The 71,772-nt window shown below is 43.2% G+C and overlaps 2 protein-coding genes across 5 annotated transcripts; both read left to right on the top strand.

Moving 5' to 3' along the window:
* The first annotated feature begins 904 nt into the window (after window positions 1-904).
* DPM1 (dolichyl-phosphate mannosyltransferase subunit 1, catalytic) lies at window positions 905-18,529 on the top strand. Its single transcript, XM_075571252.1, has 8 exons — window positions 905-1,025; window positions 5,950-5,983; window positions 8,864-8,940; window positions 9,980-10,005; window positions 11,516-11,611; window positions 14,771-14,839; window positions 16,261-16,375; window positions 18,202-18,529. Exons 3-8 carry the CDS (start codon window positions 8,917-8,919, stop codon window positions 18,304-18,306), a joined length of 435 nt encoding a protein of 144 aa, XP_075427367.1. The 5' UTR covers window positions 905-1,025; window positions 5,950-5,983; window positions 8,864-8,916; the 3' UTR covers window positions 18,307-18,529.
* A 10,256-nt stretch (window positions 18,530-28,785) lies between these two features.
* ADNP (activity dependent neuroprotector homeobox) lies at window positions 28,786-58,449 on the top strand. 4 transcript variants are annotated; one of them, XM_075571249.1, is made up of 6 exons: window positions 28,786-29,277; window positions 30,882-31,029; window positions 50,657-50,854; window positions 52,660-52,776; window positions 53,791-53,883; window positions 54,354-58,449. In XM_075571249.1, exons 4-6 carry the CDS (start codon window positions 52,669-52,671, stop codon window positions 57,465-57,467), a joined length of 3,315 nt encoding a protein of 1,104 aa, XP_075427364.1. In that variant the 5' UTR covers window positions 28,786-29,277; window positions 30,882-31,029; window positions 50,657-50,854; window positions 52,660-52,668; the 3' UTR covers window positions 57,468-58,449. The 4 variants fall into 4 exon arrangements, with proteins under 4 accessions (XP_075427364.1, XP_075427366.1, XP_075427365.1 ...); XM_075571251.1 differs by lacking the exon at window positions 50,657-50,854 and having other exon boundaries at window positions 28,787-28,964; XM_075571250.1 differs by lacking the exon at window positions 50,657-50,854 and having other exon boundaries at window positions 28,787-29,273.
* The last annotated feature ends 13,323 nt before the right edge of the window (window positions 58,450-71,772 follow it).

Here is a 71,772-nt window from a genome sequence, read left to right as displayed (position 1 = left end):
TTCCCCCTCCCCACCCCCCCGCCCAGTCCTCTTCTCTTCCCCCTCCCCACCCCCCCGCCCAGTCCTCTTCTCTTCCCCCTCCCCACCCCCCCCGCCCAGTCCTCTTCCCCCCCCCGCCCCCCCGCCCAGTCCTCTTCCCCCCCCTCACCCCCCCGCCCAGTCCTCTTCTCTTCCCCCCCCCGCCCCCCCGCCCAGTCCTCTTCTCTTCCCCCCCCCACCCCCCCGCCCAGTCCTCTTCTCTTCCCCCCCCCCCCACCCCCCCGCCCAGTCCTCTTCTCTTCCCCCCCCCCACCCCCCCGCCCAGTCCTCTTCTCTTCCCCCCCCCCCACCCCCCCGCCCAGTCCTCTTCTCTTCCCCCCCCCCACCCCCCCGCCCAGTCCTCTTCTCTTCCCCCCCCCCACCCCCCCGCCCCCCCGCCCAGTCCTCTTCTCTCCTCTTCTCTTCTCTCCTCTTCCCCCTGCCCAGTCTCTCTTGGGTTTGGGCCAGGCTGAACAAGTCTTTTATTTAACCTGCTGCCGGTTAAGTAAGGCTGATCACCGGATAAATAGCCTCTACCTTTTTTTTTTTTTTATAAATACTAATGGCATTATCGAGGGCTGGAACATCTTTTAGCTGTGGTTTAGTGAGTACCTGGTGTAAGACAGCCTCAAACGATTGCCATAAACATGTGCATAGAGGTAGGCCCCAGACATGGTAGGATGTACAGACTGTATGGAGTGGTGCGATACCCATGGACACTACCTGACACTGTCTCACTAGAGTAAATGCAATATAGGAATACACACACGTTTTGTATCATTTTACACGAGCAATTACTTGTGTACATATCATTTATGTAACCATATCCTATTTAAAATGATATCAGGGACTCGGGTGGATACACATGAAAGGCTAATTTGAATTTCTGCTTTGTGTTCTCTCTCAGTGGGCATAATTATGAAGTAATAATAATTGACGACGGAAGCCCGGATGGGACATTAGAAGTTGCTCAGCAATTGCAGAAAATATATGGGCCTGACAAAATTGTAAGTATTTTCAGTTTGCGTACTAACATTTCTCTGCTTGTTCTGATTCAGTTGTATGGGTTTTTAAGGTTAAGCAAGTTCTTCCTAAATGTAATAGTGTAAACGGAGTCTTTCCAGCCTCACAGGTCTCTTCTTCATAGTAAGGGAAGTACTGCTGTAGGATTTTGATTCTCCATGCAGCATCTGCTTATCTTTTGTCTATGCACCATTAAACCGCAAATTAACCATTGCAACGAAATAGTCTCCTCCTGTACTTTTTTAGACTCTCTAATGTCCCACCATTTCAAAATCTAATGATGCTATGTGGGTTAAAGCATCAAACCAAATTAGGCACTTCCGGGCTCATTTATCAAGCACCCTGGTATGGGTTACCGGCGTCAACACTCATTCAAGTCCGTGGGAGTTTAATGCCGGATCGGGTGCTCTAACCCGTACCGACGCCTTATGAATCTACCCCTTTTGTTATTGCTTATGCCAGGGGTGCTCAACTCCAGTCCTCAACCCCCTCCAACAGGGCATTATATCCCTGCTTCAGCACAGGTGGCTCAATCAGAGGCTCAGTCAAAGACTGGATCTCTGATTGAGCCACCTGTGCTGAAGCAGGGATATCCTGAACCTCACCTGTTTTGGGGGGAGATATAGGACTGGAGTTGAGCACCCCTGAGTTATGCTATCTCATAAATTCACCTAATTGGGCTGTTAAGTGCCTTCTGGTGCTGGAAGGCGTTTTATAGAGTAACACTGCTTAGTAAGTACGGACCTTCATGTCTTTAACCCTTTCTGTCTCTACTGAGCAGCCCCCGTCCCCCTGCAGTGATCTGTTTTGTGACTCCAATAGACCCTGAGTTTCTTGGAACCTGTTGTTTTGTCTAAGATAATAGGCAATAATTGTAGCTTTCTGATTGACTTCTGCCTTCAGATGTAATGAAAAGTCATTTCTGCCACAAACCGTTTACAGCCTAACGTTCAGTATCCCAGGCACAATGATCAATTGTTTGGTTCTCCCACCACAGAGGACATTTCTTCTCCTTGAAACATTTATACTTGGATCCAGTACCAAGATGCGCTCTGTGCATGACCATCTCATCTCAGAAATTCAGTCCTACTCAAGACACATTTTATTTGGAATTTATTTGTTAGGTTTATATGTATGCAACAAAAACACTCCGAAGCGCAAAACTCCTCAGGTGTGTGAAAAAAGAAAAAACATTGTGCAAATGTGATAAACAAATTAAATTAGCAGCACACGGATGAAATGCCCACTCATGTGGTTGAAGGTTTTTATCAGGCGTTTCCAGATTTCTGATCTGGAGCAGTTTTTAGGCAGGAACTCTCCCGGACCGTAAATAAAAGAAAGGGTAGAATATAGCGCAACACGGTTTAATTAAAAAACACATACATGAGCAAAAGAGCTCATTACACGCACATGCTCCCACAAGACACAGGCAGTTTGACCACTCTGGGTCCTATAGATGTCCCGAACAATCCTCGCTGCAATGCTGGTAGCTGGTAAGTTGTTTCTCCTCCGGTTTCTACGTATGTAAGATTTTATATAAATACTTTCAATCTTCATGATGCTTTATTATACTGTCCAAATGCATAATTGTATCCATGGGTAGTGTTTGTCACCTAAGGAGGTGTATCAATAGAGGCTTATTTCCAAAAGATCTCTTTAAATTGTTTCTTTTTATATTTCATCCTGTCACCTTATCTGGAATATCTTTTCTCTGTTGTTTCCAAGATGGGGTGATGTGATTGAGTAGTTCTTTATTTATTTGTTTCTCCCTTTAGTGGTCTGCAGTTTTGTTTGTTTTTATTCTTTGTTTCTTTGTTTATATTCATGGCAATGGTACAGCGGTGTAAGTGAATCCCTTCTGTTGTGGTGTGCGCGCACGGTCATTGTGCGCATGCGCATTTACAATGTGGTGATGTCACCGCGGTTTGGGGTTTATTGCACAGTTTGTATACACCTTTCAGCCCTCTGTGTTAATCTTATTGTAGATCCCTGTGGGCGTCTGTGCATGTTTGCGCATGCGTACGCACCGTCATGACGTCACCAGATGGGGGGGTTTTGGCACACATTTCGGACATTGTTTGGTATTTAAAGCCGCTCTCTGACACTATTATACTCCTTGATAAAGCAATGCTAGGTGCGACTCTCTGTGACACTGTTATACTCCTTGATAAAGCAATGCTAGGTGCGACTCTCTGTGACACTGTTATACTCCTTGATAAAGCAATGCTAGGTGCGACTCTCTGCGACACTATTATACTCCTTGATAAAGCAATGCTAGGTGCGACTCTCTGTGACACTGTTATACTCCTTGATAAAGCAATGCTAGGTGCGACTCTCTGCGACACTATTATACTCCTTGATAAAGCAATGCTAGGTGCGACTCTCTGTGACACTATTATACTCCTTGATAAAGCAATGCTAGGTGCGACTCTCTGTGACACTGTTATACTCCTTGATAAAGCAATGCTAGGTGCGACTCTCTGTGACACTATTCTACTCCTTGATAAAGCAATGCTAGGTGCGACTCTCTGTGACACTGTTATACTCCTTGATAAAGCAATGCTAGGTGCGACTCTCTGTGACACTGTTATACTCCTTGATAAAGCAATGCTAGGTGCGACTCTCTGCGACACTGTTATACTCCTTGATAAAGCAATGCTAGGTGCGACTCTCTGCGACACTGTTATACTCCTTGATAAAGCAATGCTAGGTGCGACTCTCTGTGACACTGTTATACTCCTTGATAAAGCAATGCTAGGTGCGACTCTCTGCAACACTATTATACTCCTTGATAAAGCAATGCTAGGTGCGACTCTCTGTGACACTGTTATACTCCTTGATAAAGCAATGCTAGGTGCGACTCTCTGTGACACTATTATACTCCTTGATAAAGCAATGCTAGGTGCGACTCTCTGTGACACTGTTATACTCCTTGATAAAGCAATGCTAGGTGCGACTCTCTGTGACACTGTTATACTCCTTGATAAAGCAATGCTAGGTGCGACTCTCTGTGACACTGTTATACTCCTTGATAAAGCAATGCTAGGTGCGACTCTCTGCGACACTATTATACTCCTTGATAAAGCAATGCTAGGTGCGACTCTCTGTGACACTGTTATACTGCTTGATAAAGCAATGCTAGGTGCGACTCTCTGTGACACTATTATACTCCTTGATAAAGCAATGCTAGGTGCGAAACATGTAGGAGGTTTTCTTACACATTCTTGGTGACTACACCCAGGCTCCCTTGGCTGAGCGCTGCTGATTTTTTTTTATATTACCTACTCCAAGACACACTTGCATCCTTCACTTTGATTCATTCACGCTCATGAAGCATGTGTAAAAATATTTTGAGTACCTTATCCAATTTTATAAATGTTCTGCCGTAGATGACGGCTGATCCAAAGTAGCTCTTTAAATTCTGGGTGCAAAAGCCAAAATCGTCACGTGGAACAGTCCGTATTGTGGTTTTTATTACGGTCACCAACTCCTCTTTGCTATGCAGACACCGCTAGAAATGGGGAGGTTAAAATGGGTTCAATTCTTCTCATAGCAAAAAATGCCCGTCACAACAAATATACTAAATATTGTGTACGAGGCCGCGATTTGGGAGAAAACAGATCACTAAATGTATGTATATCTCTTATATAGCTCCATCCATGTACATAGCGCGTCACAGCTGTAATACACGGTACATAATAATATAACACATAATGGGAATAAGCGCTTCAGACACAAAACCATGTGAAAGTGAGTCCCTGCCCCGAAGAGCTTACACTCTAAGTGATTGGATTGGTTATATTGGGACTCTAAATAGATGTGATCCAGAGGTTCAAGAATAGTCACGTGTAAAGACAAGAAATCCCAAGGTCAAACATGTACACGTCTCTGAAGTCCTGGTTTAACCTTTTCGCTGCTAAAGAGATATATTCAGCACCTCTTTTAAAAGCCAAGTGATAAATTAGTGCAAACAAAAAAGCGCTAATATCAATCAACCATGTGATGGTGACATAAATTGATAAACAAATTGTTAGTGACAATAATAAGCAACTTAGAGTCCTGTGAAAATGTCCAAATGTCTGCCTAAAAAGTCCCACTGGGTGTCTTGCAACCAGTTAGAATCTGCAAACAAAACAGACCTCTCTGGCGCTTAGGACCATATATATAAGACCATATATATAGGGCCATATATACCACAGATGGTCTTGTGTGGAATATCTGAAGAGAAACTTGGATCCTTTAGAACAATGTGTACCTTGAGAAATGGGAGACCAAAACATAATACGCACTACCAAAGTGCATTACCCAGGGACAAATCACTGATATAAACCAGGTATACTGGCAAAGGCAGAAAATGTAATACTCCATATAAGTGTACGATAATTGTAGATTACACCCTACTAAAAATTGTACATTATTACATACAAATATATGTGCACCCAAAAGTAACACATTAAAATAAGATTCACTGCAGTTGACTCCGTCAAACACTCTTCCGCCGTGGATAAAAATTGAAAACCTACTCCCATCCAGTGGCTAGGTCATGTGCCTTTAATGTGAAAAATATCGTTGGCGCCTTGGATCTCCGTTCCCGTTACACCAGTCCGCCTCGTAGTGCCGACCCCTTCTAATCACCACCGCTCAGCTGTTCCCAGTGACGTCACCAAGCTCTTACTCCACTATGTGCCCGCGCTGTGCCACACTTCCTACGCGTTTCGAGACGCAATGTCGCAGGTCTCCTTCAGGCCCCCAAATCTATTTGTGCCTGGGTAATGCACTATGGTAGTACCTCTTCTAAAAGGTTACACGTAGTTGTGGTTACACGTAGTTGTGCTGGAAAGATTTCAAACCTCTCTCCTGACCATGAACACGATCACTTCAATGTCTTTTTCCTTTCATGTTTTCCAGCTACTTCGCCCAAGAGCCAAGAAATTGGGTTTGGGTAAGTGTATGTTTTAGATCACTTTAGATGTGTTCTCATGACTTGTTTTGTAAACCATTGTTATATCACATCTGTGGGGCAGCCCACATCTGGCTGCAGGTGCATGAGGCTTTGACTCCAGATGTGTGCAATGAGCAGGCACATGCAGACACAACAGGCTTGTCACTTTCTTAATGTCCTGGGTTAAAGCAGCAATACAGGTTTCATTTATTGTGGTTTTTTTATTGCAGGAGCTGAACCGTGTTAATTTGAGCTCGGGAGACCATCTGCTTCCCAAGATACTTACCTGTAGGGGGTGCCGGTATCTCTGCGGTCAGGGAACTGTGTACCTAACAAAATGGGTATACAGTTGGGGGGAGGGGAAGGGGACAGAAACCTCTGCTCAGCTAATAGTCAGTTTAAATGAGTGAATGAGTTTTGGTCCTGTGCTGAGAATTGTTATAACAAATACACAAAAGAAAAGGGACTCAGCTGGTAGCACTCTATAACTCTAAAGTAATAAGTGATAAGGATTAAAAATAATTTTAATGCTATATCTCTTAAAATAAAGGGGTGTACATAGATGAGAATAAAAATGACCGTATATCCCAGGCAGAAGCCTGCTGTAATCAGGGTGTAATGAGATATGTGCTAAATAACTATATAGTTAAAAAGCTTGACACACAGACCTGTATCACCATATACAATGTATATGGGGTAATATATCAGCACTAAGTAATCCCTCCTTATTGTAATGTTGGAGGGCTATTATCACAGTTGAAGAGATATATTCCCTCCTCAATGCAGCTGAATTAGTTAAATCAATTGTCAGTCTGCTGCAGAAAAAGGTGCTATCTAGTGGTAAAGTCTTCACTATTTGGGGTGACTATGCTTAAACAGATCAGACTAATGTACCCCGGTTATTGTAGGCTAGACACTTAAAAAGATCCTTGATTTAATATCAGGATATATGAGATCAGTGTTGCATAGGAACCACACACCGTTTGTATGATCAGGCAGTGGTTACAAATGCATCCGGTCCGTGTATCAGGTCCAGGCTCTGTAAGTTGTCCTGCTAGGTCGAGCTCATCTCACTAGATTGGGGTATAAGTCTATGTGGTGTTCGGAACCACTAGCCACAATCGCAACATTAACTCATATAAATAAATATATAGATATATCTATATATCTATATATATATATATATATATCTCTGAGGTATATACAGAGCTCGCCGTGACAAGAGCCACTGTGTGATGATCAGCCTCCGCCGACGACCGTTTCGTATATGCACGCTTTCTCAAGGCCGATAGGCAAGCCTGCAACTGATACACGGACCGGATGCATTTGTAACCACTGCCTGATCATACAAACGGTGTGTGGTTCCTATGCAATACTGATCTCATATATCCTGATATTAATCAAAGATCTTTTTAAGTGTCTAGCCTACAATAACCGGGGTACATTAGGCTGATCTGTTTAAGCATAGTCACCCCAAATAGTGAAGACATTACCACTAGATAGCACTTTTTTCTGCAGCAGACTGACAATTGATTTAACTAATTCAGCTGCATTAAGGAGGAGGGAATATATCTCTTCAACTGTGATAATAGCCCTCCAACATTACAATGAGGAATTACTTTGTGCTAATATATTACCCCATATACATTGTATATGGTGATACAGGTCTGTGTGTCAAGCTTTTTAACTATATAGTTATTTAGCACATATCTCATTACACCCTGATTACAGCAGGCTTCTGCCTGGGATATACGGTCATTTTTATTCTCATCTATGTACACCCCTTTATTTTAAGAGATATAGCATTAAAATTATTTTTAATCCTTATCACTTACCATTACTATTTACTTTAGAGTTACAGAGTGCTACCAGCTGAGACCGTTGTCTTTTGTGTATTCGTACCTAACAAAATGGCAGCATTTAAAAGTCCCGCCAATAGGAATCCGTGATATCATCCTATTGGCGAGCGTGACCAGGACCTTTAAACTCAACTGATACCAGCACCCCTACAGAGGTAAGTATCTCTGGAAGCAGGGGGTCCCCAGAGCTGAAATTAAAGGGGTTCGGCTCTGGAGACACCCTGCTTCAATCCTGTAAATAAAAAACAATAAATGAAAGCTGTATTTCTGCTTTAACACCCATACTGTATAAATAGCATTAGCACGCACATCTTTTGTAAGCTGTAGAGATCTGTTCATACAGACCAAACTTTTACATGTACCGGGCAAACATTCCCAATGTCGCGTCACCATGAAGCTGATCGTTTAAATGTTAGTCTCTGAAACTTGCACAGGAACAGAATGGTATCTTCGCTCTACCCCGATATCATTTGGGTAGTTTTATGATCTTTCAATGATTATTTGTATGTGGGTGCTGCCTAGGGATTAGTAATAATATACAGTACAGTACTCTTAACACTAGGGACAGAGAAAGCAATCCCTTTAGAAATTGAGCACTTCTAAAACCGATACCTTTTTATTGCTAAATTCAGTTTTAAACAATATTGTTTAAAATGGGGGAATAAGCAATAATAAAGGTATATGTTGTTTTAGGAGTGCTCAATTTCTAAAGGGATTACTTTCTCTGCCCCTAGTGTTAGAGTAGTGTCTCTGAAACATGCCCCCTTTTTATAGACATTTCTGCATGGCTGAGAGGTGTTACTCGGCCTGACGGTAGCGCAGAATACCTGCCTGTGCATTGTAGCCGAGTGTCAGTCTGCTCTTTGTCTCTCCCTTAATGCCTATTCCTATTATGGCAGGAGCACAAAAAGTGACACCCCCCCCCCCCCCCCCCGCGCATTATACCTCTTGTTTGCATTGAACGCGTGTCCACAGGGATTTGGGGTGTTTCACTCATCCTTGCGTCGGTTTCTCCGCACAGGTACTGCGTATGTTCACGGCTTGCAACATGCCACCGGTAACTTTATTATTATCATGGATGCCGACCTCTCTCACCATGTAAGTCCCACGCCTTCTCTCTCACCATGTAAGTCCCACGCCTTCTCTCTCACCATGTAAGTCCCACGCCTTCTCTCTCACCATGTAAGTCCCACGCCTTCTCTCTCACCATGTAAGTCCCACGCCTTCTCTCTCACCATGTAAGTCCCACGCCTTCTCTCTCTCGCCATGTAAGTCCCACGCCTTCTCTCTCGCCATGTAAGTCCCACGCCTTCTCTCTCGCCATGTAAGTCCCACGCCTTCTCTCTCGCCATGTAAGTCCTCGCCATGTAAGTCCCACGCCTTCTCTCTCGCCATGTAAGTCCCACGCCTTCTCTCTCGCCATGTAAGTCCCACGCCTTCTCTCTCGCCATGCAAGTCCCACGCCTTCTCTCTCGCCATGTAAGTCCCACGCCTTCTCTCTCGCCATGTAAGTCCCACGCCTTCTCTCTCGCCATGTAAGTCCCACGCCTTCTCTCTCGCCATGTAAGTCCCACGCCTTCTCTCTCGCCATGTAAGTCCCACGCCTTCTCTCTCGCCATGTAAGTCCCACGCCTTCTCTCTCGCCATGTAAGTCCCACGCCTTCTCTCTCGCCATGTAAGTCCCACGCCTTCTCTCTCGCCATGTAAGTCCCACGCCTTCTCTCTCGCCATGTAAGTCCCACGCCTTCTCTCTCGCCATGTAAGTCCCACGCCTTCTCTCTCGCCATGTAAGTCCCACGCCTTCTCTCTCGCCATGTAAGTCCCACGCCTTCTCTCTCGCCATGTAAGTCCCACGCCTTCTCTCTCGCCATGTAAGTCCCACGCCTTCTCTCTCGCCATGTAAGTCCCACGCCTTCTCTCTCGCCATGTAAGTCCCACGCCTTCTCTCTCGCCATGTAAGTCCCACGCCTTCTCTCTCGCCATGTAAGTCCCACGCCTTCTCTCTCGCCATGTAAGTCCCACGCCTTCTCTCTCGCCATGTAAGTCCCACGCCTTCTGCACTTGGGATCTCTAACCTGTTGGGGTGTTTTCGTCGCCAGATGAACTGACTCTTTTTTATTTATTTATTTATTTTTAGCCTAAATTCATATCTGAATTTATCAGGTGGGTAACATGTGGCATCATGAAATATCCAACTACTGAAAATGCGTTGGGTGAGGAAGAGAAGAAAATGTTTAACTGGAAAAATGATGTCACTCCTTGGCTGTCTGCAGTGATGGCGACATTTTTACTGAAGACGATACTTTGTTACTGAAAGGGGAAATTAATATGTAGGACAAGAACTTCCGTGGATACTGATCGTGTAGCAGAGAAGCATTTGTTCTAGGACATGGGGGCTTAACTCCAGTTTTCAAGCCCCCTCACCAAACAGGTCTGGTTTTCATGCTATCCCAGCTTCAGCACAGGTGGCTCAGTCCAAGACTGAGCTGCTCATTGAGCCTGCCTGTGCTGAAGCCGGGATATCCTGAAAAACTGGGATACCCCCCAAAAATCTCGGGGCGCACCCCCCAGTTTGCACACCCCTGGTTTAAAGTACAGTAAATAAAAGTACCACGTGTGGTGCATTCACATGTCTCAGACAGATCTGCAGCCCTGCCCTTCCCCAGTATCTCTAAGCAAACCGTGCTTCCACTGCAGCTAGGGATTCTGGGAAATGACATGCAAATGAGCACAATGTGTCACTCTTTACTTATCCATTGTAACATGGACTCCCTTTAATCTTACACCTGCCGCATTACACAGCTTTCTCAGCACAGCCTGGGTTACAGAAGTGCAGAGCCGGTAACCTACTCAGACGGCTATTTGACCTTTTTGGGTCTCATCAGTGCGAGGCTTGGTTGCCGGCTCTGCCACGTGAAGCTGGTACCTGGGTATTCATTTATTTTTCACCCACCAATTTTTAAGGTCTAGTTTACGGTAGAAATACATCGTTATTTCTTAACTTTCACATTCCCGGTGTTTTTTGCAAATGAGTTGGTAGGTGTCTGAAAATGGCTGCAAGGTGACATTATGTGCTCATATGCATGTCATTTCCCAGAGGTGTGTGTGTGTGTGTGTGTGTGTGTGTGTGTGTGTGTGTGTGTGTGTGTGTGTGTGTGTGTGTGTGTGTGTGTTTTTTATGGTGGGTAAAAAAAAGTGACAAAAACCCTCCACAGTGAAGCATAAAGCAACTGTAAATATTACTGTATGTTCATTTGCACGTCTTAGACAGGTCTGCAACCCTATCTTTCCCCATTATAAACAGCATGCATTGGCTTGAGGATTTGCTTGTGTAATACGAGCTTGAGACAAAAGGTGGCACTGAGTGCTCATTTGCATGTCATTTCCCAGAATCCCTTGCTGCAGTGGAAGCGCTGTATGCTGGGCGATAATGGGGAAAGACAGGGTTGCAGACCTGTCTAAGACATGCAAATGAACATAAAGTAATATTTACAGTTGCTATATATATATATATATAATCAATCGGGTGGAAGTTTAATTTTTTGTTTCATTAGTAAGAAAATATTCCATCAAACAGCCACGCAGCTATCGCTGTGCTCTTATGTTGGCATTCATGATGCAAATAGAACATCTTTTCTTATTTGCATAAAAGCAGCCCTTTCTATTTCTGCAGGAAACAAAAGGAAAGTGACTTTGATATTGTGTCTGGTACGCGGTACCTCGGAAGCGGAGGGGTTTATGGCTGGGATCTGAAAAGGAAAGTGATAAGGTCAGCAGAATTTAAATCTTGCTAAACTGTAAGTTGTGTCTTCAGACGCACATAACTTTTCTCATCTGCATGCTGGTTGTTTGTTGGGGGGTTTTCCGTGTGGTATGTAGATCTACTTTTTTGTTGTGTGTGATCCCTATGCAAGTGACCTGTTGGAGACTGGAGTACTGGAGTTGGCCACTCCCGGTTTAGTTGAACTCTGGATTAGGTTGCTTTGTATACAGGAAGAAGAAGCCTATGAGATGTAATTGTGTGTGCAAACCATTTACATCCTGACACCCTGACATACATTGTTGCCCATTTAAACAGCATCACAACCTTCACTTAATCCAGTTCTGTAAACGGAAATTGGATATCCTAGAATGTAACCAAAGCTATGGAAGAAATGCAAGTCTGATGTGTGTACCTTCTCTCCTTACCCATTGTGGAGGAATACAGAGTTTTTATTCTGGGGATGAGGACAGGTATAAACAATGTTTGGATATCTAATGGTATATGAAGAATAAGTGGTCTAATGTTTTTCAATAGACTTAGAACCTTTAGACAAATGACAGGTGTAATATACCTTACTCTGAGCTGTTTCGACATAACACAATGAAGCACTTTTATTTCCTCCAAATTCAAAACACTGAAAGTTAAACAGCTTACCTCCTTTTGAGCAGTTATGCACAGTTAGAGGTCATCAGAAGGGGCTCATTTCTGCATTGTACGGTACCCTGAATTCCCTGGGAGGGCAAGTAAAACATAGTTATGACACTTTGGGAAAGGAATTCTGGATCAGAGGATACTTCGGAGGCTGTCGCACGAGCATCGATTTGCATGACAATTAAGGAGAATAGATATAAAAATCCTTGATCCCCGTATAGACTAGTACAGATTTACTAGAAAAAAATGGATCAAGGTAACATCCGCTCCGAGAAAAATTGGGAAACTCGCCAGCAAGGAAAGATAAAAAACAAATTTATTAAACTACATAAAAAAACAAACAGTGCACAAACTCTCCCACGCGTTTCACACCCCCTATGGCGCTTTCTCAAGGAGTGACAAAGTGGGGGAGGTCAAGAGTATTAATACCTCCCACCATGATGCAAGGCAGCTGATAAAAATTAGTTAATTAGCCAAGCAAAAACAGAAGGAAAATAAGGGGGGGGGGGATAGAGGGAGGGGGGATGGATGAAGATGGGGGCTAAGGGGAAAGGAAAAAAGACAAAGTACAAGTAACACGTAGATAAAAAAAACCTAAAGATACATTAACAATTAATGCCTAGACATGGTAATAGACAAACAAAAAATGAAAAATATGCTAACATACACACACTGGAAGGAGACAGAACAACAATTTAGTATAATGAGATTATAAATGGTATAAACATGAAATATGGTAACCAATAGCATGAAAAACATAAACTCATTAACCTAACCTAATTTCAAATGCAAAAGAAATCTAAAAATGTTTTATGACAAATGGATTATGAATTACCTCTATTACCATGTCTAGGCATTAATAGTTAATGTATCTTTAGGATTTTTTTATCTACGTGTTCGCTGTTTATATATGCAGTGTTCAAGTATCAGTTATGCTATATCTATACATGAATTGATTCTTTATGCATAACAGATTTGTTTTCTTGTCTCAGGACATATGATATTTATGGCAGCAGTTTTGATATATGCTCACTGTGCTCCATTTGTCACTTGTATACAATTGTGTTTATATTACTATGGTGACTTTAAGATTCCAGCTTCTTTTTACTTTCTTTTTCTTTCTTTTCTGTACTTTATTGTCCTTTTCTTTTCTTCCCTTTCTCCCCTCCCCCCCCCCTTCTTTTCTTTCTTTCTCTGTTTTTGCTTGGCTAATTAACTAATTTTAATCAGCTGCCTAGCATCATGGTGGGAGGTATTAATACTCTTGACCTCCCCCACTTTGTTACTCCCTGAGAAAGCGCCATAGGGGGTGTGAAACGCGTGGGAGAGTTTGTGCACTGTTTGTTTCTTTGTTTTTTTTTTATTTTTATGTAGTTTTAATAAATTTTGTTTTTAATCTTTCCTTGCTGGTGAGTTTCCTAATTTTTCTTGGAGCGTATGTTACCTTGATCCATTTTTTTTTCTATTGCTAACTGTGAGGATCCAATCAACACCACGGAAGGCGCCCTTCCTTTGGCAGCAGCAGGGAAGGGATGCAGGACAGTGTTGTATCGTGAGTAAAGCTACTCCACACCGGGCTTGCCGGGGCTATGGGGACATGTGATTGCCTTTCACGAGCTGTATTGTCCCCTTATTGTTCCCCTCCTGCTCCCCCAAATATTCCCTATATTCAAGCTGCAATACAGTTAATTCTGCACCATCCGGTGTTAGCTCCGTATATTCATTTTATCTGTGCCACTGTGCATCCATAGCCGGTCCACCTGGAGCATGTATACGGTCTTCTATGTACTAGTACAGATTTGCACAGGAACACGCTCACCGTGCTGGAGGGTGTGGACATAAAGGCACTCTACTCTGTTCATGTCCCCCAATTGTACCTTCCTGGGACAATATCTGGAAACGGGTTAAGCGGGTTGTTAAGATTGATGTTCCAAGGGATCCCCTTATGGTAATACTCGTTAAGTCTATTCCAGAGGTGGTCCGTAGGACAAATAAACTAATTGATCATTTTCTGAAAGCAGCACACTGCTCTATAGCACTTCAGTGGATACAAACTGCCGTCCCCGTGCCATTTTTACAGATAAAGTGAGATATAATTGAGAAACTGATAGCAATTCTGAATAATTCCATGCCTAAATTCCTACAAATAAGGTTTCAATGGACAACAGCGTTTTCTGAGGATTACCCCTCAGAACAACAGTTGGGGATCTAGGAGTTGAGGGAGAACTGGATTATACATGGTTTTATTGAGGCCCTGACCGCCACTGTTTCCGTTCCTAAATGTATACGTTAAGCCCTAGAAGGCTGAAAATACCGATGGAACTGCTATCTTGATTGTATTATTTATTGCGTGTTGTATAAATGTTATGCTTGTCACTTTATTTACTCCACCCATGTCTCTTCTCTCTCTTTCTCTCCTCCCCCCCGTCCACTCCTTAATTCTGATTCCCTTTCCATGTTATATGTTCCAAAAATAAAAATGTAACCAAAGCTCATGGTATTTTTCTTCGATAGCCGGGGAGCAAACTTCGTTACCCAGGTTTTACTGCGACCAGGAGCCTCTGACTTAACGGGAAGCTTTAGGTATTATGTTCCTCCCCTCCCCATTGCAAATAGATGTGATTCTTTCCGTTAAAGGTCTGGAGTTGACGTTTGACATCCAGATGTTCTTGTAAAATATTACCACCTTTCAATGTATAATCTCGTTGAGAAGACGACATGCACATGAATGTGAAGACAACTCTTTGCTGTAGGTACATTATTTTCAAGTGGAATAAACACAGCCCCTGTTCGCTCAGAACCCAAACCCATCACGCCATATGTTTGTGTAAAAATCAGTGCTACTGAGATTGGGACCTCATGTAGGGCAACAAAGGACGGCCCCAATTCCGCATCCAATCTGACACATTTTATAGTAAGATACGGATCTGCTTTTCTTCGTGAGTCATTTGGTTAAATTCTTTTGGCCAAAGCATTTTAAGCTTGCAAACCACGCCAGGGTACCCCCTCTTTTGCAAGTCCTAACACTACTGTACCCACAAAAAGCTCTCCTAACCTCTCAGAGGGAGAACTGTAGGGAGGAGCGGCTCAGTGAGTAAAGACACTGGCACTGAGTGTGAGGCAGGGGAGCCTGGGAGAAGGGGCGGCTCAGTGAGTAAAGACACTGACTGGCACTGAGTGTGAGGCAGGGGAACCTGGTTCAATTCCCAGGGTTGGCTCCTTGTGACCTTGGGCAAGTCACTTTTATCTCCCTGTGCCTCAGGCACCAACAAACATAGATGGTAAGCTCTAAGGGGCAGGGACAGTGTCTGCAAAATCTCTCTGTAAAGTACGTAAAACTTGCAGCGCTATACAAGAACAAACTATAATTATTAATAGACTGGTCATTCACAGGTGTATAACAAGAACTGCCATTTTAAAGGTGGGGTGCTGGACATGGCATGAGGGGTCACAAGCCTCCACATTGTTTACCAATGGAAATTAGCAGTGATAGGACTTTGGCCAAAGAATTTTACTAAATGACCCTCAAACAGAAGTATTTAATGATATAATTTGTCATATTGGATGTTGCATTGGGGCATTTTGTTTAATCACTTGAAAATGCCCCCTTTTTTCTTATATAGCTTTCATTATAATATGTGATTTATAAAAATCATTAGAATTACAAAAAGGCATCTAATATATCGTATGAAGCCAGCCTAGAGTTTTTAAACACCATGAGATTTATTAAGATAACTTTTATTAATTCAATGTTTTACCAGGAAGTGATACATTGAGAGTTACCTCTCGTTTTCACGTATGTCCTGGGCACAGAGTTATAATGGCAATACATCGCTGGACATTCTATTTACAGACATTTCATGGACAATTGGGGACAATATGTTATGGGCGTATTTGACAGTTACAGACCAGATTAAAATGTGTTGACCTTTTCTAAAGTGCTCATTTTCTGTAAATACCTTCAGCCAAAGTGTATTCTAAAATGCTCTGTATATTCTGCACAGGTTGTACAAGAGGGAAGTCCTTCAGAAGCTGGTGGAAAGGTGCGTCTCAAAGGGCTACGTGTTTCAAATGGAGATGATTGTTCGAGCGCGGCAGTTGAGTTACTCTATTGGAGAGGTAAAGTATGACTTTCTGCTATACAGCCATCATGGTGAAAGAAAATTAATACTCTCTTGCCCATATGTTCCTGGCTTCTGCCCTACTGTGTCCCAGCATCTTGCATAGCCATGGCGGTGACTTGGTTCTGCCCTACTGTGTCCCAGCATCTTGCATAGCCATGGCGGTGACTTGGTTCTGCCCTACTGTGTCCCAGCATCTTGCATAGCCATGGCGGTGACTTGGTTCTTGTTCTGTTAATGTTAGCTTTATAGGTCCGGGGCGGCTAACTCCAGCCCTCAAGGACCACCAACTGGCCAGGTTTTAAGGCTATCCATGCTTCAGCACAGGTGGCGATCAACTGAGCAACCTGTGCTAAAGCAGGGATATCCTGAAAACCTGGCCAGTGTGTGGCCCTTGAGGACCGGAGTTGGCCTCCCCTGGTGTAGGTTGTTGGTGCATTTTATTTTCACCAGTCCAATGCTTTGGGCTGGCCTGTAGGTGGCAGCAGTTGAGGCATAACTAATGGTGATTTGTCACATAAGCAGCAGGCAGCCATTTTAGGCTGAACGACGACGTGACAATTTTAGGTCTTTTAGGTCAGGATTTGTTCTGCAAGCGCTCCATTCCTAAAATGAACACCTTTTATTCTGGCAGTTTTAGTGCCTTGGTTTATTTGTACGTTCACTACATAAGATTTGTTTTTTGTTTCTTGGTGAGAACAATGTCAAAAACAGGTTAGTGGATCCACCCTGAATGTGTAATGAGGAGGAGTGTGCTCTTCAATGTATTGTAGGCACCATCAAATTGATGATTGTTCTGTGCTAACCTGGTTTTTCACCTGATTCGCTGTCAAAATATATACAATAAACAACCACTTTGCAAGTGTGCCTACTTTTATTCTTTTTATACTACTACCTGAAAGTCCTAGTCGATGCCCGGGAATTGTAAGAAGCCAAACTCATCCCTCCTCTCACCTCATCCCTCCTCTCACCTCATCCCTCCTCTCACCTCATCCCTCCTCTCACCTCATCCCTCCTCTCACCTCATCCCTCCTCTCACCTCATCCCTCCTCTCACCTCATCCCTCCTCTCACCTCATCCCTCCTCTCACCTCATCCCTCCTCTCACCTCATCCCTCCTCTCACCTCATCCCTCCTCTCACCTCATCCCTCCTCTCACCTCATCCCTCCTCTCACCTCATCCCTCCTCTCACCTCATCCCTCCTCTCACCTCATCCCTCCTCTCACCTCATCCCTCCTCTCACCTCATCCCTCCTCTCACCTCATCCCTCCTCTCACCTCATCCCTCCTCTCACCTCATCCCTCCTCTCACCTCATCCCTCCTCTCACCTCATCCCTCCTCTCACCTCATCCCTCCTCTCACCTCATCCCTCCTCTCACCTCTTTCCCTGCCGCCCCGCCACCACCAGGTCACCGGACGATGTAACGTGCCAGATACATAGCCTACCAGGTACAACATCCAGTGGCCGACCTGCTTAGAGAACTTGTAATAACTCGTACAATTAAAAATAGAATGTATCCGATTTCCAAACCTGCTCCTTGATCTCAGGAACCATCATGCAAAATGTGGTTACAATATCTTCAGCGATGTCCAAATGCCCAGCGACCAGACCGACAAACCGCTTTCCCAAATATATAACTGATAACGATCGGTCTTTTCCCTGCTGTGCTCCACGGAAACTTCTCTTGCATTGGTTCACCGGTCCGTATTGCACCCAGCATGTTGTGCAAGGAACACTTTAAATAAACCAGACCTGCATGATTCTAAAATGTGTTCATGGTTTTTAATAACGCTTCATTTGTTTCCTCCCTTTTTTTTTAACAGGTTCCGATCTCCTTTGTGGATCGTGTATACGGCGAGTCCAAACTGGGAGGCAATGAGATAGTGTCCTTTTTGAAAGGGCTGCTGACTTTGTTTGCAACCACATGATCCTTACTGGAAGTCTGATTCTCACCCAAAGTTATTGGGCTGTTTAACCAATTCCCCTTTTTCTCCCAATGGGGACTTCAGTAGGATTTCCCAAAAGTAAGTTTTACTTGAACATATTAACTACAATTGGCCATATTAAAAACTCCTTAATAACCTTATTGTCACTAAACATTGATGTCATTTTTATTTTGTATAGAGATCTATAAAAATATGCTTACATGTTTGTGTTTTGTTTTTTTTTGTTTTTTTCAAGGATACAAAAAATAAACCATTTTTATTAACTTCAATTTTTTTAAATTGTCAAGTGGGGGAATATAAGCTATTTTTAGAAGGGGGTTTTTTTTGTGCATGATCACTTTTATTTACTCCATCCTTAAAGATTGGCCTATTTTTAGAGTATATTTTAGATAGCAGATAACCAAAATAGGACTGGTTATTAGGGTTCATTTATTATTCTGTTTTGGGGTGAGGTGTTCTAAGGGGAAGCAATAACATTAAAATGGAATTTCCCTCCCTCCCACACCTAAAATAAATATGTTAAACTACATTGCTACAGGATATTGTTACATGCATACAGTCGTTTCTCCTCCCCGCCCAACCACCTTTCCATGAGAGAGTACTCCTTACACACAATCCTACTATTTCTCATTTTCTAAGTCACAGCGATAATAAACAGTCCTTACCAGAGTTGTAGAGGGTAAGGGTTAATGGCAACAACCTCCCCCTAATTCTAGCCTTATACCTGACTTCTCTCTGACAAAAGATGACTCCACTATCCTCCCCATACAAAAGCTGGATATGTCTCGGTGACATGCATGACTCCTCCCTGTCCTTTTACAGTAGATGGGTCAAACTCAGGGCCACTAACAGACCAGACCACACTTTCAAAACGTCCATCTCAAACCACTTATAATGAAGAGGCTCCCCCATCCTTCTCCTGACATGCCTCCTGCTAATACCCCGCTTAGTGGCCATATACCCTCGCCTATGCTTGTCGTCACCCTCCCATTCCTTTACATTGCAAGCTTCTCAGAGCAGGCACCTTTATTACCTGGTGTATGTAGTTTACGTTTTGTTCTCCTTACCCCTACATTGTACTGCACAGGGAAACATGTCTGCACCATATAGATGAAGGATAATAAGGATAAGCAGTGGTGCTAATTGGGAGAATTGGTGTAATTTGGGCCTTTGTTATTTTTTAGCAGCATCAGGTAGTTTTGAATTGTGAGATCTTGGATTTAAAAAAAAAAATTTCTATAGATCATAAAGCATCCTTTTTTAGATGACCCATAAAGCAGCGCTCCTGGCAACACGTGTCGTCTTCTGGGTGTTGATCACACACACCTCTACACCTCTCTGTTACCAGAGATACCTGTGTAGATGCTGCTGGTAGGATCCCACGGCCGGGGGATCTCCATTGCGCTTTAAAAGTCCTGTAGGCCAATAGTAAGCCGCAAAGTCATCCCTTGTCTTCCTATTGGACCACATGACGCAGAAGACTTAGACTGCGCAGATAACGGCACCCCCTCCAGAGGTAAGTATCTCGGGAAGCAGGGGGTCCCCGGAGAGTAAATTTAACGTGGTTCAGCTCAGAGATGGCCTCGATACAAGGACTTGGTAGGTATCTGGAGTCCCTCAGAGAGGGAAAACGTAATGCCTAGTATGATTTGATGTGTGAATTAAAATATCGCTTTATTGGGAGCTATGCTCAATAAATAAAATGAGTTGTGGACACAAGATAATAATGAGTCTTGGTACCGTTTGTCCTGTAGTGTTTTTCTAACAAAAGCCTTAAAGTGGCGAATTAAAAGGAAAGAACAAACTGCAGAGAGAGTATCAAAAACTTGTAGCACTGTAGTAGGTGCCGACGGAAGCTCAGTGTCGGAGCAAGTTTCCGGGTTCTCCAACCAGCTAGGTGAAAAGCAGAAGAAGTGTACCTGTTCCGGTGAGGAGAGGCAATTCAGCGGACACCACAAGGCAGAAGAAAAAAGTTGCTGAAGCTGGACTGTGCTGTATAACAAATCCTTTAATGAAGCATGGTTAAAAAGAGGGGGGACGCATACCCCTGCGCCTCTAACGCGTTTCACCCGCAAATTGGGCTTCAACTTAGTACTGGAAGCTTACAATTAACTAGGTTGTGTTGGGTAGTCTGCTAATTCTGTCAACTCAATAATACAATGCTATCGTGGGCGATTGTGTCTCCACTAGGATAGTTTGGGGGGCACACCGCACTCGATTAATACACCTTTATTGCGGTTGCTGTAACTGTCTGTTACCACTGAACTGCCGAGCAGAAACACTGTCACCCATACAAAGGCAATTGCCTAGCCCTGACTAAACCCAGCAAGGAGACTAATGGGCTACTTAGAGTAGTGACCTCAGGAACCGTAATGTATGACCACTTAGCATTTTGATCATCATACTGAGCTATCATCCTTGATTTAGCAGATAACTGTCAGGATATGTAAGCTTAACCATTCGATATCCTAGTCTTGATAATTTATCAGAACTTTTCACCTAGCTGGTTGGAGAACCCGGATACTTGCTCCGACACTGAGCTTCCGTCGGCACCTACTACAGTGCTACAAGTTTTTGATACTCTCTCTGCAGTTTGTTCTTTCCTTTTAATTCGCCACTTTCTTGAGGCTTGTGTTAGAAAAACACTACACGACAAACGGTACCAAGACTCATTATTATCTTGTGTCCACAACTCATTTTATTTATTGAGCATAGCTCGCAATTAAATTTATTGACACATCAAATCATACTAGGCATCACGTTTTCCCTCTCTGAGGGACTCCAGATACCTACCAAGTCCTTGTATCGAGGCCATCTCTGAGCCAATTATAGTCCTTTGAGTGCTCTCAGTAATTGGGGTTCTTTCTTCTTTAGTTCACCTTCTTTAGGAGTTGGACTATGATATACTCAAGACATACCTATTAATCGGTCACTTACAAGGTTTGATAACCATTTGGAAACATTTTTTTTTCCTATTCCACGTTCCCTCTCACACCCCATGGATAGATGGGCAGAGGGCGTTTGTGTTTTAGCCAATCCTGCCCTGCACCAAGTCAAGTAGGAAGTGGCTTTTTTTTATAGACTGACCTCATTCTTCTTCCATCCCACACTCCGTAGAAGAATATAAAGCAGTCATTTTAATCTGAATAACATTTTTTCACATGCATTCCCATCAATGTGTTTGGTTGTAAAAGTCACTCTAAATGAGGTTACAAACCATTACGTTGGCTCCAGTTATGTTGTACATAGTTTATGTAATTTATAAAATGACTAATTGAATACTGGTTAAAGCCGCAGTCTGTGCTCGTCACCATTTTGTTTGCATGTTCTTGCTTTACTTGCAATTGGAGATCTATTCTTGCTCTTTCCAACACCATTTGCATTTTTTACATGTGATTCTCTGTTCAGCAAACATATGTTTTTTTTAAATATTAGGTGGCTGGGTAGTTACGTAGTAAATGAGGTTGAAAAAAGACATATATCCATCAAGTTTAGCCTATACTAATATTTGACAGATACTTTATCCTTTATTTGTACTTACAGTATATTGATCCAGAGGAAGGCAAACAAAAATCCCCAGTGACATATCATTAGATAATCTCATAAGAGGAAAAATACATTCTTTCCTGACTCTAAATATTGCCACAGTTTACTCCCTGGATCAACATCCTTCCCATGTTAAAATGGAGCTCTTCCCAGAGCCCAGTACAGTAGGTTACCATGGTGACCTCAGATGCTAGAGAATATGAAAATCCTGATTTTAAATATTAAAAAAGCAGGACTTGCAAGGTACAAACATTGAGTTAAACAACTTTTAGTAAATATTGCTGTTTTAAGTCCCCTATGCGCAAACTTTCCCTGCTGCGCTCACACACCCTTGCCCCCCCTCACGCTCCCCTCACCCTCGCCCTCCCCGCACACTCTCCTCCCCCCCCTCCCCTCCCCCTTACCTTGTCTTCTGTGTCAAATAACGGCCCGGGGTCACGTGACGCCGTGACGCCAAAAACAAGGTAAGGGACTTTGCAGAGGCCTCGGGCAATCCCCCGGCATTAATATAAATGCCTTGGGGGAGGAGCACGGGGCCTCTGCTACCGCTGCACCCCCCCCCCCCCCCTGAAAAATCTTGCACCCCTCAGTTTGTGCACCCCTGTGCTATGGAGTAGAAAGTAACTTTGTATTCACCTGTTCTTTGCTGCAATCTTTGTATTCTGTATGTAGTTCCTGGTATACCTGTTACAGTATTACAAAAATCAATGTGAAATAATATATGTACGTTTCTAGTGACCAGAAAATGTGCCACAGGTGCCTTGCCTTATTTAATAAAAAATGTTAAATAAAAAAAGTTTCCCAAAGCTTTTAAATGGCAAACGTAACTATGGGAAAAATAGAATGATCCCGGGCAACCTCGGATTTCTTTAGAAAAATTTATTCAGCACAATATTTTGAATGTAAGAAATCCGAAGTTGCCCGGGATCATTCTATTTTCCTCAATACTGGATTTTTTAGGCAGATATCCCTGGACCAGGAGCACCGGTCTTTGCCAGTATTTTGATGTATTTGTGTGCAGCTTCTCTTGTTATATAAATGTAACTATGGAACATGCCCTTTAAATAACGAAGATTGCATGGAAAATGTGAAATTAAAGTATAATCACAAATTTGCCGCCAGCCTGTTGCAGGAAGGTACGGGTGGACCTTACCTTACTGAATGAATTGTCATGTATGACGCATTAGGGCATGTGACATGAGAATCTGATCACACTACAGCAACGTGTCCCAACTCCAGACCCCAACAGGTTGGGTTTTTAAGGATATTTCTGTTTCAGTACAGGTGCTTCAGTCAAAATGATTGAGCCACCTCTGCCGAAGCCGGAATGTCATTAATTAATTAATACCTGACCTGTTGGCGGTTCTAAAGGACAGGAGTTCGGAAGTACGGCTGTAGGCTAATACTATTAATATTCTGTTTCAAACATGATTACTACCACGGGGAAACATCAAACCATTTAATTGGAAGAACTGGTTTTACAGATATAAAAATATATTTATTAGGGGATAAAACATGCACACAAAAAACACGTTGGGGCCTTTTTCTATAAAGCACAATAGCGCAGACTCCTGGACACTGCATAAAAAGCTCCTTTAGCTATCACACTTTATAGAGAGATGCATTAAGCCTGGCTGGTAACACCTTCCTTTGATGTTCCATGGAAAAGTAATTTCATTATGTAATCTACCCATCAATAACCAATCACTTCATAATTTGTGGGGTTTTCTTTCAGTATTTTTTCAAAGAGTCACAATACGGTATTGTTCTTTCCTTGTCTGCTCCGCGGACTAAGCATCGCTACAACACTGTTGCAAAACATTACTTTGGCCAACATAGCTGCTAAATACTCTAATCCAAGTACCCGTCTTTGTGTTTCCTCTGCTCTCTGTCCTGCATCGCACCCGCAAAATAACACTGCTTGCAACCTTGTAATAGAATACAAATTAACATTTTCCCTTTTTATTGCTTTTCCTTTTTGACCCCATTGAAAAGCGGTGTTGTGTATTTCAATCTGATTGAAGTTACAGATGTAAATCGCGAGGAAAACTGAGGCCAATCGAACACAACGTATTATACGAAATCAACACTTTATTGTTACGGTTCTCGAAGTCAAAATCGTTTTCGGCACCTAGATGTATTGTGTTGTTGTGCATCAACATAAAAGCTGTCATTTACTTGAAGTGACACTTTTTGTCTCTGTCATGATTACAGTCTTGTTTTTCAATAGTAATACATTCTGTTTTCTGAAACCTGTTTCATGGAGAACTGGAGAAGGAAAATCGCTTTCTTTCAATATAAATGTCGCCACAATTACTGCAAAGGAGCTGTTTGCGTTCAAGGAGTGATGTTTACAACCGCCTTAAAAATACGCAGTCTGCACTATACATTGTGGAGTTTTGCTAAGCACCGCCACTTTCAAGTGCTCTTCCCATAGTGAAGTGTATCTTTCTGGAGAGCTACAAGTATGTTTTTGTGCTTTGTTCTCGAAGGGAAATAATTTTACGAGACACCGTACGATATAATGCTACCCATACATAAAAGATTTCTTTAACAAATTTAAAGTATACCTATTGGTCAATAAGTGTCAGTTACTGCCTGTTTAGGATTTATACACAATTCTAGTAATAGCTGCAGAAATATTTGCTAGACCGTTAAATTAACTAGAAATTGTTGTGTTGGTCCAGTTGCTATTTATTTATAAAATATTTTACCAGGAAGTAATACATTGAGAGTTATCTCTCGTTTTCAAGTATGTCCTGGGCACAGAGTTAAGACAAATAATACATGGTTACAAGTACAGTTACATAAATGAACAAGGTATACATTATATACAAGACATTGCATGCACAGTTAAAGAAAATATATATTATGGGCGAATGAAACAGTTACAGACCAGAGTAAAATGTGAGACAGCCTTAGATTTGAAAGAACTTAAGCTGGTGGTGGATGTGAGTCTCTGGTAGGTTGTTCCAGTTTTGGGGTGCACGGTAAGAGGAGGAGGAGCGATCGGATACTTTGTTGAGCCTTGGGACCATGAACAGTCTTTTGGAGTCTGATCTCACGTGATAGGTGCTGAGTGTGGTAGGGGTGAGGAGCTTGTTCAGGTAGCTGGGTAGCTTGTCCATGAATAATTTTAAGGCAATGGCGCTGCGTAGAGGAGGACTTCAGTAGTCGGTGACACCTTTTCTATTTGGAATAAATTGATATTATAAGACGAGCTTTCGAGAATTCTCTCTCTTCCTCAGCAATACTGATTTACAAAGATTCCACGCAGTAACAGGAGGGTGTAGGTGTAATACCTATTATTGGACCAACAAGTAATGTTACAAGCTTTCAAATCTCTCAGGGTCCCTCATTGGGAACAACACGACCACCCACCATTCTTTGCCTACAAAGATTCCACAAGTTATTTTTTTTTTTTTACCCACCGTAACTTTTATTTAAGGTGTGGTTAAAACCTATCCCACCTTCAAATTGCATAGCCAATTAACCAGCCTCACACTGATGAAACCCAAAAGGTTGAAACAGCTGTCTGTGAGTAGGTTTACTGGCTATGCACTTCTGTAACCCAGACTGCTGAAAAACTGGTATACGACAGGCATAAGCTTATAGGGGTACATGTTAAAATGGATTTGAAGCAAAAGGTGACACTGCTCATTTGCATGTCATTTCCCAGAATCCCTTGCTGCAGTGGAAGCACTATGCTAAGAGGTAATGGTGAAAAGCAGAGTTGCAGACCTGTCTGGAACATGTGAATGTGCTCAAGTGATTTTTCATTTGCTGAGGAGTTTAACACAGATGTAAAATAACATAAAAAAAATCTAAGACAGAAGATGTGGAGAATTTGTGGTAATAAACACAGGGCAATAAATGGATGAAAGGGATAGTGAGAAATATGGAGAGTGTGCAGGACCATGTATCAATCAGCAGTGTTTCGGGGGGGGGAGGTGCAGTAGGGAAGAAGGGTTTGAAATGAACAAAGAGCTAGGGAGAAATGTTCCAACAAATAGTGTAAGAAACCCCATATCGGCATTAAGTCCACTTGTCCTAAAACGTTAAATTGCTGGGTTATTCTCCAAATACAGATGTTGGTATTTTCTAATGGGGTTTTTTTTCCAGTGTTTTCATTTTTATTTAAAAAAAAAAAAAAACTTACGGAAATAAAATTGACCCTTTTTTTAAATGTTGGTGTTTCAGTGTATTTTTTGTTTTTAGTTTCCATATTCCCTTATGATGTGTAATGATATCTCCTACCTGTGGATGGGACCTACAAGAGGTGGACTTTAATAGGAAAGATTTTAAAAACTCTGAGATCTCTTGGAGTAGGTGATGAGCGTGTGAACTGCTGCATGAAGTGCTGTAAGAAGGCCTGTAATATAGTGCGTGCACATCAATGATAATTGCCTGTGTGAGCTGGACGTTGCTATAGTTGAGACGTGCACGCCACGTGACACTGTGAGCCAATCACAGTGCGGCCTAACGCTGTGATGTCATAGCCACGCGCGTCACCGCTTGCCCTATAGATACTAAACGCGCACTAGCGCGTACTATTACAAGCCTAATATATTGCAGGAGTGCAGAGGATAACTTGCAACAATGCAGAACATTTTTAAACTACATAGAATACACACATCCCTCAACAGAACTGATAACCTGTTTACCATCCCCTATTTTGCTTTGTTGTACTGGACCAATTCATTCGCATAGGAACAAGCAACCAGAAAATACTGACCCTTTCCCATATGTGTGAAATTATTTCATTGTGAAAATAGAAAGGAATTTGTGAAGCCGTCAGCTAATGCATTGTGCTTATTGTTCCAATATACGGTCCCATATAGAATATCAAGTGTATTTGGGGGGGGGGGTAAGCAAATACTTAAATTTGCAATGCATATCCCTGCAGTGGGGGGTAAAGGTCACAGTCAACAATAGAAATACACTTTTTTTAAAAGAATTAAAAACGTCAGTCTCCAATGTTTGATCAAATGGGAGGGTTTATTTACTTCCAAGCAAATAACTTCAGCAGCAGGTGAACTTGTTGTAGGCAAAAAGTAATTCCTATTTATTATTAGAAAAGAAAAAAAAGATGGTCGGCTGTTGAAAAAGAAACGGTGTCTCTAGTCTGAGACCATGTGGGGTCTGAGTGTTTGGTAATGTACTGGCCACTCTCGTTAAACACTGGGAGACAGGACGGAGGCCAAAAAAATTAATTGCAGATATTTCCGTCTGTGACAACCTGTAGGATAGACCCATGTTACATAGAGGCAACACTTCTACGTATTTATCAAAATGGTGAGTTCGCGCATGGAGCAATTACAAGATGTTTTTCATTTAACCCTTTATCATAAAACAGATAAAGTCCCTTTAACCCAGATGCTGAAGGGTGGTTTAATACAACGGCCTAATTTTTTTGGACTGTTTTTTTAATGCGGATTTTCTCATAGAAATACTGACGTGTGTGTGTGTGTGTGTATCACCAAGAACACTGATAAAATACATTAAGGATCTATTGGATTTAAAATTAATTCCAGTATGATTGGCATGAAGTTATAAATTCACGGCATAATAATTGTCTGTCCCCATACTGCCACATATACCAGGATAAAGTAATTGACATGTTTTGGTGTTTATTCTGAAAGCTGTTTCCATTTTGACTCTAAGGTAGTTTAGCACATTTTTTTAAAAACTATTTCCAGCAGCAAAGCCCCCCCCCCCCACCCCCAACCCAACCCCCCCACCCCCAACCCAACCCAAGAACATAAATAGGGTAATTCTGTTAACTCCGAAGAAGCCTTTTGGGATGTTTTGGGCTCAAACTAAGGCTGTGCTACTAGTGCCGGCGACAGCGCGTCAAAACAAATGCATTGCTGCCGTCGTGTGCACGGAGCGACAGCTTGGCCGCGATTGGTCGAAGTCATCTCAATTTGATTTTTCCTGCGACCGTAGCCTGACGTCACCGGCACTATAAGCGTAGTTGAATGCTTCTGGATATATAGTTACCCCAAAGTCTATATAGCAACCAAGTCATGGTACATTAAATGCAGAATATGGGGGTTATTGGAAGGTTCTTCTAGCTGCAAAACTGCTCTAAGAACACAGCATCGGATGTATCAAAGAGAAACGTTGACACAGATGTTAACATACAAGGATTGAAATTGTGAGAGTTGAAGAATCTGGGTCAAAAAAAAAAGATGATTGAATTTGAAAAGTCTTGAATTTTTTCTTATTGAGACTCCATTGAAGTCTCTGGGACGTCTGATCTTACAAATCAGCGACACTGACTCCAGGAGATTGACAGAAAGTCGGTGAGTGTTGGCATGTCTGTTGAACGCAGCGGGATTTCTGTGGGATAAATACAGCGGAGATTTTCAGTATTGCGCCGATATTGGGAAACCTCAATAAATAGACCCTGTATTTTTTTTAAATTAGCAATGGCAAATAATCGATTGCAGTTAATTAACACGCCTGGGACATCACGCGTGAATGGGATTTATTGAACTTTTGGGGTGTGCGAAAGAAAATGAAGAGCGGTACCCCCTCCCCGCCCACCCAAAAAAAGGTTACCCAACTATAAGAGGCTGACACTTTGTGGGTTACTGGTCAGTAGTCATGGCCAAAGGGATATTTCTACTGCCACCTAAAGCCAACACATCCCTAACCCTGGCCACCCCACGTGACCAACCCTCTCCTGAACATAGACCCGGCTGCGCCTGGATAAAAGCACCACGCATTCCCTGGATATCCATCCGCCCCCACCCCCCCCCCCAAATCTCCGCATGAAGCAAAAAGGCGCCCCCTGGCGGCAGCTCCTGTGACAGGGCCCCCCGCGGAAGAACATAACCGTGTAACCTCAAAGAAAAAAATAACACCGCAGCCCCCGCCTCAGCAGCAGCCCCGCCCGCCCCGCCGTTGGATTTGCATTGTGTGTGGGGGGATTACCGGGCACCGTCGAACGTCTCTACTCTGCTGCTCTTGTCTGGGACAATGAAGTCCCCTTCATGCTAATGAGGCGCTGACGTCACATCCGATCTTTCTCGGCCGCCATTTTGCTCAGGGCAGGTTCGGAGCTGGCTGGTATTGTCTGAGAGAGTGTGAGTGAGGCGGGGGATTCGCGCTGGGCTCGCACGGTTCTGCACCTCTCTCCCCCCCCGGAGCTGCGTGTTATTCCTCACTCCCCCCCCCCTCTCCGGTGTTAGTAGTAGTATTTGTATTTCCTCCCCCCTCTCCATTCACCTGAAGCAGCCCGGGGGGAGGCGGCGGCGGCGGCTCTGGCCTGCGGATGGTCTGATAACGGTGCGGAGGTGGGGGGGAGACAGAAAGCGTCGCTCCCGGCTTTCCCCATGGTGAGGAGAAGCGGCTGCAGGTGACACACAGGCCCGCTCCGCGCTAACCTTCCCCAGGCAGGTAAGGTCCGGGGCTGTCAGGGCGCAGGCGGGCCTAGGGGGGCCGGGCTGCTGTATAGGGGCTACAGGGCCGGTGTGTATAGGGTGTACAGGGCCGGTGTGTATAGGGGGTACAGGGCCCGGGGTGCCACTGTATAGGGGGTCAGAGCTAGAGGGGCAATAGCGCTGTATCCGTGCTGAAATGCCAGCGGTATAGAGGATGTAGATAATGTGGGGAGGGAGGAGGTGCAGAGTGATGTCTCATATACAGTATATCCTGCTGGTTATATCTCTGGGTGTATGTATACAGGAGCTGGCTCTGCTCATTGGCAGGGGCATGGGGAGCAGGGACTGCAGAGGGATGGGCTCCAAAAAACAAACGCATCCTATGAGCCCAATAAGCAGAGTCTGTGCCTGATATATCTGCCTCCAGTCTGGTCCCGAGCTGGCATGGGGGGGGGGGGGCAGACTCGGCACGACGCCTTTGAATCTGGGGGGGGGACTCCTCATACTCCTCTTCCCCATTTGTGAGAGAGGCCAGCTAAATATGTAGATGCATGTGTCTTATCTGGCAGGGGCTTAAGTGCAATCATTGCTTCCTCCTCCCCCCTCTTAATGTTGCAGAAAGCAAAGGGGCTAATGGTTGGAAATGGGAGAGGAACACCCCCCCCCCCCCCCCCCTAAAAAAAAAAAAAAAGGCGCGATCGCCTCTTGTATCATGTCCTGTAGGAGGGATCTGGAGTAATAACAGTGCATGTTCCTTCATCTGTAATTGGCATCCGGATCAATCGGGCCAGCATCATGTATCTTGCACGAGTGTGCCCCCCATGTGAGATCGCAGAACAAAGGCACATGTAATATCGTGGCTGCCATCATCGTGCCACCTCTGCTCGTGGCTGGCTGTCAGTGTAAATGGGAAGCATGGATGGGAATGTGTCTGATGTCTCCTATTTTCCCTTTTTGTTGTATTATTGAGGTCGTGCATTGTCTGCTTGAATGGCCGTTATCTAAAGGGGGGAAAACGCGCACAGACAAGCCTGCCTCCACCCAACATGCACCGCAGCTGAGTCAGGGAAAAACATACCCCCCACATTGCAGTAGGGGGCGCATTCTGTACACTGGGTAAGGCTGCAGGGTGGGGGATGGGAACTTGGAGCTGCAGCACAGCGCCTCCTATCGGCTTGGCTTGGAAAGTGGGCCCGTGACTGCACAATCTCAGACTGCTTCTGCATACCCAGAGTGCATGGAGCAGACAGGCATTGACAACAAGCATCTATCTCTCGTTTCTCTTTCTTTGCGGGGGTGATGACATCTTATTGGAAGTAGAAATAGTTATACTCACAACATTCAATGTAGTTTTGTTGAAAGGAATAATGTGCTATGTTGTTTTATAAAACACTTTGCTTTAGACCAAAGATCCTTTGTTGGACATGATGCTCCATATAGTTCTTACAGTGTCATAAGTGGGGGGGGTCTTTTCTCCAGTACCATGGGGCAGACAATTCTAGAAGCGTTGGTGCTGATGAGTTTGAAATGTTTCACTTCCTTAGTTCCTTGCAAAAGGAAGATTCTGTCATTTTGAAATTGATCATGGTTTATATTTATTTTGTTTCCGGTCCATTCCAGGTTGACACCTTTTCAGTGATACGCCTACTTGTGCGAACATTAGCTGCGTGGACTCTGGTTTCATCTGCATCATATTGAAGTTCACCATCACAATTTTTGGCAGAGGATTCCTTGAAAAACTTTCTTGATCCTTTTTGTTCACAAAAAGGTTTGTTCCTATAATATTATTATTATTATTAATATATATATATTTATTTATTTTAAGTCATGCCACAAACTTTTTCCGTGTGAAGACGTTTGCACTTTTTTGTATGGTTATTTGATCAGCTGTGGTATGTTTACAGAAAGACAGTTATGGTGTGAATTACTAAAGCAACAGAGAATGATTTCATATTTGTTGCATGGTACTCTTACGAAGGTGAGCTGCGTATGGTTTATTGGACTGACCATCTCATTAAAGACTGCGCTGACATTTGCAATGTCAGTGAAACCATACCTGGAAAGGGCCTTTTTTGTTTTGTTTAATTTTTTTAAGGTGTGATTTTTAGGTAGGTTAACAGTCCTTTGTTAAGGCAGCACTACAGGTTGTATTGCTTGCTTGCTTTTTTGTGTTTATAGGATTGAAGCAGGAGGTCTCAGGAAGATGAAACCAATTCATTTCAGCTCACAGGACCCCCTGCTTCCAGAAATACTTACCTCCGTAGGGGGTGCCTGTATCTCTCTGTAGTTTAACACCCCCAGTCACGCGGCCAATTGGAAGCCGCAAAGGGAGGACATCACGGCTTCCTATTGGCCCACAGGACATTTAAACGTCGCCATTTAGTTAAACACTATTTCCCTGGCTGCAGAGAACCGGCACTGCTACGGAGGTAAGTATTTCTAGAAGTAAGGCGTCCCCTGAGCTGAAATGAATGGGGCTCAGAGCAGGAGAGCCCTGCTTCAATCCTATAACACAAACAAAAGAAGCAAGCTATGTGGCCTGTAGTGCTGCTTTAAGGTGTAGGCCGGTGGGGAGAGAGGAATCGGCTGCTGGCATTGTTTCTTAGATCTGTTCCATTTTCCTCGCTTTGTTCCAAACCATTTTCTTCTTTTGAGTCTTGGGACTGGAGCTGGGGTGGAAGAGACAGTTGGATCACTTTAAATTCGAAAAGGGAGCCCATAAACTCACTGTATCCCCAGAGGCCTCAAATATTTATTTTTACCTCTGAAGCAGTGCAGATCACAGAGAAGGGAGGTGGCCGTGGCTTTCCGTGTCACACTGTCTCTCCGCCCACCCCCAGAAGTTTATATTTGTGTTTAAAGCTGTAGACCAAGAAATATCTTACGTGGTTTTTTTTGTTTGTTTGTTTTAAAATCAGTTCTTTACTATGAGAAAATACTTGTAGCATTTTTTTAAACAACTCTTAATCACATTTTTTATGTATTATAATGAAACAAGTATTTTTTGTTACTATAGCAGCCATTTACAAAGTCACACCCCATTCCTCTTCTGAAACAGGCTCTGACACACCCCTTTTTGAGCCCTGCCCTCTCTCTAGCAGTGCACCAATTGTATCTAGTGACTGCCTGGTCACATGATCTTCCCCACAGAACTTTGCATCTTTGGTCCTCTTCTGCTGCACTGACGGCCATTTAGTGAATCCCCCGAGCTGAATCTTCACCGATCGATTTCAGGAGAACGGATCAATCGGCAACTTAGCTAATTATTGTGTAGATTGTATTGATGCACATAATCAAGGGAAAATAAAATTTTAAAAAACGGCAGCTTGGACTGCTGCTTTAACTCCTACAATAGTATTAATTAATGTTCAAACCTGGTGTTTTTTGTTTATTTGCTCTTTTTTTTTTTTTCCTCTGGCTTCTGAGGTTTCCATGGTAACCTGGAGACTGCATTGCTTTCTGGAGGCAAGCTTCATTTTAACACCTGGGATGCTTAATATTGCAAATGCTTCTCCTGAAAGGAACAGATTTAGAACAATAAAAGTGATGTTCGACTGGGCAAAAAGATATCTACTAAAATACATTATTTTTTATTTATTTATTTTTAAATAATGAAACACACACGATCAGCTGGGACTACTGCTTTAAATCACAATTTGTAATCGCTTATGTCCATTTCTCAACAACTGTACAGCTTGACCTTTAAGTGGCTCCCCATTCTTCCAAACATTTAATAAATATGGTTTCATTTGCTTAATTGAAAACCTTAATTAGATAATTGATGCAGTCTTTCTAGTCATTGTCACCATCTCACTCCTTATTTTTTTTTTTTCCCCCTCTCCCCTCTGGCTTTTTGTCAGTATATATCCTCTTATTCTGTGCAACTTTCAGTGTCCCCCCTGAGCCACCATTTCAAGGCCCTTAAGGGCAGGAAGCACTGGTGTACACACCTGCACTGCTTGATGTGTTCCATATGTCATCGAAATATGTGATTGTAGTCTATTGTTAATGAAAAATGTAGCTTTACAAAAATAAAATTTGCAATTTCCTGACCTTATATTATTTTAAATGTAAATTTTAGCCATAATATATTTAATAACATTATGTAGTAGCTTTTAATAATGAATGCAATCTGTTAGGTCATATGTAGTAAGTATGGACTTCCTTGTGTTAAAACCCTTTAAACTATTACATTCAGACATTGTGCTTTTTGTGACTTCCACATTTTCTAGGTATTTTCCTGTTCTTTTCACATGTTGAAAATGGAATACAATGTTTAGGATGTATTATTCCTACTTATAATGCAGCATTTGTGTTCTGTAACCTTGTATTGTGCTGCTTGTGTTAGTGATTTTGGCCATACATTTGAAAACACATTACTCGCATTATAGCTTCTGAAACATCTTCCCTTTTTTATTTATTTTTGTAAATGGTAGAGGAAGTGTTTAGTTGTGGCTTGCTTTCAAGGTACAACAAATCATGTTGCACTTTTAAGTAGAGCATCCGTTAAGTGTTCCCTTTTGGATTTGAAAAGCTATGGGGTGCTTAACCTTTTTTTTTGGCCTGCATTGTGTAGGTCTGTACTATGATTAAACTTGCAATGCCCTTCACATTTTGTGTGCTCCTGGCTTATATAGCACAGTGAAAATGAAGATAATCTAAACAGTGCTGAACTGTTACTGTAGCCAAGTCTGTTCTGCATACACGTTTTGTTTATGTTGATCCACCTGTCCAATTCTTTAGTGGGGGGGGGGGTTCCCATGCTCATGGCAGTATTGACAATATACTCTGAGGAAAATGGCTTCAGCAGGTCTTCCTATACAGAACAAACACGTAACATGCCTTAAATGGTGTTACATCGGGGTGGGCATTTTTCCCGTGGTTGCATATCCAGCACGCCATACAAAATGACACTTTGGGTTGGCAAGAAAGAAGTAATGTTAGTCTAGCGACGTAGTAGTGTCCATAGCCCATTCGTGAGCCTGTAGAATTTTACATGTTATTATGCTGGTATTTTATAACTTTCATAAAAATTAAAGTCCCAACAGTACTACCTGATTTTTAATTCAAACCGCAAATAAAACCGTTTGTAAAGGGTTTATTTATTTAAAAAAAATATAAACTTCGTTAAAAAAATTGTATACCAATTTATTTTCTGTTGCCACAATGCTTATAGCAGCTATCTCCCCATCTTCTATTTTTACATAATCTGATCAGGGAGGTCCGCCAGACATAACGTGTGTAATTAGGTTCCTTTATTGTTGTGTTCTTCTCTTTTTTGTTTTTTGTGTGGTCTGCTGTATTTTTCCTTTTGAGAAATTATTAATTTTACTAGCACACAAAGTAAATCTCTCTGTAATCTGGGAGTCTTCAGAGATGGGAATAGTTAGCTCCACGTTACCACACCCCCAGTTCCAATTCTGTTTAACAATGAAACTTGGATTGCTGCTAGTGGAATCTGCAGTTCTATGGGGTACATTCTATACTTCTGCTTCAGAGTACGGTATATAGAATTAACCAGCTAAATGTGGCAAAAGACTTTTATTTAAACACATTGGTGCCAAGTCCTAGTAGGTGGCTGCATGTGCTAGGTATAATTTGTTGCCCGGTTTATCAGATATGCTTGGGGGCATTTGTACGCAGCCTTTGTCAGAGGGCTGTATATCTTCATCTTGTCGTAAAACAGCAATGTCTGGTACGTCTTCAGTCATTAAAGGTGGCACTGTTGATGCCTCTCAGAATGGAAGTGCTCTGTACTGAAGAATCTGGGTAACTGACCATGTGTGGCACGAAGTGCAGGCGTCTCTTCTTTCAGTGTGACTACCTGGAGTGTATTCTCTACAGAGGCCTCCGTTGTAGTGGTACTCTGACATACAGGAAACCAGCATGTCTGGCTGTGATGATGGACCCCGTTTTCAAAATTGGACAGCTTTACTTCTCATCAGTTGCCTTAGAAAAGATTTTAAACTGTGGAATTTTAAGTTGAGGCTTGAGACTTTTTCAGTAAAAACATTTGGCATTTTTCTTATTTTGAAACATAATTTACATTACTTGAATAACCCATCTTCGGTTTTGGTTCATTGTTACCCCAAAACAGGGTCCATACCAGGGTTAAAAAGTCTAAATCATGACCACAGGTTAAAGCAGCAACCCTGCATTCCTTATCATTGTTTTTTTTAATTTAATATAGGTCTGGCATTGAAGCAGGGGGTCTGAAGCTAAAGAGTATACATTTTAGCTCCAGGGGCCCCTTGCTTCACGAGATCCTTACCTCTGCAGGCGGTGCCGGTAGCAGCTCTGGCTGGGCTGTGTGGGGCTTTCAAAATGCGTATTTAAAGCTCCATCACGCGTGCCAATAGAAAACCCTGACGTCGCCCTTTGCAGAATCCTATTTGCCCGTGTGACTGTGATATATAAACCTGCGGAGCTGCTACTGGTGCCCCCTATGGAGGTAAATATCTCTGGATGCAGGGGGTCCTCAGAGCTGAAATGAATATGGTTCTGGTGGCCACCTATTTCAATACATGTTCTGCTGCTTTAAAGCTGTAATCCGAGTTATCGTCTGTTTATCCATCGGTGAAAAAGAAAGCAGAAATATGGCCTCTAGATACACCAATAGAAAGCTGCCACCAAGCCGCTGGACAGAGGTTGACACTAGTGACAAAAGTTGTATGTACCGTGCAATTTCTCCTGGGCAAGCGCCCCATGAATATCGTGGCTGGGATTATATACTCTGAAACTTCTGTTATTGTAAGGCCTGCATTTGAAAAGAATCAGACAATTGGCACTATAGGAATTAAGTAGGCAGAATACGTTTACATTAGTTTCTCTGTTCTTGTTTTTTACGAGCATCATTTTACATTAAAACAATGTGTTTTGTTCATGTAGCCTTCTAGGTCAAAGTGATTTGTTTTATTGAAAACTAAGGAAATATTAAATGTTTTAGTTGAATGTGCTTGCAAAGCTACACTAATTCACCAGGATAGGCCTTTCACATTTATCCATATTCAGTTTAATATGCACGAGTGTATATTGTAGATACTAGCCCATTATAATCTATAATAAGGCTGTGCTGAAAAGCTGTGTAATACAATATGGCAGGCATTAGTTTAAAGGGGTCCGTGTTAAAATGGATTATAAGCAAAAGGTGATACTACTCATTTGCCAGTCATTACCCAGAATCCCTGGCTGCAGTGGAAGCACTGAGTGGAAGCACTAAGGCTACGGCCCCAGTCACTGCATGCGCACGTCGGAGTGCCTTGCGGCGGGTGCACCAGTTTCAGCTGTGATCTGGAACGCGCGGTAGGGGTGTGACCATTACGTCACACGGCTGGTTCACCGTCATTGGCTGGACCGCCGCTGTGACATAGACAGAATTTCTTGTATTTTGGCAAAGGTGGTCACGTATAGCGCTTTCTGCAGGTGTGCGCAGGCAGTGACTGGGGGCTGGCCCCATATAGGGCTTTATCTTGTTCGGGCTGTCGCGAGCAGTGGTGAAAAGCAGGGCTGCAGACCTGTCTGAGACGTGAATGTGCTCACAAGTGATATTATTAATGTAATCGATGATAATAAAAGCCTGTCAGAGCCATAGCTTCAAGACTATGAAACCTAGAGACCTTAAAATGGGGGGGGGGGGGGCCTAGGGGTGTGTGTATTTCATCGCATTAATTCTATGAGTTAACATTTCTCGGACAAGCAAGTGAGCAATTGCATTTCTTACCAACCAACTCTAGAGGGCAACACTTTAAAGTAAACTTAATGCTGGCGATCATGGCTCCAAGACCATGAAACCTATATACCTGAAACTGTGCATGTATACTGAGGGGGCCCTAGTTTGTAGTAATATTTGTAGTTTCAATTATACACCCATAATTATTCAGGACAATTACTCCCATTAAAATACGCAATCTATAAGAAGCCAACTTGAATTGACTAGCAAAAGTTGCACCCAGAGCAGCAATGATTGTAACCAGGAACCAGCTCTGGGTGGAAAAAGAAAGGTCTGCATTCCTACAATCCAGCCTTGGGCTGAGTTCATAGAGAATTCAGCCGTGCGGAGACCCGCTTTCCCTGGCCTTAGTTGGCGCGCTGTCGGGGGACGGGCCAGTGACGTCACATATCTGGTTCGCCCTCATTGGGCGAACCGCTCACGTGACCGGCCCTGTGCTCCTGTGAGTGCTTAAACTAAAAAATTCTTGTCGGTTACGCTTCAGCACGCCTGCGGAAGCGTGCGCGAGCTCCTGCTAAAGCGCTCACATTGCGGCTGCAGGTGCTCACTGAAGCGTCAGCACACCTCAGCGGATAAGCGCTGACCATGGACTCAGCCTTAGATTATGGTTCTGATCCATTAGTTGCAATTGGTTAAATGTCAACTTCTTGCAGCTGCTGCCATGCAATAAGATCAAAAGCTCCCAGGGATATGTTGTAAGCTTCAACTGCCCCAAATGAATGAGACATTTTTGTTTTTCTTTTTTTTGTATAGCCTTTGGCAATGTGTAATTCTACATTCTTACCTAAACTGACAATCCTGGTGCTTAGGTTATAAAGCTTTCAAAATCCTGATTGTGTTCCTAACGAAATGGCCACCTTTCCATTTCAATCAATCCTTTAGTCAGTGTAAGGCTGCGCTTATAGTGCTGCCGATGGCGATACGATGGGTGACGTCAGGATTCCCGCAATTTGATTTGTTCAAGGGCCATCACGTGACGCGACGGCCCTTGAAAAATTTAATTTTGCCGGCGGCTGGTTGTCGCTCGTCGCCGGCGCGTGCACTATAAGCGCAAGCGGCGGCGGCAATGCGTGTGTTTTCGGGTGAATTTGCGTCGCCAGCACTATACGCACTGCTTAACTCGGCAGCTACAATGGTATCTTATTACCAAGGTAACATCTCTTGTTTGCAGCTCAAGCATTAACAAATGATCACAAATCATATATAAAATAATATTTTTTACACACGCACACATTACACATTCATACATACATTACATACAATAAAGTGATTTTTGTTTTTTAATTTGCTATATGCAATACGGTGGAGGTTTCTTGTTGCCTTTTTCACCCACCATAACTTAAAACGGGATGGTAAACCCTACAGTCTTGAAATTGCAAAGCCAGCAGTACAACCAACTTCACACTGATGATCCCCATTAAGGTTGAAACATTGTATAGGCATACCCCGCTTTAAGGACACTCACTTTAAGTACACTCGCGAGTACATATTGCCCAATAGTCAAACGGCAGCTCACGCATGCGTCTGTCAGCACGTCCTGAACAGCAAAGTTGAACTCCCTACCTGCACCGAAGCTGTGCACAAGCGGGGAGACTATAGAGCCTGTTACAAATGCGTTATTTACATCAGTTATGCACGTATATGACGATTGCAGTACAGTACATGCACCGATAAGTGGAAAAAAGGGAGTGTTTCACTTTAAGTACATTTTCGCTTTACATGCTTCGGTCCCATTGCGTACGTTAATGCGGGGTATGCCTGTATCGTATGTCTTTATATAGCGCCATTAATGTACATAGCGCTTCACAGTAGGAATACACGGGGTAAACAAATAACAGGTCATGGGAATAAGTGTTTCAAACATAAATGTAACATTAAGGAAGAGGCGTCCCTGCTCCGAGGAGCTTACAATCTAATTGGTAGGTAGGAAGAACGTACAGAGACAGAAGGAAGGAATTCTTGTAAGAGCATCTGCTGGGGAAACATGCCTGTGAATGGTTTCTCAGGCTTTGCATCTGATTCCCATGCTGTGCTTTAAAGCTGTTATCAGCGAGCATTAGCTTATATGGGCTCCATGTAACAATGGTTTTTCAGACAACAGGTGGCACGTGTGCTCATTTGCATGTAATTTCCCAGAATCCCTTGCTGCAGTGGAAGCACTGTATGCTGGGGATAGGCAGGGTTGCAGACCTGTCTAAGGCCAGGTCCCCGCTGGCTACTGCAGCGCCCGCTGTTGAGGACGCTGCAGGGACAATAGCCACTGAACAATGGGACCGGGCCTGCTGCGAGGGGGGGGCGCTGCGCTCTGACAGTGACTCCTGCTCGCAAGAGAATTGTGATCAGGAGTCGTGATGGAGCGCTAAGCCACGCCCCCCGGCGGGTCAGCCAATGAGGGCGAACCTGCCGGGTAACGTCATGGCCGCTCCCCGTCACGCGCCCTCCCTGTCTTTTGGGCTGCAGCTCCCTGCAGACCGGGGAATGGGCTGCACGCGCCGCAAGCCTCGCGGGCGCGCGTGCAGCGGAGGCACTGGGACCGAAGCCTAAGACATGTGAATGTGCTCAAGTGATTTTTTTTTATTTGTTATATAGATAAAGATATTTTTTCACGTTTTGCTGCGTTTAAGGTTTTAACGCTGTGCGTTCTGATGTTGTAGGGTTCTTATGAGCACATACCAAGCTTTAGGGTTTTTGTATTTGCCACTTCTTCCAGAAAGCTGATCAATAATCTTCTTACCTTGCTGTGTGTGACTGACCATTGCATGCCACATTTACTGAGAATTTCCGTTCTTTTGTATGGCACATTGATGTAGTATCCCATATCCTCTAGTAGAGATTGCGTCCCACAACCATATCGGGTGTACTCTAGTAAACTTATATCGGCTTATGAGTTCATATAAGCAATGGCAAAAAACTACCTTGGTTATTGGCACCAAGCTTAGCCTTGGATTATTCTATTATCTGCGTTGGCTAGTTGGGAGTGAGGTTGTTTTGATGGTTAGTGTACCTGCTGCGCTGGCAGCCATCATACAATAAGTTATTTGATTTATAGTTATGATACCTGGATAAAGCAACCTACTGTAGTTGAACATGAACATTTGTGACGTCACAAGTCTTAAGATCCTCTCAAACCTTTCCACAGCAACTGTGTGAATATACAAAGTTTGCATATGAATAGGCTACTGGTAGGCTGCCTCAAAAACCTGGTCTGGCTCGGGTCCTAAAGCACGCCGATGTCTAAATTTAAAATGGGTTGAACGTGATTATTTATTTTTAAATGTCAACCTCCTGTATGTGTTAAGGAAGCGCTGGCATCAAGAACTAAATACATCTCCGGAACCATTTCACCCCTGAAGCTGAAAATTCTGGTTCCGCTGCAGAAGAACCTCCTAGCTCCAATTATGTAAACCCAAAAACTATTTACTATTTTGCAGGGACTGTTACTTTAAAGTGTCAATACAGTTTGCATTCTCTGTATTTTTTTCATTTCATTGATGCAGCAGTTACTTGGCTTTAAAGAAATGTAAATTACGTAAGCTGCCGATCAATCGACGAAGATCCTGCTATCTTGGGTTCACAATATGGCCGCCTATTGCAAAAGAGGAAGTGCTGTATCAGCCCAAGGAAGCTTAATACATTAAAACTGAATAAAAATGGGAGTGTGGGGGAGATTAAAAAAAAATGAGTATAATCTAAAACTATGAAAAACAGAGGAGGAATACCTCCCAAAGTAGAGCTCTAGGATAGTGACACAAAATGGCAAATAACTTGATAATCCAAAGTATTAAAGTCCACAGTAACAATCCAGATGTTGATCCTACATAAACTCCTAGATTGGGCATAAACCAAAAATATAAATGGGGTAAGTCAGGGTCGCCCGTGTGGATCAACCCAGACCCCCAACTTAATGGATTGACAATGTCCTGGAGCTGGATCACAGTATGAATGAAGGAAGTAATAAAAACTTCTGTACTCACTTGATTGAAGATCTGAATAGGCGTGCACCGACTCAAAGGAATGATACAGGAGAGGAGACTCCCCGCTGGGAGAAAGTGCCTTGCACTGCTGCCGTGGAAATCACCAAAAGTATTTATTGTTAGCTGGACATATACAAAAAATAGCAAGCACCTCACGGAGGGGCACTCTGACGCATTTTGTGCGCTACCGGCACTTTGCTATTTTTTGTATATGTCCAGCTAACAATAAATACTTTAAGTGATCCAGCAGCATCAGCTATTCTTTTGGTGATTTCCACGGCAGCAGTGCAAGGCACTTTCTCCCAGCGGGGAGTCTCCTCTCCTGTATAATCTAAAACTACACTATTGGTGAAAATAGAAGAAACTCATAGGATTTTTAATGTATCGCCGCTTTAAAATCTCCTTCAAAGATCTATGCAAAGTAGCACCGGTTTTGGTATTGGTATAATTAAGGAAAATAATTGCCATGGCTAAGAAACAGTTTTCTATTAATCTACCTTGCCTGTGCATTTGTTAATTTAGACATCCTCGAGTTTAATATTGCCAGCAATACTTCCCAGCATCCTTCCAATATTTATAATTAGAATAAAATAAATCAGAATTAAATGTCTGCTGTTCCTTTCGTTATATGGTTTTTGTAGGTGGCTTTCAAAGGATGAGCCCTGGGTATTTTTATGGCTCTAAATGTGCTCCTATTTGTTGCTTTTGTTCATATATATTTTTTTATATATATCTATAATATATAGCTATATAGATTATAGCCATCCATCTATTAATACGATTCATTAGAAAGATCAAAGTATATCTGATGCTAGAGACCTGGAGATTCCTAAGGCTAAGGTCCCGCTTCCTCAGTCAGCGCGCCCGCACTGCAGACAGACGGGGCGCTGACAGACACAGACCGCGATATGCGGTCTGTAGGGAGCCGGAGAGGGAGGGGGCGGGCTCCGATTGTGGTGCCGTCCACCCCCCCCACACACACATACATGTATACATACATACACACACTTTAATAACACGCAGCTCCTTCCCTGCTCCATGCCCAAGGCGCCTCCCACCTAGCTCCCTCCCTCCTCCCCATTGGCTGACTGGCGTACCACGTGACGCGTCAACGCCGAAATTCACAAGATTCTTGCAGCATCGGCTGGCTGACGCGTCACAGTACGTAGTCAGCCCTGTCGGAAGGAGGCAGTGGGGGCAGGGACCACTCGGGCAAGGGTCTGGTGGTTCACGGCCGCGCGCCCCGCCGGCCGCAGCGGGTTCGCAGCCTTACTAGTGAGGGACATCTTTTTAAAGGTATCTTTTGTGTGCTGCAATGATTGCTTGATTTGTTGATATGAGTGCAATATAGAGCATTCTTTAGAACAGGGGTCCTCAAGTCTGCCCAACAGGTCAGGTTGCACAGGAGGCTCAATCAGTCCCAGCTTCTTTGACTGAGCCTCCCATTGAGACACCTCTGCTGACGCTGGAGTTGAGCACCCCTGGCTTAGAAGACCATTATGGCAATTTGTAGAATCCATGCACACGATCAAGATGAAACAAAGTAGTCAAGGGCAGTTTATTAAACACCACCTACTGGCTTGACCCAGCATGATCTAAAACATTTCGTTTTCAAGAGATACTATAACGGTAACGTTTAATCTAAGTATACTCGAGGCTCTATTTTAAATGAAAACAAAATTCTGGACAGTCATATTTTGGCTCATCAGACACCTTCAAATAAAAGATGCAATTCCACGTAGCTGGCAAACATTTTCATGAAGCATTTAATATTATAATTGTGAGCCTGGAACACACACTCCCCCATTTTTTCTTCTCCCAAAGAAACAAAGGCAGCGGAATGTCCTGCTTTTAGCAAGGTTAGATTTAATGAAGCCCATTACATTAAGTTCTTGAGGAAAGGATGTTTTTTTTTTTATTTTTTTGATCAGTTATATGGGATTGCACTTTTAACATCTTGTGCTAGAGAGCTGGATAGGAACTGTCTAAGTTGCTTTCAAAGCTTCTTTGAATATACAGTAAATAAATTTGTGTGTGTGTGTGTGTGTGTCCAAGACTGCAGAATACTGTGTTGTTCTTTTTCCAACAAATGTGACGAAGATCTGGTTAGTGTCATCATTTTACTTTGGCCAGCTTCCCGTCTCTTGCTGTAAAAAAGCTTTTCACATTGTTCAACATGCCTCCAGAAAAGTGAAGCGATCTGTGTGCACAAAATCCTACAACAGACATGGAAGTTGATCAGCAATACTGTAATGTTAATGGTGATCCTGTGTGGTCATGGATTCATAGCAGTTATAACCAAAATGGCACTTAATGCTGGTTCGGGATGTGATTTCCCCCCTCCCCACATTGGGGCTTTATTAATTTCAGCCTTGGTGAGACGATTATGGTAAGATCACGTTTCCCTTGCAGTTTAGTTAACTAGAACAGGGGTGCTCAACTTCAGTCTTCAATCTCCACACACACACACACACACACACACACACACACACACACACACACACACACACACACACACACACACACACACACACACACACACACACACACACACACACACACACACACACACACACACACACACACACACACACACACACACACACACACACACACACCCTGGCCTGCTTGAGGGCTGTAGTTACATAGTAGATGTTGAAAAAAGACATACGTCCAAGTTCAACCCATGTTAAGTTTAGACGACAGAAACTTTATCCTATATCCGTACTAATTGTTTGTTCCTCTGGAACAATATACTGTATCATCTAATGATATCTCATAAGGGGGAAAATAAATTCCTTCCTGATTCCAAGAATTGGCAATCAAATTACTCCCTGGATCAACATCCTTCCCATGTTTACTTATTTGGTACATCCCTGTATACCTTTCCTTTCCAAAAAAAAAAGTGCAGCCTTTTTTTGAACATATCTATTGTATCTGCCATCAATCTCTGGGTAATGAATTCCACATTTTAACTGCCCTTACTGTAAAGAACCCTTTCCTTTTGTTGCTGGTGAAATCTCCTTTCCTCCAACATTAAGGCTAAGTTTATAGTAGGCGCGCAACGGAGTGCTTGGCGTTACGCGCGCCTGTCGCCCAAGCAATGGGCGCACTGAGATGGGGAGGCGTGGCGGACGTGTCAGGCTGGTTTTTCCCTCATTGGCTAAACAGCTCACGTGACGCGGTCGCTCTGCATCGCGCTCGCGTGCACTATAGCCGGACCGTATCAGCTGCTGCACTTGTTTGCGCAGCGTGTTTACTATAATCGCGGCCTAAGGGATGAATAGTTCTTTTGACAACTCCTTGTACTGTCTCAGAGTGTGTGTACGTGTGTGTGTACGTGTGTGTGTACGTGTGTGTGTGTGTACGTACGTGTGTGTGTACGTGTGTGTGTACGTGTGTGTGTGTGTGTGTGTGTGTGTGTTATATCCCCTCTTGGATGCCTCTTTTCTAATGCAAACAAATATAGCTAGCAATAAGTTACATTGCCCATCCCGTTTTATTAATTTGGTGGCTTTTCTCTGCACTTTCTCTAGTTTCATGATGTCTTTTCTATGGAGTGGTGCCAAAAATTGTACTCCATATTCAAGGTGTGGTCTTACTAATGCTTTATAAAGGATGAATAAACCCAGTTTCTGATGACATTGTTCTGGACACATTAAAGTTTGTGGCATCCAAGCAGTTGATCCGTTTTATAATTGCACATGAAAAATGACGCCTAGTGACACGTTCAAGAAGTGGTCATATTGTGTCAAGTAGTTTGGGTTGTGCTCCAGTCCATAGCATGATGTTGGACTAGTGTGCAAATACCGTATTTATAGGGCGACCATGAATGAGGCGAGACCCTCGATTCCAGCCCCTGCTAACTGGAACTAAGTAATGCCGGCTGCTGTGTGCTGCCTTTGTTCCTGTGTAACCTATTAACACAGCAGCTGTCTGCGCATGCGTGAGCGCTCGCACATGCGCAGACGGTCAATGTGTTACTCGCTGACATACTGGAAACCACACCATACTTTAAAACGAGAGGTAACTCTCAATGTATTACTTCCTGGTAAAACATTTAATAAATACACAGGAGCAGATGCGCAGACTGAGCAGCAGAGCCCGGTTTTATAAGGAGCGTATTGACTTTTCATATAGAGTTTTATTGGGGGTGGGGGGTACCTTGCCATATATTCATGCAAAACCAGTATGTTGTAACAATTTTAGAGGTTATAACTAAATAATGCTCTGACGTCTAGTATAAATTCCTAATGTATAGTAGACCTCTGCTTAAAACCAATTTATTTTTCTTTTGGATTTGTTGTAGACTGTAATGTGTGGTGTTTTTTGGGGCCTACATGTGAAATTAAATTCCTTGTTCCCATAGTTTTAATGTAATAAACATCGTAGTCCTTAGCATGCTTTTAAGCACTTCTGCTAGAAGTCCCTGCTGTATTTTAAACATGAATTGGGCAGCTGCAAGGTTGAAAGTTTTTTTTTTTTTTTTTTGTTTGTTTTTTTATTTATTTTTTATTTTATTTCTCTCAAATTGAGTGAAGAAACTTAAAAAAAAAAAAAAAAAACCAGAGTCCCTTTCGGTGCTTAGTCAATAATTGGCTGTTAATATTACACACTTGTTTGCACTTAATAAAATTGAACATTCTATCAATGACTTGTTCAGTGTTGCTTAGTAACGGTCTGCATTCAAAGTGTACGCTAAACTGGAGAAGTAGTTGGAATTGCATTTCCTTTACAAAATGTTAAACTTTCATGGTATTGTTTTGCTAAGTTCAGTGATACAAAAGCATATTAGCGTTATGTGGGGAGTTGTGTGCATCAGTGAAAATCCTAGTGCTCTTGGTAACAGGAATTGTTTTTAAAAAAAAAAATTGTAACAAAATTCAGAACTGATTTCTAAATTTCTGTTTTGTTGGCTGGGCAATTAATTCGTTCTTGGACAAAAATGAGCACTTCCAATGCGTTGCTTGCAGTCATCTTAGTACATTAAGCAATAATATTTGGTGTCACTGGTCGTGTTTATTAATGAGACTCCGTAAGTATTAGGGGGGTAGCAATGCAGATACTGAGATCTTCTGAAGCAGGGGTGGCCAACTCAAGAGTTCCCAACAGGTGAGGTTTTCAGGATATCCCAGCTTCAGCACGTGGCTCAGTCTTAGGCTAAGGCCCCGCTCCCAGAGTCAGCGCGCCCGCACTACAGACAGGCGGGGCGCTGACATACACAGACCGCGATATGCTGTCTGTAGGGAGCGGGAGGTGGGCGGTAGTGGGAGGCTTGACGGGGGGGCGTGGCTTGAGCGGAGGGACCTGCTACTCTTTTTTTTCCCCCCCCTCCCTCCCTGCTCGGGCTGGAGCTGCTGATTGAAGGTAAGTAAGCAACACACACGCAGGCACAGACACGCACTCACCTGCTTTCACTCCACACTCCTCCCCGCTCCCCGAAGCCTCTCCTCCTCCCGAAGCCTCTCCTCCCCATTGGCTCACAGCCACACCACGTGACGCGTCAACGCTAGGGATCACCATTTTCTTGTGTCCCCTAGCGTCTGACGCGCCACAGCGCGTAGTAAGCTGTGCAGCCAGGGGGGACCGGGACCGGCTCCGCAGGATTCCCCTGCTGGTGGGGAACTCGCGTGTGGCCGCCCGTGCCAACGAGCGCAGTGGGACCGAGGCCTAAGGCCCCGCTGCCTCAGACCACGCGCCCGCACTGCAGAAAAGCGGCGCGTGGAGAGGCACTTAACCGCTATATGCGGTCTGTAGGGTGCGGCGGCCGGGGGGCGTGGTTTGAGCGGAGGGCTGCAGCGGGGTCTCCTGGGCTGCAGGAGGGACCCCCCACATGCCCTCGCTCTCCGTCCTACTCCACCCCTCCACATGCCCAGCTCCCGTCCGATAACACCCTCCCCCCCACCCCCCCCCAGCGGATGGCTGCAGCGGGGGTTGGTCTCCCGGGCTGCAGGAGGGTGCTGCTGCCGGAAGGTAAACACACACTCACTCATTCACTCTCTCTCTTACTCCCGCCGCTGATTGGCTCACCAGCGCACCGCGTGACGCGTCACCACTCGGGATCGCAATTTTCTTGCATCCCCTGGCGGCTGACGCGTCACAGCGTGTAGTGAGCCATGCAGCGAGGGGGGACTGGGACCGGCTCGGGAGGACACCATCACATGGTGAGCAGCGCGCGCCGCCGGACGCAGCGGGACCAAAGCCTTAGACTACACCACCTGTGCTGAAGCAGGGATATCCTGAGGACCTGTTTGTAGCCCTTGAGCACTGGAGTTGGCTACCCCTGTTCTGAATTAACAGGAAACTCCTTCGCTGCAATGTAAAATGTCATTTTCATTCAGGATTCTAAATGAGGAAATGTTTGTGACGGGCTTCCCGTACTCTCAGCCCACCCTGTCTGTCAGCGAGCTTGTAAAGATAAAGGGCGCGTGGTAGGGAGGCTTTGCTTATACAAACTCTTGTTCAATATTAGTGTGATGTCATTATGTGATCAGCAAATGCTTGTACAGCCAGTCTCTCCCTCCCCACCTCCCCTTATCTTTATTGGTTCTCTGATGAGGATAGTGTGGGATAAGGGGAAAAAACACATAATTTGCCCATTCAGAGGCCACTAAGAAATGTAACTGACCTATCGGATAGTACCCAATCAAGGAGCATTCTAGGAGGGATTGCACCTTCCAAACATCATAGAAAGGGATTTTTATCTTTTAATGGAGTCTGAATATTGGTCTCACTGGCCAATGTGAGAAGATTTTGCTTGTTACAGCCACTTGTTTTGCAAAAGACTGCTTGATTTGCCTAAGGCTGCGATTACACTGCTAGATGGAGCTCGCGCACCAACCTCAAATTGCCTAATGCCTGCGAGGCCGCTCCGTGTGCGCGCATATGACGGAGCACGATTTGAAGATTGTCTGAAGCGCTCACGTGAAGACAATAAGGGTGAACTAACTTTGTCACACCTCCCTTATCTCCTGCAGCCAAGTTCACAGATCGCTGGGGCTGCAGGAGTGTGCGAGGCTATGCGCTCCGGCTGTTCTATATAGTGTGCGCTTGCTGTGCCATGCGCGCAGCCGTTTTAGTTGGCTGAGGTTAGTCAGCCTTTCTATAATGGTGCTGCGCACGGCAGGGTACGTGGGACAGGCCGACAGGGAGGAAGATGAAGAAAATAAAGAATTTGCAACGCTGAAGTGTGTGTGTATAATGTTAAACAATTTATTAAAGTATTTCTTTATTTCAAAACTTATAACGTGTGTGTGTGTGTGTGTGTGTGTGTGTGTGTGTGTGTGTGTGTGTGTGTGTGTGTGTGTGTGTGTGTGTGTGTGTGTGTGTGTGTGTGTGTGTGTGTGTGTGTAAAAAATACACGCAAAAAGCGTGCGCTTCGTACAGCCACACACGGTATAGAATGGCCCTAATGTGGAGAATATAGTAGGTGTGCGACAGAGCGATGGGTCCACTTTAGGGGGAGGGGTAGCGGACGCATCACCAGGATAGTTCGCCATCATTGGCTGATTCGCTCACGTGACACAACCGCGCAAAAAAACAAAAATGATTCGTCATTTGAAATCTGCCGCGCGGTTGCTCTTCATCGTGTGCAGTATGGCCAATAGAGCTGCTGTATTTTGTTCACGCTGCGCGCAAAATCGCACATGTCGCGCTCACTATAATCGCAGCCTAACGCTGGTCACTTCTAGAAATTAGAATAGAAGATTGGTACAGTTTGTGGACTCTGTGCATTGGAATATCTTAGTGATCACAAGGCCTGTGCATTCCCATGTGAGCCACTGATATTTCATTGCTATTTAAATTCTTAACATTTTGCTTCAAGATAAAGGTATGTATTTAATTTGCTTCCTTAGATTTAAATCGCCCTTAAATTAGCAGTTTTCTTAAAAGAACGCTGTTGGAAATGAACATGCGTTCTTTTCTCCGGTCTACTGAATTAAGCCAGATCAGTTTGACGGATGAAGGCATCATAATTACTTTCCGAACAAAACAAACGATTCACCTGAGGGTTGAGTCTTCTAACGAAAAGTACCAGACTGGCGTGTTTGTGTCATTTAACCTGTTCAACATGCCATGGTCGTTTGTTCACAACAAGGTAAAAGTATATGAAAGCGGCAAAACATTTGAAATTGTATATTATTGTTTATTTGTGAAGCGCCAACATAATCTGCTGTGCGGTACAATGGGGTTACAGTGTTATGTATATTACATAAACGGTTACATACAGGTGAGGAGACACATGCACAAACGGATACAAAGGTGGTACTGTGCGCCATGCTCGTGAGAGGGAATGAGGGACAATGTTGAATCAAGAAGGTAAAGTGGCTGCTCATTGTAGGATACGGTGTGGCTCAGGTTTTAATATGGCCCAGTCTGACAGCTGATCCCATTAAGGTTGGACGGCGGGGGGGGGGGGGGCGGGGAGGGTAGTAATGTTATAGGGTGTTCATTGGTCAAGCCATACAGCTTGTCCCAATGGGGTAGGAGTTGGATGTTAGAGGTATGATGGGTAGGCTTCCTTGAAAAGGTGAGGTTGGTGGTTGTTGTGTGTGTTTTTTTTTTTTTTTTCCGGGTGTTTTTGAACTGAAAGCTGGGGGCGAGTCTGTTAGGGAATTCCAGAGGGGGCAGCGCACAAGTAGTTTTGCAAGCGGGACTGAGAGAAGGTAATATAGGTGGGAGGAAAGATGGATGTCATGTGCAGAACGTGGGGCCATGTAGGTATATATTTGTGGATAAGGACTGATATAATAACATGGGGGCAGTGTCATTGAGACTTTTTGTAAGTCAATACTAAGGTTTTAAATTAAGTTCTTGAGGCTGTGGGAAGCCAGTGTAGGGATATGCGTAGTGGAGTGATGAGCCTGGCAGCAGCATTTTGGATGGGTTAAAGTTGGGAGAGGTGGACAAGGGGGAATGCCAACTAGGAGAAACCTGCAGTAATCGAGGCGGGACATAAGTGGCTTAGGATTTTTGTTGCATCATGAGTGAGAAAAGGGGTGTATTTTGGCGAAATTTCGGAGATGGAGAAAGCAGGATTTCGTCAGGCACTGAATGTGAGGAGTGAAGGAGAGATTAGTCAAAGATCACCCCTAAACAGTGGGATTGGGTTGTTGTTGATGGTGAGGTAGAGTTTTGGTATGGCAGTGGATGGGGAAAGAATATTAATTTTGTTTGGGGCCTGTTTAGCTTCAGATAGTGTGGGAGAAATCTAGGACGAGATTGCAGACACACAGTTGGGGACATGGAACAGGAGAGAGGGAGAGATTTGGGTGTCATCGGCATAAAGATGATACTGATATGTATATTTATTTTTTTAATCAGCTATAGTTAGATGATGAATTTTGTATTTATTAAATTCAACTCTTGATGCCATTTGTTTTTAATATACTGAGCATACTTTGATTTTCTTTAGCAGATCCTAGTACATCTCCCCAGCAGTGCAACATCTTTAACACTTTCCTATTTGTGATCATTTGTTGCCAACGTTCCCAGTCATTTAAGCTATAAACTGTAACAATAGGAAATGTTACCTTGGTAATATCAGGAGTCATTGGAGGTAATATGAGGAGTAGCTGCTGAGTTAGGCCGCGATTAGTGGCGGCGCGTGATGCCAGAATGAATGAATTTAGAGCAGTGGAGCGTGACCAAGCGCACTGTTTTTGAGATTACAGTTGGATTTGTTCTTGCAGCGCGACGACCGAGTCACATGAGCTGTTCAGCCAATGAAGCTGAACCACTCACGGCCACGCCTCCCACTCGCCTCCAGCCTAGTTCATGTTCCGTGCGTGGCCTTACACTAAAGAATTGTTTGAAACTGAAATGCGGCCATTTCATTAGGCACACAATCGGGCTTTTAACAGATTTACACCAAACGATTACCAGCTTGGGTAAGAATGTAGACTTGTACCTTGTCGCATGCTTTACATTTAAAAAAAATAGTACTCTGTTTTTTATGTTCAGTGTATTTGTAGCATTGGCCTTTGATAAAATTGTATAAAGCAGAAATTCAGATTTATTTTTTTTGCAAATTTACTACGTGGCAGTTTGGATGTGTTTATTTGCTTCGTGCTGTAGTCCAAATCATGTAGCATGCAAGTATTTGGGCATTGAACTGTGCTGAGTGCAATCTGGAGACACTGAAAATCTATAGCAAACACATTGGTGGACAGTGACATTAGCGTGTTTCTGAATAATATATATCTGTAATATGAAAGTAAAGTGATTGTCTCTGCATTGCGAGAGGGTTAGTCTTGCTAGATCAGGGGAGGGGAACGCCAGTCTTCTAGGGCCACCAACAGGTCAGCTTTTCAGGATATCCCTGCTTCAGCACAGCTATTGATAGTGTCACCTGTGCTGAAGCAGGGATATCCTTAAAACTAGTCCTCAAGGGCCACCAACAGGTCAGAAGTTGGCCACCCCTGCTCTAATCTTATCTGAGAATAGTATTGATATTGGTCTTGGAAGATTACCAGGCCTGCACATCATGCGGCCCCCCCGGACTCGCTGCGGGGTCCGCAGTGTGGTGCGCGATCTGTCTTCCCTGCAAATTCTACTCTTTCCCCTGCAGAATGCCGGCATTGCATGGTGCCCCGTTACCATGGCAACGTGGCATCATTTGATGCCGCACGACCATTTGTTCAGGACCTGCAGGGAAAGACGGAGATTGCCGGACCCCACAGCAGACAAGTCATGGGGGGTGGGGTGTTAATAACCCCGGAAATTTGATAATTTTAATTAGTTTTACCTGTGCGGACTGAATCGGTTTTCCCTGGAGCAATTTGGCTGGTCTCGCTTTACAAGTTGTGCAGGCCTGCTTTACACGGAGAGGACAACAACTATCAGATCAAGTTTAAAGGATATCCCTACTTCAGCACAGTTGGCTGTTATTATGACTGAGCCACCTGTACTGAAGCAATGATATCCTGAAAACTTGACCTGTTGGTAGCCCTTGAGGACTGGAGTTGGCCACACCTGCTCTAGATCAACATTTATGATTGGTACAAATAACGGTTTAATTCTGACAACACACACACACCTCCCAAACCCCCAAAACCCACCACATTGTATGTATGTCAAAAGGAGTCCTACTGAGCGTGGCCAAATGTATACAACAAGACAGAAATGCCCAATGCTACATCCAATGTGACAAATACATAGTAACATACTTCAATATTCTCGTTAGTGAGTCATTTAGTTAAACACTTTGGCTGGTGTTAGGACCTGCTTACTGGTCATGCTGTGACGTGGCTTGCAGGCTTATAACGCTTTGGCCAAAGGGTTTAACTAAATGACCCTTGCTCACGAATATTGAAGTATTTTACGATGTGTTTTTGTAGCATTGGGCATTTGTCTTTTGTTGTATGACTCCAAATACATCTTGTCACTAGCAGTGTTATAAAGGTTTAATGTTATCAATAATTTTTTTTTGTAGTAACATTTTGTTTATAGTTGCGAATGTTCATTTTATTTACCTGACTTTGTTTTGTTTACTTTGCTCTCAACTAATGTTGCATACATCTTTTTTTTTTATTTTTATGTACGCTGGTTTTACTTACCTATGAACACATGTTAGTGCTGTAATTTTCATATGCTTAATTGTGAATATGTATAGCAAATACATTTGTTAGTCCAAGAAATGAATAGACTTTTTGTCTCAATAAACTTGCATTTAAGATTCCTCTCTCTGTTTCAGGTAGTAACGATGTTTCAACTTCCCGTTAATAACCTCGGCAGTTTAAGGAAAGCCCGCAAGACTGTCAAAAAGATATTAGGGGACATTGGCTTGGAATACTGCAGAGACCATGTCGATGTAAGTTTTGTTTGCGCATTGTATACTGGACTAGGAAGGCATTAAGCTTTATGGTTTAGCTGTGGGGTGCTTAACTCCAGTCCTCAACCCCAACCCCCCCCCCCCTCCCCCCCCAACCAGCCACCTGTACTGAAGCAGGGATATCCTTAAAACCTGACCTTTTGGGGGGGGAAAGCCGCATGAGGACTGGAGTTTAGCGCCCCTGCTTTAACTCACTCGATTCTGCATTAGCTGCCATTCCACCAGGTGAGTTAATGGACCCTGTTTTGAAATGTGTAGCTAGAGGGACACATTAAGATACAGCTGTTGCCCTTTCAGCCTCTATCAAAGAAGATTATTGTTTCTAGAAATTATTCATTTGCTGTTGTATAAATAGTACGCACGCACGCACACACGCACACACGCACACACACACACATTAATTATATATATATATATATATATATATATATATATATATATATATATATACACACTGACACACATTATATATATATATATATATATATATATATATATATATATATATATATATATATATATATATATATATATATATATATATATATATAACACACGCACACTGACACACGCACACTGACACACGCACACTGACACACACACACAGTTTGCATGTAATTTAGTAGAGGTAAATCACTTCACAGGTGAGGCATTGCAGAGAGATCGGTTATCAGAAGTGCCCATTAGGCCATGGGTGGCAACTCCAGTCCTCAGGGGCCACCAGCAGGTCAGGTTTTCAGACTGTCCCTGCTACAGCATAGGTGGTGCTGTCAAAGACCGAGCCTCTGAGCCACCTAAGCTGTAGCTGGGCTAGCTAGAAAACCTGACCTGTTGGGGCGGGGGTGGGCTTGGGGTTTAGAGTTGAGAACCTACAGTGACGACTGATGACTAAGCAAAGCACATCACAATAGTTTTATCGCTTTGATTTGTATATCCTTGGAAGAAGATGGCATAAAAATACCAAAATCTTACATATTTTTTCTTAAAATGTAGGAGTTTAAGCAATTTGAACCGAATGACTTCTATGTGAAGAATACTTCGTGGGACGATGTAGGATTATGGGATCCTTCACTTACTAAAAATCAGGTTTGAAAACTTTTCTATTGGTTTTTTTCTCATTACTATAAGATGTGGGGAGGGGGTGTATATAGTGGGGGAGGGAGTTCTGCACATGGAAACTAGAATATTCCTGATAATAGTTATCAAACTGCATTTTTATTACTCTTCAAATCCAAATTGGACTGTCGGCAAGCATAATTTATCACAGGTTGTCAAAACGCACCATCATTTTTAATGTATGTAACCTTCATTTGTGTATTGCACTCAAGTTACTGTCAGACAGGCATCTTCCCGATGCCAGCTAATTCCTGGGGTGTTATCTTTAAATGTGAAATATTTGTGTAACTCTGTACTTTTTATTTTATATATATATATATATATATATATCTCTCTCTGTCTCAAAGTATAATTCTGCTATAAATGTATGAATCAACGTGATTGCATGTACTTTATGAAACGTCATGAATGACTTTTAAAATGTATTTTCCGTTTTATAGGACTATCGGACAAAACAATTCTGCTGTAGTGCATGTCCATTCTCATCGAAGTTCTTCTCTGCTTACAAAAGTCACTTTAGAAACGTCCACAATGAAGACTTTGAAAACAAAATTCTTCTCAACTGTCCCTACTGTACTTACAACGGGGACAGAAAGACTTTGGAAATGCATATTAAAGTATTTCATGCTCCAAATGCACCTTCACAAGGTCCTGGCCTTGGCGGTTTCAAAGATAAAAACAAACACGATGGCCTTAAAAACAAGCAGGCTGACAGTATAGAGCAAGCTGTTTATTATTGTAAGAAGTGCACTTACAGAGACCCACTCTATGAAGTTGTTAGAAAGCACATATACAGGGAACATTTTCAGCATGTGGCAGCACCGTACGTGGCCAAATCAAGTGACAAATCGCTCAATGGTGCCGTCTCTGTGGGTTCAAGCCCAAGGGATGAAGGTAGCATTCATTGCAAGCGCTGTCTTTTTATGCCGAAGTCCTATGAAGCTTTAGTCCAACATGTTATCGAAGACCATGAACGCATAGGATATCAAGTGACCGCTATGATAGGGCACACAAACGTGGTGGTTCCAAGATCCAAACCATTAATGCTGATCGCTCCGAAACCTCAGGATAAAAAATCTTTAGGTATTCCTCAAAGATTGGGTCAAATGTCCACAGGAAATGTCCGAACCCTTCCCTCTCAGCAAATGGTGAATCGGCTCACTATACCAAAGCCTTCAATGAATTCTAATATGATGTCCAATGTCCATCTACAGCAAAATAACTACGGAGTTAAAAATATGGCATCGGGTTACTCTGTTGGGCAACAAATGAGATTAGGCATGAGTGGAAATGCACCTGTTTCTATTCCCCAGCAGTCTCAATCGATGAAACAATTGCTTCCAGGTGGTAATGGAAGACCTTACTCACTTGGTTCTGACCAGAGATCCCAAGCTCCTTTAAGGTACTCACTTCAGTCTGGAAATTCAAGTCTTTCTTCAGGCCATTTGAAGCCAGCATCCATAACTCCAACTCATATAACATCGCGAGCACTAGCTCAGTCTAGTTCCAAGCCGCCTGCTGCTGCCGCTGCAGCGGCCGCCGCCGCTGTGGCTGCCGCCGCTGCAAACTCCAATTCGTCTACCCAAAAATGGAAAATATGTACAATCTGTAACGAGTTATTTCCTGAAAATGTGTACAGTGTTCACTTTGAAAAAGAGCACAAGGCTGAAAAAGTGCCTGCAGTTGCCAATTACATAATGAAAATACACAACTTTACAAGCAAATGTCTATACTGTAATCGCTACCTACCCACTGATACTTTGCTAAATCACATGTTGATTCATGGCCTCTCTTGTCCATATTGCCGCTCTACATTCAACGATGTAGAAAAAATGGCTGCTCATATGAGAATGGTTCACGCGGAGGAAGAGATGGCACCTAAAACAGATTCCACTTTGACCTTTGATTTGACATTACAACAAGGTAGTCACACTAATATACATTTACTGGTAACCACATACAATCTTAGGGATGCTCCTGCTGAATCTGTAGCTTACCATGCTCAGAATACAACTGCTCCTCCTCCAAAACCTCAACCAAAAGCTCCTGAGAAGACTGAAGTACCAGTAAAAAATTTACCCCAGGCTGCTGTTCCATACAAAAAAGATGTAGGCAAAACGCTTTGCCCTCTCTGCTTTTCTATCTTGAAAGGGCCCATATCTGATGCACTTGCACATCACTTGAGGGAGAGGCATCAAGTTATTCAGACTGTTCACCCTGTTGAGAAAAAGCTCACCTACAAATGCATTCATTGTCTCGGTGTCTACACGAGTAACATGACCGCGTCGACCATCACATTGCATCTTGTACATTGCCGAGGTGTGGGAAAAACACAAAATGGGCAGGATAAATCCAATGCCCCACCGAAAATGATATCCCCAACAGCAACTCCAATGAAACGTTCAAATGAAATTGTAGATCTAGCCCTGGCAAAGAAGAGAAAGTTGGAGGATGACCCAGATGCACCACTCATTTTGGATGATCTGCCTGAAGAACCTGTGGTATTGGCATTGGATCCCAAGGGCCATGAAGATGATTCGTACGAAGCAAGAAAAGCATTCCTTACAAAATACTTCAACATGCAGCCCTACCCCAGTAGACGCGAAATTGAGAAGTTAGCAGCCAATTTGTGGTTATGGAAGAATGACATTGCTTCGCATTTCAGCAACAAGAGGAAAAAATGTATTCGAGATTGTGAAAGATACAAACCCGGTGTCATACTTGGCTTTAATATGAAGGAGCTAAATAAAGTAACACATGAAATGGAATTTGGTGCTGAGTGGATGTTCAAGAACATTGATGAAAATCAATCTACACCAAATGCGAGTAAAACCGTTGATAAGAAAAAATTCAATGAATCTAGTCCACCCGATAGTTCTGCAAATGTGGAAGATGACTCAAATGAAAGTGGCTGCGTGTTGACTCCAGACAAAAATCCTAAAATGCCCAGAAAAGCTCCAATAAAGAATCCAGAGTCCAACCTTTCTCCGCTGTCTCCACAGCAGGATTCTGTGGAGTTTCTAGAAAAGCCGCAGCGAAAGAAAGCTTCAAAGCCGAAAGCAAGCGAGTCGTCTGAAGCAACAAAAGAAATTGTTTCTGACACTGAAGAGAGTGAACCACAGAAGTCTTCTTCTGTGTGGAAAGATGAAGCCTCGAGGTCCGATTGTGAACCTGGTTCTAAACAAGGGTCTGACTCTGAAGACCGCACACCTGAGGTAAAACCAGAAACCTGGATAAATGATTCAAACCACAGTGAAGACGCTGGTACGGGTAAAGAAGTCGCAAAAAGAAAAGCTACCGTGTTAGATGGTGGTGGTGGTGAGCAACCAAAATGGAAAACCAATTCATTTGGAAAAGTTGAGGAGTTTTGGTCCAAAGACACACTTTCGTATCCCAATGCAACAGTTGACGATGAAAGCTTGTCAAATCAACCAATGGAATGGCAAAATAGCACAATTGACAGTGAAGGTGGAGAGCAATTTAACAATATGACTGTTACAGACGCAATGCACAGCAATCTAGCCGGTGTAGGGCTCAGTAGCCAACAAGTATAGGTTAGGTTCATAGACACCACAGCAACGTGACTGCTAAGCGGAACTTGAACTGCTTCTGCCTAGAAGTGGTAGGTCTCATAGACAGTGGAAACTATTGCCACTGTTATTCCAAGGTTTCTTTATAAACAGTGCTATTGGTTAAAATTGCTTGTGATATCCACTATGATGGGCACATAACAATGTGAAAAATAACATTGGAAGTTGCAGAATGCACACAGTGGAGTTCAAGATCTGCATTTTTTTCCCATTTGTCACTCTCTAAGTTGTGTCTTTTTAAACATCCCTTTTCACATGCTAGGTTAATCTAACATACAAGCTACCGGTTCAATGTGTATAGACAATTCTGGGGATACTTTTTTTTTTTGGTCCATTCTGAATAGTTAAAATGTATATTTGTACAGTCTTTTAGACCTATTCAAAGTCAGGCTTCTGAAATTGTTCTTGTGTATCCACTATATAGAATTTTTTTTTTTTTAGTGATGCCCTGCTGTGTAAAACGCTGTATCTAGTTTACCTAGCAATGGCTTGAAACTGCTATAGTAAAAAAATACATTGACAAACTTCGTTTTTGCACATAACCTGTACAATCTTAAAATCTGAGTTCAGTTGCATAAAATGTGGCTGGGCTGTTTGTACCAGAGACGTTTCTGAATATCCTTGATATTGATTCCAGTTGGCAAACTGGTATTTCAGTGTTTGTCTGAAATATTTCACGCTAATTAAGTCCAATGCAAGAAACAAGTTTGCAACTCTTCATATTTTGACACCTTTTAAAGATCTGTATAGTATGTATTGTGTTAAAGTATACAAAACACAATACTGTATTTTGGATATTTAGTTTCTTTAGTTAATACCCACATAGTGTTGTTCATTTATACCACCTAATATTTGACACACTGTTGTAGTAGTAATATGTGATCTTTATTTCCCTTTGTATTCCTTTAAGCATCTAAATAAAATGCTGTATTGTGCTTAATGTAAACATTTGCTTTATTATGGGGTTTGTGTTGCTTTTTTAAGTTTGACAATACTTTAAGGCCGTGTGTATAGTGTCCGCGACGGGCGACAGCAACACAATGTCGCCCCAAAACAAATACATTGCCGCCGCTTGCGCTTATAGTAAGCGCGACGGAGCGTCGCGAACTTTGGGAGCTGGCAATATTTGATTTTTCGTGGGCTGTCGCCTCATGTGACAGCCCCTTAACAAATCAAATGCCAGTACGCCCGCAACGCCGCCGCAAAGCAAAATATAACTTTCGCTAGCCGTGACGTCGCGGGCACTATACGCGCGTCCTAAGAATGTACTTTCACTGAACCATTTGACATGAGCATTGGTGGTTTATACTTCTATCGCCTGTAATGTTATGATGAAAGAAATACAAAACATTGTGACTGTTGCAGAACTATCATTTGCCACAAGTTAACATTTAAACCAGATTTATATAACTGGACCCTTCATAATATATTCTGCATTTCAAATGATCAGCAGATTTCGGTGCATGTAGTTTAGACAGTTGTAATGGCACTTCTAATAAAGCAGGGCTAACCTATTTCCTTTGATTGCATTTTGGATTTTCTTTTTATTCGGTCAACTTTAAATTTCCTCAAGCACGGTGTCAACCCAGGCACATGAATTGGAGTTGCAAAATCCTTTCTGTCCATGCTGAGACACTGTCCCTAGGAGGCTACAATACTACATGACTCCTGTTTCTCTAAACAAGGAGTGGCCAACTCCAGTGAAGAGCCACCAACAGGTCAGGTTTTAAGAATGAGCCACCTGTTCTGAAACGGATAATCAGAGACTGTCTTTAACTGAGCCTCTGAGCCACCTGTGCTGAATCAATGATATCCCTAATACCTGGCCTGTTGTCTCTTGAGGACTGACTTTGGCCACCTCTGCCCTAAACGAACAAGTCTCACTGTGCTCAACCTGGGAAAACTGACCTTGACTTTGTGACCGCTTTGCATATTATAATGATTAAAAGTATTTATAGATGTGTAAGATAGTGTAGTGCCTCACAACAATGTAACGTGGAATTCACTGAAGTTTTAGTTGTATAGTAGTAGTATAACACATGGAATGCATGGGCAGGGGACAGGCACCGATTTTTAAACCTAGTTTGTTTATTTTTTAAGGTTGAATGATAACCAAAAGCTTTGGAGGCGGTTTACAACAATTTTTAGACTAAACCTGTTTTTGTACCTTTTTGGAAAATTGTTTTTTTCGTCGTTGAATAAACAGTTAACACAGTAAATATCTGAGAATTAGAGGGTATAAAGGAAAAAAACAATTATTTTCTGTGAACACATGAATAATCACCTTTTTGAGTGTGGTTGAATCATTTTTTTGGGGGGGGGAGGGAGAGAATGTGTAATGTAGTTTATTCTTTTTAAAAGACAAACCGCAGAGTTACCAGAAATGCAGACTTGCTAAAACAAAATAGAGATATTGAAGGCTGACCTGTAGTAATTTGCTCATTGTGCATTTCTTTGGACTGTGACTCCACCTGAAAGTTACCATATGGGTGTCAGGGGAGAACTTTTATTTTAGAAAAATGAATCTGGCCTTTAGAGAAAGTACATTTGAATGTTTACATTTACATTATGAAATTCACAAAAACCAACATTTGTCTTAAGCATAAACATTCCTCTTGGGGAGAGAGAACCACCAATAATTACAATGGGGGCACACCCCCTAATACCCTCAACTGTGAATACAAGAAATCAGCCTTCATTTTGGCATTTTTGGTTATTGGCTACTTGGGCCCGTGTGTAACACATTACATCTTTTAGTTAGTGTGGGCATAATGTGATGTAGTGAAACATGGTGTAATTGTAAACAGTTACATAGTAAATGAGGTTGAAAAAAGACGTACGTCCATCAAGTTCAACCTATGCTAAATTTAGACAACAGATACTTTATCCTATATCTATACTTACTTATTGATCCAGAGGAAGGCAAACAAAAAAACCCATTAAGGGGAAAATTAATTCCTTCCTCCAAGAATTGGCAATCGAATTAATCCCTGGATCAACATCCTTTCCGTGTATACTTATTTGGTATATCCCTGTATACCTTTCCCATCTAAAAAGATGTCCAACCTTTTTTTGAACAAATCTATTGTATCTGCCATCACAGTCTCCATGGGTAATGAATTCCACATTTTAACTGCCCTTGCTGTAAAGAACCCTTTCCTTTGTTGCTGGTGAAATTTCCTTTCCTCCAACCTTAAGGGATCGCCCCGAGTCCTTTGTACTGCCCGTGGGATGAATAGTTCTTTTGAAAGCTCCTTGTATTGTCCCTGAATATATTTGTATATAGTTATCATATCCCCTCTTAGACGCCTCTTTTCTAATGTAAATAAATCGAATTTAGCTAGCCTCTCCTCATAAGTTAGAATGTCCATCCCCTTTATTAATTTGGTGGCTCTTCTCTGCACTCTCTCTAGTTCCATAATGTCTTTTCTTAGGATTGGTGCCCAAAATTGTACTCCATATTCAAGGTGTGGTCTTACTAATGCTTTGTAAAGGGGCATAATTATGTTTACTTCCCTTCCACCCATTGCCCATTTGATGCAAGATAAGATTCCCCCAATATATCTCCATTTAATTTGTAAGTTGCCTTTTTATTCTTGCATCCCAAATGCATAACCTTACATTTATCTGTACTAAACCTCATCTGCCATTTACCTGCCCACGTTTCCAATGCTTTCAAGTTGTACTTTCTGTACGGATAATGTTTGGCCTGAGGGTACAGAGATTAATGTACAGGTGCTTTTAATAGCATCTCATCGGTTATACCAAGGGTGCTCAATTCCAGTCAAGTGCCCACCCCCTTGCAACAAGTCATGTTTTCAGAATATCTCTGCTTATGCACAGGTGTCTCAAACAGTACCTGCTTCAGGTGGTGCAATCTTGGATATCCTGAAAACCTGACCTGGGAGAAGGGGGTGAGGGGGCTTGAAGACTGGAGTTGAGCACCTCTGGGTTGTGCCATGCTCCAGGTATACCTTCTTTTCTAGTTGAGCTTTTTGGTAAACAAACAAAATATACAAAGAAACCCAGTACATCAACATTTTATTTATATTTTCCACTGGCAGCACAAGCAGGTTTCCATGGGAACCTGTGTTGCGTTTCATACTGCTGCCTTACAATACGAGGAGCGGAGACCGGTCACATGGTGTGTAGGAACAATCTAAATGTCTGTTAAGAGTTTCATTCTGATTACATACTGGAGCAGTGACTCCCAAAATGGGAGTTTGTAAAAGGTACTGGAAAAGTTGACCGTGCCCCGGCCCTGCCCGTACCTGATGCTATTTACTCATTCTGTATTTTCTCCCAAAGAGGAAAGCTAAGTTCTCTGTACCGATCTATTAAATTAACGAAAACACTGCCTTAATTTGTATGTGAAGATGGCAGCTATTCAGCACATGTAAAAACGCAAGTACATACTTCAGCATTAACAATGCCAAATCGTTACAACAAATTGACATTTGTGAGACTGCTCTGTTCAAATTTCTGTGTTATCTGTACTTGAATTTACATTTTTGTGTAATGCCTTTGTGGTGATTGATGAAGAGCCAGCCAAACCGGGAATAACTGCAGGAAGGGTTCATCTATACCAGGGATGGCAAACGCCAGTCCTCAAGGGCCAGCAGACCAGGTATTGGGATAGCCCTGCTTCAGCACAGGTAGCTGTCATTCTGATGGTGATGTATAAATCAATATTGGTAAATAGTCTTTCATGGTTATAAGCAGTGCTTGACAAATCACCCAAAAATCTACACGCCGAACCAAAAAAAAATTTTTACTGGCAGCCTAGCCCAGCCCCACTTTAAATGTTTGTTTTTTTTAATAAATTCCTAGTAAGAACTAATAACATTAGTTTTTGACATAGCAGTTTAATTATTGTATTACATTTATACTTCACTACAATTAGGTGTGCCTAATCTAGGAAAAATAAAACACAGATATGAATGTCTAGTTTCCTGAATCCCTTAGCCAGTGCCTGGATGCCCCCGCTTCACAATTTCTAAAGCCGCAATCCCACCTGGGATCTTACCTGATCCGCAGTCCCTCAATGGCCAGGTGTTCCCTACCTGTCTCCTGGGTTAGGGGGGATTCCGATGTCTCCTGTGTGAAGCTTGAGTCAGATCTGGAAGAAAGCCGTATCGGTTATTTCGGTGTAGGTACAGGGCAGTTAAGATATATAGGGTAAATAAGGTATCCAGATCGAGTGTTGTGAGAGACAGAGGGCGACTGACTGGGTGGGTACGTCTGGTGACACGGCAGCGGTGTGTGTGTGTGTGTTGGGGGGGTGGAAGAGAAGAGGAAAGGCTGATGATACAAGCAGGCGGCTGTGCCTCCCCTCTGCAGGGTGGCCCAGCAACCAGGGGTGGGGAAGTACACGTGCAGCTGCAAAAGCGCCAAGACTCAACCCTCCTGCCTCCCCACCCTGTTTTCTCCAGTACCTCACCGGCTTCCCCCTCACACTCTGCATTTAGTGGACAAGCATGGGAACAGGAGCCACCAGCACCACACGTGCACAGCCACGCGACACCATCTACCGCAACCCAGGCGGTATACCTATGACAGGCAAAGGAGCACATTGTCCTCCCAAGGTAAGGAACACCCCACTCCCCGGAGGGCACACCCCCGCTACAACCTTCCGCCCTAGCCGGGCAGCCACAGGGACTGTGGGTAGAGGGGGGGGGGGGACACCACACTGCGGGTGCAGCCGCCACAAGACACGGGCAGAATATAAAATAACACCGGAGACAAGGGGGGAGGCATGAGACAGTACTTACCTCTGCCGAAAAGGAAGGGCGAGCTTGACTGCTCAGCTCATATAGAGCCTGGCTGCAAGCAAAAGAAGGAAAAAAAGTCCTGGCAGCGCGCCAACACATCAGCCCAATCAGGTGGGGGGGGGGGTTATTTATTTTTTCTCTTGAGCAGGGGAATTGTAAGAACCGCATCACCCGTGGCGACCAGATTTGTTGAGCACTGGTTATAAGTACATATTCTTGCACTCTATCTGCATATACTCTGCCGTTTATAGAAGAACCAATGTAAATTTACACACCTAGGTTTTAACACAGTGATGCAGCCGCTTCAAAATATACATCAATATTGGTAAATTGTGTGCAAGAATATTTAATTATAAAAATAATAGACCATTTACCAACGCGTGTGTGTTTACACACTACCAATATAGTGAAAAAGAAAAATTGTGATATCGCTAAAGTTTACACACCAATATGATAATAAACAGTGAAATAATATCCTTTACATAAAGGCAGGCTGCCTGGTACCTACTGCTGGTACAAACAGATAACAACGTGAAAAAAGAAAAACCTGGCGCCAAATGTTCAAATGGTAAGTCCTGTGATCCTCAAGGAACCTGCACACATGCTTGACAGGCCATGGAATGAGAAAAAGAAAAACAAAAATCATAGCGTAACACTGCTGGGTAAATCACAATAACACTAAGAAACATAAAACAGTGAGACGCCTAGTGACAAACTAAAAAATATATAGACAATTGGATCACAGGACTTACCATTTGAACATTTGGCGCCAGGTTTTTTTCTTTTTTCACACTACCAATATAGATATATATTTAAGAGGTGGCCTCAGTGTTTGAAAACTAGGCGTGTAAATGTACATTGGTTCTTGCATAGATAAACAGTTTAATTTATGATTGTAATTAGACAACATTTTGTTATGTTCACGTGTTTATTACTGCTCACTTCTGAGCTGGTACGAGGTGTGTAGGGTACAATTTATTTAGAGGTATTCTCACCAACAGAATAGGTATAATTATGCAGAATGCACCAACTACATTGGTTAAGGAACTGCAGCACTGGTATAGGTTTTACGCGAGACGTGTGTTGAATTATGTACATGGTGCCGTGCAAAATGAAAGTACAACACTTCAGCTGATGAACGGTTGTTTGTTTCCCATTCACATCTCTAGTTCATAAAACATCCTATCAGTACTGTTTAAAAATAAAATGACTGCAATGTGGGAACTTATTTTTGGACTTAAAGTTATAGGTGGTGAAGGCTCCTCCAGCGGACACAAAATGGCCGTGCTAATTTTGCCAGGTCATGGGACCATACGAAGCCTCAGTATCTGTCGTTACGGCTTTCTATTGGACAGCCATTTAAATCCTTGTGAGAAATGGAATTAGGTTAGTATCTCTGGAACTGGAGAGTCTCATGGGCTGAAAATAATTCTGGTCTGCTTTGGGGGGTGGGCTTCCCTGTACAAATAAGTGTCAATGTTGGGGCTGCTGCATTTAAAATATATGTTAAAGCAGCTAGAACTGTCACTTACTGACACACAAAGTGGCACCATTTTTGGTTTTGCGTGGTAATTCAGGATAAGACGGCTTTACTGATGAAGCCTTTTGAAATCTGCATCGACTCCAGCTCTGCTGCCTGGCAATGTAGAGCAAGTTAAAAATACAGCAGGGGTTGCTGTGTGAATACTCTACTGCAGGTTTTTGGCCTTCTAATTTTTTTTTCTCCTAGCACTTTTTATAGGTTTGATTTTTTTTTTTTTTTTTAATTACATCACTTTGACCCCAGTTTTACAATATTTCATTTTGCAGGAAGGATGCACCTTTTTAAAGAACCAACTACAACAGTTTTATACCAGGTCATATAGGCACAATTTATATGAACGCTAACCTCAGAGCGGCCAGGATTGCTCTGGCAGGAAAGTGTATATAGGGAGTTAGGTGTGAACTGAGTAAGCTCCGACGTGGGGTTTATTAAATCGGCCCATACAGGCTAGAGATTCACAAAGCACGGTTTCCTTAGGGCTTATAACGGACCTTACCTAAAACAGGAACTAATGTTCTTTTCCCTGCGGGTAACGCATATCGTTAAAGTTAATTATATGCGAAAACTGGCCGTTCTACATTTTCATTAGCCAAGGTGAAGACGATGCACAAGTGTAGGGGGAAAAAATTGATAAAGCGTGCGCGTCGCGAAACGTGTCAGAGGGGGTCTTTCTCCTTGCTGTTTCTATGTGCCGATTAATAAAGAATTTTTTTGTACCGGTAATCGTCAGTCCAGCTATTTTTTCTCTACGCTTGTGCATAGTCTCTTCACTGCGGCTCTATGGACATTTATAATACCACGCATGAGCGCCGCGTGTCCTTCAAATGTTTGCAAACGCTCGCGGGGGGGGTGGAGGGGAGCTGCACGGGAAGCTGAGCGCGCTAGAAAGTTTGAAAATTTTGTTTACCTAAGCGCCGGTGAGTGTACTCGCACGCATCGCGTGAGCGGGGACTTGCATATATAATATATATATATATATATATATATATATATATAAAATATATATACATACTAGCTGAGACCCGGGATTGCCCGGGATTAAAATTTCCCTCTCTCCACTCCCCCGCCCCCTGCGCAGCTCCGGTCTCCCCCCCCCCCCCCCCTGCGCAGCTCCGGTTGTGTGTCCCCCCCTGCGCTGCTCCGGTTGTCTGTCTGTCGTCCCCCCCCCGAGCAGCTCTGATCTCCCCCCCCCCCGCCCCCGCAGCACACAGTGAGACACACATGGTGCAGTGAGTTTGGAGTCTCTTGCCAGTGCTGTCTGTTGCTCCCTCCAGTCTGTGAGGGGGGGCTCTCCCCATGGGGTTAAATGCAGGAAGAGAAGAGGAGAGTGGTTGGGTGAGGTCATAGAAGCAAACAAGCCAATGAGAGGCGTGCGGGGGCCGGGCCACGGACCAATCTGATTGGCCAGAGGCTGAGTGACAGACCGACGGACCAATCGGATTGCCCATAAGAACAGCAAATATACAACGTTTTAAATTTTATATATATATATATATAAATGTCACCGCGCCGCCTGCTCAGCGCTACCGGGGACGCAGCCTTAGGAGAGTGCACGGATACCTAAGTGCAACCTAGAGGAAACTGATACTAATATTCTATTAGTTTAAGAGCCTATTCTCTCATATTGGAGCATATTGTAGCACAAAGAAACACTGTACAGAGATGCCTGAACTGAAGTGAATCTGGGAGGAAAGGAAAGGCAATACAAATCCTCCAAATTGTGCTGCTCATCAGTACAAAGTCCTGTGCTCTCCGCAGGAGAAAAGTTCCATTTATGACAACCCTCTGTTGTCTATCCTTCAACCAGTTTTTAATCCAGGTGCATACATTACTGAGTTCAATTTGCTTTATTTTGTACACCAACCTCTTGTGTGGAACCGTATCAAAAGCTTTTGTAAAATCTAAGTAGACCACATCAACTGCATTACCCTGGTCTAAATTCCTACTTACCTCCTCAAAGAAACAAATAAGGTTAGTTTGGCAAGATCTATCCTTCATAAATCCATGCTGACTATTACTAATAATTTTGTTTTCCATTAGGTATTCCTGAATATTATCCCGTATTAAACCTTCAAGTAGTTTCCCCACTATTGAAGTCAGGCTTACAGGTCTGTAATTCCCCGGTAGAGATCTAGCTCCCTTTTTGAAATATAGGCACCACATCTGCTTTAAGCCAATCTTGTGGTACTGAGCCTGTGGAAATGGAGTCCTTGAATATTAAATATAATGGTTTGGCTATTACTGATCTTAACTCCGTGAGAACGCTTGGATGTATGCCATCGGGGCCAGGTGCCTTATTTACTTTAATTTTTTCAAGCCGCTTATGAACTTCTTCCTCAGTTAACCAATTGTTCATTAATATGGAGGTTGTGGCTTCCTCCTGCAGCACTACTATTGAAATAATCGATTCTTCCCTGGTAAACACAGAGGCAAAGCATTTGCTTTTTCCTTATCTCCAATATGCCTGCCCATCTCACACTGAAAGGGTCCTATATATTCTTTTCTCATTTTTTTGTTATTAAGGTACTTAAAGAACTTTTTAGTGTTGATCTTACTTTCTATTGCAATCCTTTTTTCATTATCCATTTTTGCTAATTTGATTACGCTTTAGCAATTTTTGTCACATTGCTTATAATTCTGATACGATGCTTCCGTCCCTTCTGACTTGAATCTAAACGCCTTCCTCTTCTTGTCCATTTCCTCACCGATATTTGGTGGTTTATAGCATAGCCCCACAAACATTTTCTTTATGCTTTTACCTCCACTGCTAAGTTCTATCCACAAGGTTTCTACATTTTTCATCATTCCCTTCATAAACATCTTACCTTTATTATAGGTTTCAGATCTGGTTTAACATATAAGCATACTCCACCTCCCCTTCTATTTGCTCGATCCTTCCGAAAAAGGGAATAACCCTCTAAATTAACTGCCCAGTCATGATTTTCATCCCACCATGTTTCAGTAATGCCTATGATATCATACTGCTCCCTTGCAGCTATTAATTCAAGCTCCCCCATTTTATCTGTCAAGTTTCTTGCATTAGCAAGCATGCATTTCAGGTTTTTTTCAGGCTGTACTATTATCTTATCTGCTCCTTTCTGCGCCAACTTGGTTTAGCCTTTAGAAGTTTTCTAGTATTATCTCCATGTACTATTGGTGTCTCACTGTTTGTCAAACTCGCACTTGCCCATTGTGAAGATAGCTTATCATAGGTTGTAATTTACACCAAATACTGGGTTTGAACTGAACGAGGCTTAGATATAATAAAGTATATTTATTCCTTTGGATAGGTGAACACGAAATAATACAGTAACAGACAAGAAGTACACTTACTTTGGGGATGGGGGATGAGAAGTATGTTGCATAGCAATTCTCTCGCAATCAGGTAACAATTCAGATGATATCAGAAGACAAAGGATAAAGGGTGGACAACAGTTTATAAACCTTTTGTAACCCTATCCTTAACATTAAGTACAGGTGATTGGTCTTCAATTACCTCTAGCCACTCATTAACGTGGGAACACATTTTGATACATGCCCCCCTGCTAGCTGGTACATGCGCATTAGAACTCTGGGGTCTCATTTCTGTAGCCCCTCATCTGCATCAGGAATGCCAGCTAGTCTACCAGATTGGATTCCGGGCAGGATATTCTTTGTTATAAGGTGTTAAATGGGACACTTAAAGACTGCTCTGGTTTGAGTAATCTCCGCCCTCATGTAAACAGTGGAGGTGACAAAATCCTTTGAACAATACATAAGTCCTAGACATTGGGTCGCCTCTCTGGCCATATGCTACCCTTGTATGCAAAGGAATTTCCTCTGGGTTTTATCCCTGCTTTGGGACACAGTATGCAAGATAAAACATGAACATATTAAAATATCCGGTTCCATTGGGACCAGCAGGTCCAAACTTCCCAGTTCCCAATGCCGGAACTGGGACACCCTATGGTCCAATTTGCGACTTGCTACGACCTTCGGAACTGGAGTTACACAAATACACCTTAAACCGTTTCCTATTTTAATACAAAAATCTCCGCTGTAAATTAAATCACGGTTTTTCACTAAATCCCCATTGAAAACAACGGGCTCCGCCGCCATAGACTTTCAATGGCAAACCGCCGCCGTTGGCGGCTATGGGAATCTGCCACCATAGACTTTCAACGGGGCGACGCCGCCGTTGAAGTCAATGGGGGTTTTCCGCCATAGCCGGTCAATGCAGATTGGCCGCCATTGGAGTCTATGGGAAAAGTCTCGAACCTTCAAGGGGGTCCATACTCCGTCGGGTTGGTCCAAGAGGGTCAAGGATGGTTCTGCAGCGATGCTGGAGCATTGACTACAGGTACCCCAAACCCTGATCCTCTGGACCCTCCGGAACCGGAGCTATGGATTCCCAAATTTCAGCTTTTGACACTTAGCCGTTTTCTTGAGCTATTTCTGCCGCCACCATTGGAACCTATGGCGCGACCCGCTCTTCTCGGTTCGACCCTTATCGGGGGTCCAGGATACGGGGACCCGGTTGTGGTCGAGTGGGGGGAGGTCTAGGAACTAGGGGCAAAAATAATTTTATTTCTAGGTTCTCCAGAACTGTTTATTCCCTCGCCACTTGTCGTTGAACTTGACTGCTAAGTGATCAAAGCTCTCTTATTGAAAATGTATCCGCTTTGCGGTTTGGACGGCAGCCAACTCGTTCCTGGAAAGCTCCTTCGAGGATTCTCCATTGAAGTCAATGGGCCCATTGACTTACAATGGGAAACCGCCGCTCCTCATCTCGGACGCCATCTGCTGGTCTTCACAGGAAACAGGACCCAAACAGCAAGATTCGCCATTGAAACACATGGAGCCTCAATGGCGGCTTATGGGACCCTGCAAAATGGTGCCTGAAAAGGCGGGAAAATTACACAAAGGGCTATAATCACTAAACAACTATTAACCCTTGTGCTCCCGGATGGATCCTAGTGTGTGTGTGTGATGCAGACACTGATTAAACCAGATATTACAATAAAGCATGGGAACAGGGGAATACACATTTTCATGTCATAACAAGGGTTACATCACATTTCTGGACCTCAGCCCAGTTAACCCCTTGTCTCCCTGGTGAGGTCAGGGGATGGCCAAATGGAGTGCAACCCCTCTAATACCGGGCCACCCCCTCTCTCCCTCTACACCCATATTCTACCTCCAAAACCCCTTGTTTCCTCTTATTGTATTTAGTTCGTTATCTGTTTCATTTCCCTCCCCCCTCCATCCTAGTTTAAACTCTCCTCCAACCTTTTAACATTCTCCCCCCTAGCAAGGAAGATCCTTCTTCATTGAGGTGCAATCTGTCCCTAGAATATAGATGGCACCTCTCAGAAAAGGAGTCCCAGTGCTCTAAAAACCCAAAACCCTCCTTCCTACACCACTTTCTTAGCCATGCATTAACCTACCTAATCTCTTACTGTCTTCCTGCGGTAGCGCATGGCATATTTCAGAAAATACTACCTTGGAGGTCCTTGCCTTAAGCTTTTGGCCTAGATCCCTGAAATAATTTTTAGGGCCCTCCATCTTTCTCTAATTTTGTCATTGGTGCCAACATGGACCAAGACTGCCGGGTCAATCCCAGCCACAACAACAGTCTGCCTACCCGATCCGCAATGTGCCGAACCCGAGCACCCGGGAGACAACAAACTTCGGTTCATGCGGTCATGGCAACAGATTGCCCTATCTACCTTCCTAATAATGGAGTCCCCTACCACCACAATCTTTCTTGGTATCTGAGCATCCTGAGTTCCCCTCTGTGCTGGAAGAACTATTCCCCTGGCTGCTAGAGGAATCAGTCTCCCCCAGCCTTGCCATTTCTGCCCCAACATTCCCAATATCTTCACTCAATATGGCAAATCTATTGGGATGGGTCAGCTCAGAAATCACCTGCCTCTCCCTAATTGCCCCTGCTTCCCCTTCTAACTGTCACCCAGCTACCTACCTGCTCCTCACTAACAGCGCCACCATCTGCACCACTAGTCGAAGCAAGGGCCTGCTCAGTGAGCTCTAAACCCCTTTCAAGATTGCCAATGTCCCTCAATATTGCAAGTTGCCTCTTCAAATCAGCAATCTCTGACTCTAAAGAGACCCCCCCGCTCACACTTCACAGCGGTGTGCTCCTTGGAACAGCTGCTCCAAGTGCACATACATGTGGCAAGATGTGCATTGAGTGGCATGTTCAATCCTGCTCATTCTAGCATACAGTGCAGGTTAGCAGGTTTGTGCCTTGTGGAACAGGCCAGCTAACCTGCAGGCTAGTGCAATATCTGAGGATTCAACAAGTAGCATGTTAACAGGACTTAGTACATGCCAAGTCATTGTGTGTGTTATTTCTCTGTTCAGTCTGGGATTCATTACTTTTACAACAAATATATTGCAATTTGCCACAGGGAAGCATTGCTTGGGGGTGTTTCACTCCTATTTCTCTTGTGTACATTTCATTAGCGTAGGGTTAATGTCTCATTATCTGCCAATAACATGACCATATCTTTGGCATTACTCCAATCCAGACCCTGAAATAGGTCTTTAACGCAAGTTGAGAGAGGAAAATAATACTATATTGGTTCAATTATACCCAAGTGTGGTGTTGCATCTCTCCAGACCCTGCAAGAGTCCTATTTCAGGGTGTGGACCTGAGTGAGCAACACCAAGTTTAGGTACTGTACGACAACGCGGGGAAGTAACGTTACGTTGGTTAACCTTAAACCGCTCTTGTGAATATGCCCCATCACTAACCGCTGTTACAGTTACCGCAATCCTCTTAACAGAAGAAAAACACAAACTGTAACGTGATTGGAATGAAAGATACGCGGTTAGGCTTTCTGTCACTGAACCGAGCTTTGTGGATCTGAGTCTTTGTGCTTTGTGCTGAGGTACACAGGTTTGTAATTGCCAAAAATACACGTTTCTTTAACGCAGTTTGAAATAAAACAAA

The sequence above is a fragment of the Ascaphus truei genome, chromosome 15 (genome assembly GCF_040206685.1).
Source record: "Ascaphus truei isolate aAscTru1 chromosome 15, aAscTru1.hap1, whole genome shotgun sequence".
In the NCBI taxonomy this organism is placed as follows: domain Eukaryota; kingdom Metazoa; phylum Chordata; class Amphibia; order Anura; family Ascaphidae; genus Ascaphus; species Ascaphus truei.
Note: the sequence above shows the minus strand (reverse complement) of the source record. Positions and strands in the feature narration are given on the sequence as shown.

What these genes read in the sequence shown, in the direction of transcription:
- DPM1 (XM_075571252.1), top strand. Translation starts at nt 8,917, where the DNA reads ATGGATGCCGACCTCTCTCACCAT. An exon ending in ATGCCGACCTCTCTCACCAT is followed by an intron (nt 8,941 to 9,979) that starts GTAAGTCCCACG and finishes ATTTATTTTTAG; the next exon opens with CCTAAATTCATATCTGAATT. An exon ending in CTGAAAAGGAAAGTGATAAG is followed by an intron (nt 11,612 to 14,770) that starts GTCAGCAGAATT and finishes TTTCTTCGATAG; the next exon opens with CCGGGGAGCAAACTTCGTTA.
- ADNP (XM_075571249.1), top strand. Translation starts at nt 52,669, where the DNA reads ATGTTTCAACTTCCCGTTAATAACCTCGGCAGTTTAAGGAAAGCCCGC. An exon ending in ACTGCAGAGACCATGTCGAT is followed by an intron (nt 52,777 to 53,790) that starts GTAAGTTTTGTT and finishes CTTAAAATGTAG; the next exon opens with GAGTTTAAGCAATTTGAACC. An exon ending in CTTCACTTACTAAAAATCAG is followed by an intron (nt 53,884 to 54,353) that starts GTTTGAAAACTT and finishes TCCGTTTTATAG; the next exon opens with GACTATCGGACAAAACAATT.